The 72,089-nt window shown below is 41.9% G+C and overlaps 1 protein-coding gene across 1 annotated transcript; it reads right to left on the reverse strand.

Annotated features, from left to right (window-relative positions):
- Positions 1 to 24,496: 24,496 nt before the first annotated feature.
- On the reverse strand, positions 24,497 to 52,659 carry EGLN3 (egl-9 family hypoxia inducible factor 3). Its single transcript, XM_021542669.4, has 5 exons — positions 51,940 to 52,659; positions 31,934 to 32,053; positions 29,980 to 30,116; positions 29,218 to 29,291; positions 24,497 to 28,124 (listed from the first exon to the last, which is right to left on the reverse strand). Exons 1-5 carry the CDS (start codon positions 52,294 to 52,296, stop codon positions 28,087 to 28,089), a joined length of 726 nt encoding a protein of 241 aa, XP_021398344.1. The 5' UTR covers positions 52,297 to 52,659; the 3' UTR covers positions 24,497 to 28,086.
- Positions 52,660 to 72,089: the final 19,430 nt, after the last annotated feature.

Consider the following 72,089-nt stretch of genomic DNA (forward strand, 5'->3'; position numbering starts at 1 on the left):
TTTGGTACATTAATCATTTAAAATGCACTTTATATTTTCATTTTTGTACTCTACAATGTTACAGAGTCTTCAGTCACATTATATCCTACCTAGGCTGCTGATTCTTTTAAATGTGTACTTTCTTTCCCCAGAGTGGCGACCTGTAAGTAGTTGGTGTTGTGCTGCTAGACATTCTGCCTTACCAACTGAGGACAGAAACATTTGCCAATGCAGAACTGACAAGGCAAAAAGCCTTGGTCCCACAAATGAAAGGGGGGAAAAATTCAAATACACTGTTGATTACACAAAAACCCACACACAGTGGCTGGCCTTAAAAAGGGAACAATCTTGCATAAATTCTGGGTACAAAAAGGCCCAGGTCAAGTGGTTTTTGTCTCTGCAGTGAAAAGCAGGGAGAAGTTAAGGCACAGGAGATACCTCCCCAGGTACCCAGTGCTGTGTGCCGACCCTGTGGCTGCTCCTGCATGTGCAGAGAACAGGCTGGGGATGGGACAGGAGGGGAGTGGAAGCCTTCTCACCCCTGTAGTTCTGCATTCATTGCCTTTTTTTACAGTGCCTCTCCCACCTGTCACAAATATTTCCAAACTCCGTATTTTATTTTGTTATGCTGAGCATGCAGTCTCTAAGAATGCAAATTTGCCAATAGCCAAAATCTCTAAGCAGCTTTGAGTACCTAATCTCTTCTCTTCTGTATGTCCACTTAGAAATTAATGCTGCTGGGCTAGTCATTCTGGGCCAAATTCTTCTTGCCTTATAAATGCTGAGTAAAACTATTCACAGTTTGCAGCACAACTCTTTACTGTGAAACATACACTCAGCTGAAGTAAGAGCATGTGAATCTGGCTTTCTAGGCTGATTTTTTTAAAAAGTGTGCACAATTATAGCTCAGTGAGCCAGCCCAAAACCTTAATAGATTGAAGTCTGGCTCTTTCAGCTTCCAAGCAGTGCAGGATGCCCACTTCCCAGGCTCCAAGCATTGAGTTTGATACAACTCCAAGTTGCAGGGGGTAGAAAGAAGCAGAGGTTAGCAGTGCTGCTTTCAGCTCTGCTTGCGTGTTCCAGTTGGCATGCATCTTGTTTATGAGGTAGCTAAGGGTGCCAATGCCAACCGAGAGGAAAACAGAATTTAAATGCAGATTGAGAGAATGACCAGAATAAACCTTAATGGAAGAATAACATGCCTGTTCCAAATAACTGTTCAGCAGTATTACTAAAGACACTAATTCCAAGAAGGGGCTTGAGAGGGGCATTTCTGAGCAATTATAAGGTTTTTTTATATCTCAGCCATACTGCCTACACATGCATCAGAGCATGGGGTTGATGGTCAAACTTAATAGACTGCTCTAAGATTTGTAGTTGAATGAGGAAGTTTGTGTATTAAAGAAAGTTATGGAAAGGCCATTTCATGGAGGGGTTTTCATAGTGATGCTGTTGCACTCGTCTATCTCTTGTTATCTGCAGCAACTTTAATAAACAAAATCAACTGCTTGGAAATGTTAAGCCCTTTGAAAAGGTTTCTTTGGGGTAGGCCTAGCTGCTATCTTTGTTATATTTGAGGAAAAACTTTTTGCCACGCAGGGCAAATTTTCTCAAGTCATTTCATCAAAGAACATTTCCCAAAACAACTAATCTCTGTAACTGCCATCTCTAGAAAATTTGTTCCTGGCCCGCTTATTTTGCAAGGTGATGTATGCAGGTATTTAAAAGCTAGCTGAAGGATTGCAAGAGGAAAAGGGCTCTTTCCAAGCCTCATGACTCTGAGAAGTTACAATGAAAGAAAAATATTCCAAAAGTACTTAAAAATCAGCTTTGACAGCTTGCACTGGTGCTTTTGCACAGTCGTTGTGTCACTGGAGTAACTGCGATGCCTCTGACAGCACATTTATTGTTATGATTCTAGGAAATGCATTAGTTTAAATGTGTCAGTGCTCTCAGAGTTATTTGCATAGTATTTTCCCTTCTTACCATTGTAATTTCTTTATTTTCATTTTAGAGCTGGGGGAGGAGGGTGGAAAGACTGGATATGCATTGTCAACTAATTTAATGAACTGTCATCTATCCAGTGAGTTTACTGAAGAGCCTACAGAAATGTTAACAAATGGGATGTCACCAGAGCCACAGATGCTCAGGTAAGATCAAACCCTTTATAAAACATGCACATGCATGCACACAGGGTGGTACCTATGTATATATGCATAATAAAGGTTCTTTCTTCCTCTCTCACCTATTCTTTCATCTTTCCATAAGTGAGAATTGGAAGTTATTTTCATAAAACCTATCAAATCACACCCACATTTTCCCAACAAATCATAGAATCATAGAGCTCTTTGGGTTGGAAGAAACCTTAAAGAACATTTAATTCCATCTCCCTCCAACTGCCCTCCAGTGAGCAGGGATGCCACCCACTAGATCAGATTGCTTAAGGCCCCACCCAACCCAGCCTTGAACACTTCAAGGGATGGTGATGCCTGGCTTGTCCACTGAGCAACATGTTCCAGTGACTCACCACCCTCTGAGTAAAGGACTTCTTCCTAGCATCTAATCTAAACCTGCCCTCTTTATTTTTAAAACCATTGTCCCTTGTCCTGTCACTATTTGTCTGTATAAAAAAGTCCTTCTTCCTCCTTCTTTATAAACCCCCTTATGGTACTGGAAGGCTGCTAGGAGGTCTCCCTGAAGCCTCCTCTTCTCCATCTTGAACAACCCCAACTTTCTCAGCTTGTCCTCATAGAAAAGGTGCTCCAAACTTCTGATCATCTTAATGGCCCTAACAGGACCAAACAGAATCTTTTTGGAAGAAATACAACATGAGATAAGCCAAGGATTCAGAGTTTTTATTTTAATTGACCTGAATCAGGTTGGGTGTTCTCTCCTACAGTTTTGTTCATAATCCTAAATTCACAAGAGAGAGTGGAAGAACAGCTTTTATTTCCATAATCACCATGATGTGAATCTTTCAGCAAAACAAAAACTCAGAGTAGTTCAGACTTCTTTTCATATAATATATTTCACATTTCTAGAAGTATCATACTCTAGAAGTAAATACAGAAAGTTTAGTAACTCAAGTCTGAATCCAAGCAGACAAAGTCAATGAGTTTGATTACATTTGTAGGAAGTCTTAGTTTTTTCCCAATTTGTAGGAGCTGTGTAGACTAGATGCAATGTGGAAAATAAGGGATTTCTTTGTAGACACCAAGAATACAATGGGTACTGACTTAATGCTTGGGCAAAAAGATCATCAGGACCCAATAAAGGCTTACAGGAGTGGGAGAAGGTTTGCATGCTTTGCAGATGGGAGACTGTATTGCCCAGCACTTACCTCTCACTGACTCTAGAGACATAGAAATATTGAGATTACCTTTCCCCTTATAGGTTTTCCTGAGCAGAAGGACTCCTTGTTTTTCTTATTTGTAATAAAAGGGAACATAATATTTTCTGGCAAAAGGAAAGGAATCAGGTTTTCCTCTTGCTTTAAAAGCATTCACAGATTTATAGTGGAAATGACAGGAACAGGATGTATTAACCATATGACCCCAGCAGAATGAGTCTACGCTCTTGACTGATTTAAAAGTTTATCTCTGTCCTTTGAACAGCCACAAAGGGTCAAGTCTTGGTCTTGCTCAAATCAATGAGATCTTGACTAATGACTTTAATGGCTTCAAGACCAAAGTTTTGAGCCAATACTCATAATCAAATAACAAAGCACAGCCTATAGTATGAACCACTGACCAAGGAGTCAGGCTAATTGTTACCCTGCATCGTTTCCTTTCTAATCCTGTACCACATCAGTCACATACTAAGAAGCTCTTTTTTGTTTAATTAAAAAGCCTTTCCCAGTTTTCCCAAGCTTCATGGTCTGATTCATCCAAAGATTCCTACCTTTAAAACAGGTGAGGAGTGAGGCAAAGGCATAGGTAAGTCTGCAAAGACTACCTTCTCACCCATGATCTGTGGGAGTGCCCCTGGCAGCCTGGGTCTTTTATATAAAAGCAATGGTGCAAACTCTGCTGGACATCCAATCTTGTATTTTCTTGAACTGACAGTAGTACTAAATGATGGCACATCAATGTCACCAGTACAGCTTTCCCAGACCCTCTTTGAATATCATCCAAGAAACGGGAAAGTTTACACTGTAAGAAGATGAGTATTCACTGAAACAAGTTTCCAATTTCTGTTCAGTACTCTGAATTTCTGAGGTCTCTTAGTGTCCTCTGTTGATTTTCCTGTATTTCATTTCTTTCTTTTAGCCAGTTGTCTACTTTATTACAGCATGTAATGTAGCATCTTGCAGGGTAGTGACAAAAAATTATTTAATCTGAGGAAATCCAGTCTCCTTGGATCCTAGAAAATGGAAAGAGCCAGTATTCTCCAAAGATTTCTTTGAGCTGAAAACACACCCTAAATTCTGTGATTCATCCTCGTAGCAAGAACCAAGGGATCTTGGGCTTTTCAGGATAAGATCAGTTTCTGAGAATGTGCCTTCCATTTATGGCTCATTGGCACCTTGAAAAAGCTGTAAGTTTTGCCCTTTCTCCCATTTAAAAGGAAAGGACCTTGCTGTTCTGTATACTTTTGCCTTGTTACAAGACTTGCAGCTTATGTGCCTGACTTGGGCCCCTTCAGTTCCTAGACAATTTTCTTCACTGACTATTACCTGAAATTTTAGGTTGCATGTTAGCATGATCATTTGCTTCTCATGAGACTGTAGCCTGCCTTCATGTGGGTTTTTTTGGCAGTATTTTTCCTCTTTTTTTCCACCACCTTTGTTTTTGGCTTTGCCCATCCTTATTACCTTTAGAATGTCTTCAAACACACACGCCAGGTGCATAGCACTTCCCCAGCATGATCTATAACCATTACTGCCATTCCATGGATCTTGTTACCCAGCCAATTTTATATCCAATTGAGTATTTTACTATCAGTCCCATACTTGCTAACCTTATAAATTAATCTGTTATGTGGCACTGTATCGAGAGCCTTTTCAAGTCCAAGTAAATTATGTCTCCTCCTTCATTGCTGTCCACTTTCATTGCCACTTCCTCAGAGAAATGAATCAAGATTGTTAAGCATGACCTCCTTTTTGTAAATCCATGCTGACTACCTCTAACCAATCTATATCAGATTGATATTAAATCAGGACACAGACTCAAATGGGGCCTGTTATATAAATGCAACCTAAGGTTGCTTCATGTGGAGATGAGAGATGGGAATCACTTATACACCTGTACAGCTAACAGGTATGATGGTTTGCCAATAACTTATCAGTGGCCAGATCCCTCCCCAGGGTCTCAACCAGAACTCCCCTGGAGAGAGAAAAAAGCTTTTATCTGCATTTGCCTAGTCTGTTTCTGTTGCAGAAGTGAATGTGATCACCAACTAGTTCTGCTTTTATTCATCTGTGATTAAGTCTAAATCACAAAGACATTGCAAAACTCTAATTTTCAACAGAATGTTGTCCCTCAGCTTTTGAGAGAGCTGTATCTGCATTGCCCAACATGTATGTCAAAAGGCAGCATGGGCGTTGCTTTCTGTACAAATGCAGCTAAAGGATGCCAAGAGAATCTCCCACCTTGGCCAAGGTGCTGGAGAGCGTGGGTGCTATGTCAACTGCAACAATTTTCCCAATATCCCATTAAGACATGGGATCTTGCTTCCCATGAAGCATGTGGCTACTCTAAATACACATCACTACTGACTAATGTCAGAAAAGCAAGTTTTTCCTCAGCAAGAGGTGGGGTCAGGGACTAAAAGATGCAGGAGTGTGAACTGCACCATGTCTCCTTGCTTGCTTGCTGGGGTATGAAGTTGGCAGCCCACACAAGCAGGATGAGGAAAGAGGCTCTCAGCAGTGAATCCTGGGAGCAGTTTAGGTATAAATTATGTTTTACCAGCTTTTCTACCTCAGTGACTGGAAATACCTCCCTCAATAATGTAAGCATAGTGATGGTCTCTTCAGTTTGGGAGGAGAAGGCAAAACGATCCCAACATTCTGTCTTGAGCTTGTTTGAAAATATGTGCATCAAGCACACTGAGATCCAGAGGAAGTCAAAGGCATCCCTCAGGAAGCTAACCTCTGGCCTTCTGCCTCATAGGACACCCAAAGTGCACCAAGTGAACATTCTAATCTACACCCCGTGGAGGTTTATTGCTTATATCCTATATATACACATATGGCTCCCTTCAAATCAGAAATGTGGTAGTCCATGTATGGTGGGAGAGATTTGCTTTGGGAGAGTTCAGCACAGTCAGTGCTTAGATATTCTGGCAAACATCCACTGAAACAAAGGAGAGAGGCCCCCCACCCCACCCCCAACAGTTTGGCTTGTGTTCAAGGCCTTGACCCTGTAACAGCCAGCACAGACATGCTCAGAAAAACAACTTGCAGACACAGTAGGTCAATACAGAAAAGCATAACTTAATGATAAGGGTTGTAAGGGTATAAAGAAATAGTTGGAGCATGTCTTCCCTGTTTGGAAGGGAAGATTGCTCATGTGCTTTATGATGCAAGAGTTCTGAAAAGAAAGTAAGACTATCATGTACTTCTTATACAAATATTTAAGCAGAAAGGCAAAAAAAAAAAGCCAATCATGTTGCTAGAGTTCTCATGTTCCCACTATCTGATATCTGCAGGTAAAACATAGTCTTGTCATTGGCATTAGATACATCACAGCTACATGGAGTCCCACAGTCAAAGAAACATGGTTTAATATCAAGTGCACCACTTAAACTCATATATACAACCCATGTTGCCTAATATCTTTAAAGGAGCAGCTGTTGAATAAGTATAGAACTTAGAAAATATATCAGATATCTGACAGCAAGTTATATAACACACCCTTCCAGCAGAAATTATACCAATGCTTTTCTAAACAAATCTGGTCATAGGTGAGAAATCAGATGATGGTAAACCTCCCTTCTGATGGTAAAGCCCTGTTGAAACAGTGACCTTGCTGAAACTAATGAGAAGTCTGCTCTATATAAGCACAATTTGTAGAGTTGAATCTTAGACAAATTAGGAACAATAAAAAGTGAACCAAAAATGTAAACAAAACCAGCAGCAACCATCATTTGTCATGTAAGGTTTTGCCTATTATTTCTGGCATACTTTTGTGAGTAAATAATGAAGTTTGGATCAAAAGTACCTTTTCATTACTGTTTTCTCTATGTTGCCCTGCAGCAGATGAGTTGCACTTACAGGAATCCGCAGTGCACTTCAGAGAAATCATCTAGGAGAGAAGAGGGTGGGAAGAGACATTTGAGATAGGAGATATCATTTAACTTCATCATTAAATGTCTGCAGGACATTTGCCTTCTCTGCTTCTTTGTATCACAGCTCAAACATCCCCACACACCAAAAGTCATCTGGCTCCCCATGATAAGCAGGGAGTCACACCAGCCAGACAGCTTGAGCACTGAGTGGCAGTCACAGCAGGGCGACACAGGACATGGAACTCCACCACACTCCTGCCTGCATACATCATTCCTGGCTGGCAGTGTTAGGGATACACTGACTTACATAGGTGTGAGCACAGCACAAAATTTCTAAATACGCTTTGGGCCCTTAAAGTAAAAATCAAGTTGCTTAAAATATGAAAATTCATATTACCAGAAATCGTATCCTGAAAACAATTTGCCCAAACTTCATAAAAATTAACTTCAATATTGGCTTAGTACCAAGTTTAAAAAGGAGAATACAAAGCTCAAAAACTCTTCTGTTACTTTAAGGCATAGTGCTGAGGTGTGAATTGCCTCAAACATGCACCACTTCAGCTACATGATGCTGCAACAAGATGCAGGACTTTTTCACCTATTCATGTGTTCATTTCCATCACTAAAATTCATGTTCCAATGCCCACAAGAGGAGTTTTTTTTTTTTTAAACTGAATTAAACCACTGCAATATTTTAGACCTTTGCTTTGACCATGAGCACAAACCTTCCTTTATTACAGAGACTACAGAGGGAAAGATATTTCCCCATAGTCAACCCCCTAAGAAGTGAGAAATCTAAAGTGCTTTCTTTGAGAAGGCTCAAAATATCCTCTCCCCATCTATTTTGGTCAGGTCCAGAGGTCAATAAAACATTCAAGAGAGCGATAAATAAATGAATCTGACAAAACAACTACTTGTAATTCCCTATAAGTGTGTTGTGATACTACTTAGTAGTGCTGCTGAGTAATGATGCTGCTGCTGTTTGCAGCTGTATCAGCATCAGTAGTGATGTGGTGTATTGTAGTAATAGTATCACTTCTACTATGCCCCAGTAGTGATGGTAGTGGTAGAAGGATAAGTTCAAAGTACTTGCTGGATTTTACTTAGCTGGGAATGTTTGCTTCCAACTTCCTTGACCCTCTCTGCTTGCTTTTATCCATTTTGGTCACTGATAGATTCATTTTTTCATTTGTGCACAAGATTCCACACTGTCAGAGGTTAGCAAAGTAGGCAATTCGGAGTCTTTATGTTAGAATATTATTTGTCAGTTGACCTTGCAATACTATAATTTAATAACTGCATGTGACACCAGCATTTAATACTCTGTCTGGGCTGACAGAAAAAATTCAAGGCACAAATCAGTAACTGTCCAAGGGCCTGATCACCACGAAGATGGCTTGCCTTTTCATGCCATGCCCAAGCTAATGCTGCCCAAAGAAATCTGCATAAGCTCTCAGGCGGGGTTCATCATAGTGGGTCACTATTAGTTGCTTTATAATTTGCCACAGTAGGAACTTGACAGCCTTGTAAGGGGCATGCAAGGAGCTTTTCTTTAGTTGTCTCAAACACCTGATAAATGCTATATGATGTTATATGTCAGAAATAACATTTTCTTTGATGATATGGGTGGGTCTGGGAATCTCTGCTCCATACTCTAAGAATATGTCCCAAACCAGGGCTCAAGGAGTGCTGATCACTAACTCAAAACAGTACCACAGTGTTAAAAATAATGATAATAATGATGAATGGTAGCACAGTCTTATTCATAATTGTTCATTACAACTGAAATCTGATTAGATCTTCAAACACATCCCATCCATATACCTGACAGCCCTCTGCTGAGCTATAAAGGTGAGTGGCGCGTGCTCAGTGAAGCTGACCCATACAGTGAAATGGCTTATGAGAAATGATGATATATGATGAGAATACAAAACTTGATAATGGGTTTGTTTATTGATTGCAACTAAAATTCATGAACTGTGAAGCTGGAAACTGCACCAGAGGGAATTGGTCCAAGAGGACATTATGGGGGGAATGGGAGAGGGAGAAAGAGAATGTATTACATGTAAACTAAGTTAAAGGTTGCCTAAAGGCTTCTGATTCCACAAGCAGAGCCTCTGAGGATAGGATCTGAAAGCCTTTAATGCTACTAAGGCTTTGTCAGTAAGATATTTGCATATTTTGCCTACAAACCCAAAATGCTGTATTAATTCATTTTTATTTACCTTTCTGCCACTTCTAAAAGAAACCTTGCAGAAAGCTATTAATGACACTGCTTCATAAGAGAAAATTTTCAGAGAGGCTTTGCAGGTAGTGACTGAAGGGGGGGAAAAATGTGTGTCAAATTTAGGTTATTAACAACATAATCCTTAAACAGACAGTATCTCAAAGACTAATTCATCTTCAAATTTGTCTGTAAAAACAGCATGATCCTTCACTCTGTGTGCATGCAAACTTACATTGCATGTCTTTTTTTTCATCATGTTTACTAGAAAGCAAAGAAGGGCTGGTGGCTGGAAAATAAAATTTTGCTATGGCACCTTCCATTCAAATTCAAGTCCCTTTCTCCACGTCCACCAGCAAAACCAACAGACAAGCAACTTTCTCTCACAGACCATGTGCAAAGCAACATGGTAGCACCAGAAGTGAGACTGATGTATTTTGTTGTAAGTTACACAATATTTTTTGCTTAGTGTAATAATACCAGGTTCTTCCTGGACAGAGCTTTGGGCAAGCTAAATGAAATGGCTACAAGAAATCAGGAGTCCCATTTAATACAATTTTAGCAGCATGATTTTTTAACCACAGTATGGTGAAAGGAGTCTTGACCTTTTTCCTACTTAAGCATAAAGACCTTTGTGCCTTCCCACACTGAGAGAAAACCTTTTTCTCATGTGAATTTATAATATTTGGTACAAGCTTCTTTTAAGCTTTCCTTTTGTTGGAGGTACATTTTTCCTCCCTCTACTCAGATCCTTTTAAGTTATAATTTATTAGAGGTTTACCCTTCCTTCCTGTGCTTTTCTGTTCTGGGTGTTCTATTTATAGTCTTTGTAATGTCAGAATTGTCTGAGGAAAAACACAGAGTCATATATGTCACCAACATAAATGGCCCCCATTGCACTGCCCACTCCAGAGCCACAGCCTTTCGGGGTGCCTCTCAGCCCTGCACCTCACGGACCTGGGCTGGCAGGGAGGGCAACAGGCAGCTGTGGCAGCAATGACACCTGAGTGGAAAGGCCTCTTTACAGCAGTGGTCTAGGAAGGCTTGCATGACTCTGAAAGGCTACAGTGAACTGCAGTTATATTTGTTCTTCACAGGTGCTGTTTTGTTTTCTTGGGGTTTTTCCACACAAAGTGAGGAATCATTGCATCTGGAAAATTACAAGTTCTGCTCATGCCAGTAGCTATTTCTGGAGAAGCAGCCCTGTGACCATTAATACAGTTAATTAGCAGCAAACCCCAAAGATGTTTCTTAGATCACGGTACAAAGAGATGGTAGAGAAAGAAAGAAAAACAAAAGTCTAGGTAGGTGTCTTCAATATTGGATATTCCCTAAACAAATTAATATGAGGGAATTTTAAAAAATGCTCAGCAATGTAAGGATGTCACAGAATATGCTGAGTTAGAAGGGACTCACAAGAATTATTTAGTCCAAATCCTGGCCCTGCACAGGAACATCCCCAAGTCACACCCTGTGGCTGAGAGTATTGTCCAAATCTTCCCAAACGCTGCTAGGCTTCCTGCTGTGACCACTTCCCTGAGGAGCCTCTTCCAGGGCTCAATCTTCAGGGTGATGAACCTTTTTCCTAATATCCAATCTAAACCTCCCCTGACACAGCTTCAGGCCATTCCCTTGGATCCTGTCACTGGTCACCACAATCAAGAGATCAGTGCCTGCCCCTGCTCTTCCCCTCACAAGGAAGTTAAAACTGCAGTGAGGTGTCCCCTCAGCCTCCTCCAGGCTGAACAGAGCAAATGACCTCAGCCACTCCTCATATGGCTTCCCCTCAAGGCCCTTCACCATCTTTGTTGCTTCCTCTAAGCACAGGTGCTTGACATACCTTTGAAAACCTGCAAAAGCTCTGTGTGACAGCATCTTTTCCTGCTGTGTGTTGCCCTGGGGGTGTCGCAGGACAAGATGCCACAGTGGAGAAATCACCTGTGGAAACAGGCTTCTCCAATGTGCCTGTTCACTGGGTGTGCAGGAGTAGTGTCTGGAAAGGTCTTTTGTGTTGACATTCACACCCTGCAGTTCTAATATGACAATTAGTTTATAATACTTTAATATATTTTTTATCTAATTTAAAGTTCAGTGCTGAAAGAAGATTAGCCATATAGCTCAATTACTTAAATGCTTAAGACTCTTCTTACACACCAAAGAGAAGGCAAGTTTATGTATCTGAGCTTTAATGCCCCATGATCATTCCCCCCTGTTCCTTCAAAAACAGCTGCAAAACAAATAAATTACATGAAACATTCAGGGCCAGAAACTCTTTCTCTTTGCTGCTCTTCAGAGGTCATTATCAAGGTTTAATGCTCATTTGCAGTCCAGTAAGACAAGCAAACCACAGACATGGTTTAGTGGCAAACACAGTGGTACTGGTTGAACTCAGTGACCTTAGAGGTAATTTCCAACTTAAATGATTCTGATTCTTTGACCTCCAGATATCTGGAAAACTTAGTCTGGAAGACCATGTGTCTAATTAAGTTGCCATTCAAGTCAGTAGTTGCAAACCCAGTCATTCAGCCCCTTGTCCCTGAAGGATTGAGTGCATCTGCTTCCAGGTGCACACAGGATCATCAGGACTGAGATGGGTCCAAAGATGATTATCCTGGTTCTGGGTATCTATGTGCCCACATCTGTCATCTACTGCCTTGAAAAAGGGCAGGATATGTCTTTGCTGCTAGTGTATTGCATGTTGTTCATGATCATTTTAGTTTGGGCAAATCGCCTCCAAATTTGTTCTCACCCAACTATAGTTCTATAATGCTTGGCCTACCATTTTGATCACCAAAATACACACACTTCTCAAAAAAATACATCTGAGCTTTTTGGTTTTTCTTTATTTTGTTTTGTTTCTATTTTTTTTCAACAAGATACAAAGATTCACTAGAGATTTAACAACTGCAGTAGAAGCACTGTATCTATACCATAAGCAAAAGTAGAAACAACTAGAAAGCTTCCTGGATTTTGTAAAATGTTAATAAAAATAAAATGGTTCAAAATAGTTGTCTAATTGTCAAATATCTTGCTTAAAACTACTCTTTGTTGATGAACAGAATTATAGTTGAAGTCATAGCTGTCCAGTGATACCACTGTGTTTCATTTTTACATGGTTTTACGACAGTTGCTATTTCTGTTTCTCTCTTCAGTAAGAGAAAGAATTCAACAGAGAGGGAAAAAAGTATATATTTTTTTATAAATACAGGTGTGACAGATATAGCCAGTACAAACTCTGTCTTAAGATTTGGCCTCTTCCATCTGCAAAACTTTATGGAAAAAGAAAAAAAAACTAATTTTGCTATAATATTTTCCAGAATAATTACTTCATCTGCTAGTAAATTTATTATATCAAATGTCTTCTTATTTATATATATTAATTGTTTCTTAAAGGAGCAGTAGTAAAAATAAGAAGAGGAATAACTATATGCAATTGCGATGTCTAAAGATGAGACATCATATTGGAAAATAATGATCACATTAAACTTACTCTGTATAACAGACTAAAATATAAGCTATTTTAGGCAATCCCCCTGCTCCTGTTACGACATAATTTTGTATACATAGGTTCCTAATTTTAATTCTTTTCCTGTGGGTAACAATGGTGTTATTAAGGTTAATATCACTTTTTTATTTATTTATTTTAATTATTTAATTTATAATGTCAAAAAATAAAATTGAAATGTACTCACACTTGTAAGAGCTTTGGAAATCATGCAGCAAGATTTTTTGAGACCTTTTCTCCTGTTAAATTTCAACAACACACACTTACCAATTCCCTTCTAGTGGTTCCTTTCAGGGGATCAGCTGCATTAATTTAACTCTTCTACTGTGATTTGTAGTTAACAAAGACGACACCTGGAGATAAAAGAAGCTTGATGACCGATTCTGCCTTTTGCTATCATTTGCTTGGTCTGAAGATAATGGTGGCAACACTGACAATGTTTAAAAAAAAATAAAAATGAGGGGTACTTCAGATTAGCACTCTAAGAAATACAGGACAGGGTGGAAGATAGAGGTTGTTGAGGGAAAAAAGCTGAGAAAATATGTCATCTTTGAAAAAGCATATTTTTTACTTAAATTTTTTTCTGTTGGCCTCCAGTCCAGATGCTTGCCTAATTCAAGCAGCCAGTCCAGCACTACACTATCACCACTATCCCTATGAGGGCTCACCACAACTTTCAGTTCTCCACACTCCTGCACCACCCTCATCTTCCACCCAGCAGCAGAAAGGATCATTCAGCTGGTCAGATTGCTGGTGCCAGAGGCCACGTTGCACAGGAAGCAGAAGGGTAGGAGACCTGCAGTGCCTCTGCACCCCTGCACCTGCTGGGATTGAAATATTCTTGTCCAGACATGGGATCTGTGTGTGCATGTGCACAAGTCCCTGCATCACCCTACCTTTTGCTGCCTTGTGCCTCAAGTGGCTCTGGGGAACCCTGTTCCCATGGGAGAGACATCACTCAATAATAATGTGTGCCTCGCCACATAAATAGCAAAGAAGCACCTCAGTCTAGTTTCCAGAAGAAGTTTCTTTTTTTTTTTTTAATAATCTAGGATTTCTAAACAGCAGGGAAGCAAAGGACATTATTCAGTCCCTGAAGAGTAATGAAAAATATGTGGCTAAAGTACAACATACTTTAGCTGAAAAACTAAACACCTCAGCATGCACATAAGCATCATTTAAAAAATCACGTAAATCTGCACATGATTTCAAAAGTGCCCAAGTTTCTCAGGATGGGTTGCACTAGAAATGTCAGGGGAGGGCTGGGAAATTCCTCAGCCAGCCTCCAGGACCTGGGAGACACATTCCACTGCGGGCCACTCTCTCAGCTCATGTGTGAGCCTGAGGAGGGAGGGATATGCCACATCCCAACAAGACAGGGCTGCGTGAAGACTGCCAGAACAGTCCCATATATCCAGAAAGCCCTTCATGTTTGCCTCTCCACTGCCTGCAGCTCCAGAAGAAGCTGAAAGAAGCATGCCATACATTTTGTGACTCTGTGGAGATTGGTGCAAGCATCATCATTTAATATCATGGGAAATAAAATAAATCTTACACACACACAAAAAAAAATATATAGGTAAACAAAGGAAAAAGGAATCTTTTAGTAAAGCATCAGAGCATCTCAGATACATTGCTGTGATCTAGAAGTTATGAGACATTGTCTAATACAGTTTGTACCACTTGGTGGCAACACTTCCATGTTTGATTTATTGAACTTTTCTCATAATCTTTTCTTCTGATACTAAAAAGGACAAGTGTAGGCTCTGGTATGTGCAATTAATTATTTCAGAGAATAAAAATAAAAGGTTTGAATGGCTTTGGTACTACATTCTGTCCAGGACTCATACTAAATTATTTTCAATATTACATTGTTTTATGTCCTGAGACATTTCTAATAGGAAAATTTCACATTCCTCAGGCATCAGTGAGAAGCCCTGTACAGCAATTTCATCTTAAATACTGGCAGAAAATAATTTTTTTCAATGTGCAACCACAACCATGACAGAAAATGTTGAGGAGCTGCTTGCAGAGCACCAGGTGCTCAGGAAAGAGAAGTTAGATGGCTACCACTGTGCAGGTTTCTCCACTGCAGGTATGTTTTAAGACTGCAGGTGAACAATTGAAGGGCATTCAAGCTGTAGGCTTGCATGGTGCGCAACAGCCAAGCCATGGCTCAATCTTTGTAGCTTAAGTTTGATCTACAAGACTCATTCTTCCAGCAAAGATGCTCAGTGTCCCCACCTGCCCAACTGTAGGCACTCCACTAAACCTGATAATCAACATCATTAATGTCAATAATTTCTAAATTAAAGGATGTGCAAACTCAATGGCATTGGGTTCATATACCTGCAGTTTGTGGTGTCCTGTTCTGCCACCTGTCTCTATGCTAACATGCCACTCTAAGGCTATCAAGGGCCAGGCAGGATGACTTTGGGGTAGCAGCCTGAAGTCACTCAGTGGCCCAGGGGTGGTACGGAGGATGGGGATGCTCCTGGGTCTCTGTTGACAGTCACGGGTGTATTCTGGGTAGAAAGCAGGACACAGACAACTGCAGGTGAGGCTCATGTGCTGCAATAGCCTGCAGGAATGCTCACCAGCCCAGACCATGCTAGTCCCAGCAAGAATGGCGACAATGCACATGGCTCTGTAATGACCAGGTGACTGGACACGATTTAGGAATGCTGAATGTCTGCAATCATTATCAAACCAGGCAGCAGCCAAGTGAATAGAGCACCCAGGCTGCTGCTGGCTTCCCTGGGTCCTCTGCTGCATTTCAGCTTCCCTCAATGACACCCATAACTACAAGCTCCCTGCGAGACATAGGATTTTAAAAGGGTTTTTAAACAAATAGGTTTTTCCACACACATTGAGCCTGTAGCCCAGGTTGCACTCGCACTACAAGGAGCCAAGCGTGGATGGGTGTGCTGGCAGCCAACTCCTGCTCCACACACAGGTTCACCTCAGCGAGACAGAAGAGGCATTAGATCAGTCAGACATATGGAGATCCTGGCTCTGGCACATATCCTGTCACTGCAGTCATAGCCACCAGGACAACCCACACAGACCCAGCCCTTCCAGCCCCAACACTAACCTGTTGATTTCCAGTGCAGACATGCAAAGGGAAGATTTCTGAACTGCCCTTCCAGGGCACTGTGAAGGGAAGGTTTCTGAACTGCCCTAGCCTTCTAATTTACCCAAGTGCTAAATCAACACTGGGTATTAATTTATATTGCTGATAGCTTGAGCTGAGTGAGCATAAGCTTGAGCTCAGCTGGAATGTGCTGCAAGAGCCAGATCTGAGTGTCTGTGCAGGCAGAAGCCCGCAGAGCCAATGGGAACCAGGCGGCAGGGCAGGCAGGAAACGGGCAGAGCTTTGGAGGCAAAGGCATCAGGTGCAGGAACATATCAGGGTCCTGGGAAGCAATATCTCATCAGCCTGGACTCCCTCAGCCCAGCAAGCTGAGACTCATCATGGCACTAGTGCAGTCCCTGGCAAGGAAACACTGCCTGGAAGAGGCTGGCAGCTGCCTTCTGCCCTTCAACAGATGCTGAAATGGGTAAGGTCTCACCAGACTGCTGCAATGCCAGCTCTCCAGCAAAGTCTGCCAGCATGGTGAGGGACAGACAGGTCCCGACCATCATGGCGCAAAACAGCTTCCTGGCTCACAGCCAGACACTCCTGAGCAGCACCACGTGCCCAGGGATCTCTCAAACACAAACATACAGTGGATGCCATGCACACGTCTACATAGGGGGTGATTCTAAAAGAGCCACATTAATATATATCTATGGATCTGTGAAATATACATATATATATATATATATATATATATATATATATATATATATATAGGGATGGGATGTGTCACCCAACCTTATCACAACCAGGAAACCAGCTCCATATTTCCTGCTCTTTAACATTTCCATCACTGCTACCACAACATCCTAGACTGGGCCAGAGCTACTTGGCACAGGTGAAGAAAAACACATTCTTGCAATGCTTGCAAAACTTTCCCTATCTCACATGGCGAAAGGTGAACAAGTGGAAAGGCCACCCATCCCAACACCTCCCAACTGGGGAGGTTGCTTCCCTGCCTGTGCTGCTCTTAACAAGGGCAGCCACATTGACCACCTCTCTGAAGGTCGCCTTCTAGCCCAGGTGAAAAGCAGACACCCAACACTGGCAGCTCTCATACACTACAGAGCTTATCCTGGAAGTGTTTCCTAAGCTGCCTCATGAGCTCAAGACATGTTCCTCCAGCAGCTGTGAAGCCGTGGCCCACAGTGAATTCATGCTGCCTGCTGGATGTCCATGGAGTATTATCTGTTCCAAGTCTGGGTGGCCATACCAATGACACGGTCATGGGGTCATGAATCCATCACAAAGAAAGCAAAGCAAGGGATCTCGCTGTGCAGGGGGTGCATGCCCTCCTGCATGGTGAGGGCCGTGTTCACTGCTTGGCCAGTCCTCTCATAATGCCCTGGGTCACTGGGATGCTGTCTAAATCAAGGAGCACACGCTGGCAAACTGGAAGATACTGCTTTGGGCAGCTCTTCTGTTCCCTCCACAACTCCAGTCTCTCCTGGGTTTTGCTGCATTTTGCCAGTTGCTGCCTAAAACTAAGGCTTGCCTTCTTGCTTGTATTTTTTTTAAGGGCAGAAAATGAAACAGTATAAAGCACAACTAAAATCACATACATGGCAAGGATTGAGCCAAAAACCCTCTTTTGCACATATGGATGCTACTACTTCCACTGCAAACTGGGAGAGTGCTGAGCAAGTGAAATGACAATTAACATATTTTGCTTGACTTGTGTGTACTTAAGTCTGGGATAATTTGGCCCTAATGGTAAGCAAACACTTTGAGTTCCCTTGGGATGATGCCCAATCCTGGGCTGTTTTCTCAATTGCTCCAATGGTCTCCAAGACATACCCCTACTTTCTCCACTTGGTGCCTGCACTGTGTTTAAACTGGATTGATTTAAATCTCTCTGCCCTGGGAGGAAAGAAGCTGGTGCCCATGAGTTTGATTTCTCCTTCTTGCCTAGGAGACCCATGCAGAAAGGGGGTTCCACCTCATGCCTGTTAATTACTGCCCAGTTTCCCTAATGATTCTGTAGCTGTATTCAGCTCTATGTAAAGAAATTTATTAAATAATGGGGACACTTTACTGAACCCATATAGACCTTCTGGGCTGTGCACCAACAATTTAGCACTTTTAATGAGAAATACAAGCTTTGGATTACATGGGATTAATTTTTAAGCATTTCTTTGGTGCCCAAGAGCTGCTGGTGCTACGCTTCCAGATGGCGCCAGTGTCTGGCAGAGGTGGTGCTTGGAGATATGCCTTCAAGGGAGTAGAAAGAACAAGAAGCAGGGCTTGGATTCAGTTTGAGAGAAGCTGGGGAAGAAGAAATCCATCTGAAGAACTTTTGATAGTATGCAAAAAAAAGCCTAAAATAGTTTCTATTGCAAACTTACAGGAAATAACCAAGATCAAGGCCTACCATGGACAGAGGAGAGCCTGCAGTCCCAATGTCAAACTCTGCTGAGGGTTCCATAGAGCCATCCCCATCCCACATGGCTCATGCTTTTCTTGGATCACAGAATTTTCTGAGTTGGAAGGGACCCACAAGCACCACTGAGTCCAACACCTTAGTGAATGGACCATTCACAAGGATTGAGCCCACAACCATGGTGTAAATAGCTCCATGTCTGACCAACTGAGCCAATCTCAGGGCCACCAGGAAAAGCAGTTTGTGAGCCTCCTCCTGCGGCAGCAAGGCCTAAACTGTGCAATCCCTGGGACGCTGTGGCAGATGCTGCATTTTCCAGGCCTGAGCAGGACTCTCCTGAGAATCTGTAATTCTCAGGAATTACAGATCTCAGTCTGTAATTCCTGAGAATGGGAGGCCTCATGCCGACCCTACATCTGCAGCTCTGCATGTGTCCCAAAGGCACTGAGGAGCTTCAGCCTGCCCCAGGAGCCCTTACAGAAACCCATTATGGGGTTGCTGCTGCAGAAGCACAGGGCTGGGTGATGAAACAGCTAATCTTCAGAGCTGGGGTGCTTTTACCTATCTATTCCTCAACTCTCCAGAGACAGAGCATAAATGTAATAGCACAGAAACCTTGAAATCAGCAGTGGGCACAGAAAATTGAGACATTGAGCCTTAAGATGGCAGGGGAGAAGACTCCTCTGTGCTGCTGGTCAGGGTGATGCTGGTCAGGGTGCTGGCACGGGTGCTCTGGCCAGTGGGGATGGCAGAGGGATCCATCTGCTCAAAACGCCAAGCCAGCCTGGGGAAGGCATGCCACCCCCCTGTCCTCCAAAATGGCCTTGTCTACAGCTTATGGTCATGATTTGCTGGCAAGGGGAATGAAAGGAAGCTGAGAGTCCAACAATTTTCATGTGTTCCCTGGGCACAGTCACAGACGCTAAGCAAAGGAAATGCAACAACAATAAAGGGAAAATGTTTAGCTTATGATATTAACATGTTTATAGCAGCAACAATATATAGGTTCCAACCTTATATAAAATTTTGATGAACTGCCAGTTTTAAAAGTGAAAGAAAAGTTTACAAGAACTACTCATGGTATTTAATATTAATAATAAACACATCTATGCTCAAGGACTGATATTCAAAGTGGTTGAATTTATGAGCACATTAGTTAACTCGAGTCTTTTCAGATATATGAATTAATGACTCAACTGAGAATCATTTAAAATATACTTGGAAAGCAACATGAATTTGCAAAGGGAAGAAAATGTTTAATGGCTGTAGCAAACACTGACTTTCAGACATATGCACATTCTTTTCAATCAGAACATGAACTTGTGAAGAGAGTGGAGGCTCCTGCCTTTAAAACCATATGCCCCCAAAAGCTAACTTCTGATACCCCACTGTATATTTCTTCATAATTGCCTTTTCCCCCCATCCAATATTATTTCTATGAGTAGTGAATGATTGAAGATTACCTATAACACATTTCCTAGGAAACAGAGAACCCAACCAGCTTCATGGCTATTCTGGACAGGAGGGGACATTGCTTCCTACTATATCTCGAGTCTAGATACAAAAGGGCAGCACATTTAGGATTGCAATTCTTGAATTTGAGACAGAAATAAGAGGATGGGAGGAATGCACAGCTTTAGGTTTGGATAACAAAACAGTGTAACCTCCATGAACTATCTTACAGCAAGAAGTTCAAAAGGAGATACCGATGCCTCATTGCTGTGGAAAATGTGGGTTCAGCTCTTTGCTGCCCAAGAAAGGGAGGAGTGCTGCTCAGCACAGAGCAGTGCCAGGCAGCAGGATCCTCCTGAGGTACGTGCTCACCAAGCCCAACCTACTGTGCAGTGCATGCCTATGGTAACTGCAAGTGCATCTGACAGAAACAAAAGGGCTGGGAGAACAACTGCACATGGCAGGCTTGGGCTGAACTTCACTCTTGGGGAAGGGCAGCCCTGGTCTAGTCCTGCAAAAATGCATGGTAGTGGCCTCTATAACCTTTACTGGAACAGGACAACCTCATACCTCTTCCCTTCATGGGATACCTTGACTATGTAAGTTCCAAAATAATGCTAAGACACCATGACACAGAATATGTAATTTAACCTGACTGGTCCTTACTCATTGCTCCAAGAAAAAAAGGAAAGGGAAAAAAAAAAAAAAAAAAAAAAACAACAACTTCTACTTACATCAGTCCTGGCAGACATTTCTCCAACCAAATCATCTTTGGTAAGGGCAAGTCTACAACATCTTCAGATAGTCTAGTGGTTCAGCATCCCAGCCATAAGAAAGCTTTTCCCAACAAATAACTTGTAACTTCCTTGCACCAATTTTATCCCATTATTTGTGTGTTATGTATCACAAATATTGAGAACTACTTATAATGCTTTTACCTCCTTATAATGCTTTTACTTCCTCCTTCATTTGTCTTCCCACTCTCCTTGTCCCTGGAAGGAACTGTACCGGATCTTTTAGCTTGTCGTCACAGATTATAGTTTGTAGGTCTCTGATCATACTTATTTTTTCCAGTAGACTGATAGGGGAACATTTTTTCCCACATCTTTCTTAAAGACAGAAGCCATAATATCTGAGTTCACACAAATTTCCTCTTGAATCAATGAAAATATATTAATTCCCTCAGAAACGTAACAACTTAATGGGTTCAACAGAAAGGTCACACTCCTCCCTCATCGCGTGGACATGCTGTGCAGCCTAATACTGAGGATCTTCTCCTGTGGGATAAATGAAGCCTGTCTGACTGTCCTTGGGTAAGCCTGGTGTCTGACCTTTGGCATCCTGCATCCATGCACTGACAGACAGGGATCAGAGAAGGGTAGAAAGGGCAACTCCTCTCCCTCCTGTTTTTGTCTCAGTGCTGGCTTTGGCTGGGGTAGCTCATTTTCTTCACAGTAGCTGTTCTGGATCTGTGCTGAACACAGGATTAATATAATACAGAGAGGTTTTTGTTATCACTGGGCAATGCTCATAAATTTTTCTGCTTTTTGTACTGCCACAATGGAAAGGGGTCTGGGGGGCGTGGGAGACTGGGAGGAGACACAGCCAGGACAGCTGACCAAAAGTGATATTCCAGACCATATGACATCATGGTCAGTATATAAAGTGGGGGCAAGAAGGAGGAAGAGGAGGGAATTTGAAGTGATGGTGTGTGCCTTCACAAGTCACTGTTACACTTGATGGGGCCCTGCTCCCCTGGAGATGGCTGAACACCTGCCTGCCCGTGGGGAGCAGTGACTTAATATTTTGCTTGGTTAGTGTGCACAGCTTTTGCTTTCCCTTTCCCCATGTTTATCTCAACCCATAATAATTTCAAGTTTTTACCCTTTTGATCTTCACAGTCCAGCTGGTGGGGGAGTGAGCAGCTGTGTGGTACTTGGTTGGTGGCTGGGGTTAAACCACAGGTCCACAAGACACAGGCCTAGAAGATTTGTGTCCACTCAGCTCTGCCTTAGGCAGCTCTTGACAAACTAGCAGGAGATCTGCTGGTGCTCTGGGAACTCTGCTAAAATAAATGTAGATGGCTGTGGTTGTACGCAAGAGGTTGGGAAGCTCCAAATGCAGATCTTTGGCATGCAGTGTAGCACTTGGGTACCCACGGCCACATGGTTATTACATTTTAAAGAGCTGAGCTGTTTAACTGATGGTGGCTCAGGTTCCTCCATCTCATTGGCCCAGGAAGAGACCCAAGCACTGCACTTGTACAATTTGCACCCAGACCACAGTACTCACTTGGGTCTATCATGTGCATTTATGCAGCAAAGGGAGCTAAAAATAAAGTAATCAACCTTTCCCAAATCAAGGAAAGATATTGCAGGTGAGAATGAAGAGAGTAGAAGCTAAGTAGAAGGCAAAATAAAACAGGTGAAGAAAGAAAAATCATAATTTTCTGTATTGACATTTGTTTTCCAACTAAAGACATAATTATAATTATCCCATAGCAAGCCTTGGCTACAGAGAAAAACATTTTGTTGGGAACTAATTAAAGAATTATCCAGTATTTAGCTTCTCATAGATAAAGGAGCATAAGCTTTGAAACAGAAGTGTTTGCAGTATGCTTTTGAAAACTCTCTGAAGACAGCTGAGCTTAAGTCTGTTAAGACTCTGACAATTAAATGTCTGTTCTGATGTCTTTTTTGTTTCCTTCCTTGATTTTTTTTCTTCTTATAAAAGAAGCAGCTGGTACCTCTTAACAGCAGGCATTTTCTCCCTTGCTTAGAGCCAGGGAGGGGGGCTGGGATGTTACCATGTGTCACAGTCATGAACACAGGTCATCCACTGAACCACTGTATAGAAGGGACAGGTGTCAAAGCTGCCATGAAATACAGTGTTTAGTGAATTAAAAGCAACCTGCTGGCACTGCATGCCACATCAACTCCCCAAGACTACATCCTAACCAGACCTTTCCCAGGCACAAGGTGGATCAGTACCATGTCCTTGACAGACAACCTCTGGGTGCTGCAGAGGAATGCCAAGTCCCTTTTAGGAAGCTAATCAACTTCTTGGTTCAGCAAGAGGGCACAATGACAGTAACCATTATCTCTCATCTACTTTAACTCAACATCATGTGCCAGGGAAAGGATAACCCATCCTGAAGAGGATGCTCTGCTCTGCTCCCTCTACCCAGGGAGCTGTGAACCCCTGTAACCAAAAGTGATTTTTCAGAGCTCTACTAGTTTGGACTACAGGGTCTTTCTTTCCATGCATCTCACCAGCCCCACACAGAGCAGGGTTTTAAGAGCCAGTTACGCTCTTGACTCCCCTCCTGTCAAATCAGGTCCAGGGTGTTGGCTAAGCTCAGGGATCAAATTCCCTCCTCTCTAGCAGGACTGTGGGTGCCCAACATGCTGGCATTGACTCTGCTGCCAAATAAGAGCTGCTGTTGACTGCCATTGACCCAGTGTGGTAAATAAGCACACATGCATATTAAATTATCTCTGCTTTCTACATGACAGATAAAAACTCTATGCCTTATGGAAGATGATGAGAGTTTTAACCAACTCTCTGAAGCAGAAGTACTCCATGGAGACAACATTATGTGGGAAAAGGGAAACAAGTTTTACTAACCTCTCTTCCACTGTCATGCTCCTTTGCAATTTTCAGTGCAACCTCCAATATCAGATGCATTCTCAAGAGTCATGAGAATTGTCAGTGCAAATATATTTAGCCATATCCCTTTGGGTAGGTGGGGGAGGAAAGAAACCCCTAAATAGCTGTAAGATAACAATTACTGCAAACATATTTGCTTAGAGAAAGTTTAGTCAGAGTTCAAAGTCCTTGGCAGCTGGATGGCCAACAGCCAGCTTCTTCTCAAGCTGTCCCTAGAAACTTTTACTCTTTGAGGAGCATGCTCAGAAGAGAAACCCCTCTGTTTTCCATAGGTCTTCTCTCTATGCACTAAGAACTCCTCAGTCTAAAAGAAATGCTTTAATCAATGGTAAATTATTTAGACATCTCTTCCCTCTCTAAGAAAAAACCGCCACAAGTCAAATTCAAGCCCTCCATGATAGAAACCACGTTTCATATAGGAAAAGGGAAAATCTCACTCTTTGTAAGATTGTAAAGGAATCAGAAAGTTCACAGCTCTACCAAATGAGTGAAAATACCCTGGCTTTCATTCAACTGCACTGTTAGTGGGAGTGAGGAGAAGTCTCCCACAGCCACAGGAGAAAACTGTGAGATTCAGACTGGAAAAGTAGCTGTGGGAGGATGTGAACACTGTTAAAAATAAAACTTATCAGACAACAATTGAATCATGAGAATGTTATCTGGTTCAACAGGAGCCTGAAAACAAATGGGCATTTCAAGAAGAGGGTCACTAGCAAGGTAAATAACTTCAAAATAGCAGGAAGTGACCAAGAGAATGTGTGCCAAGCCAAGGGCAACAAAAAAGGTCTCTCCAACCCCAGAAGACAGTTGTGGATACAGATTTCAGTGTCACCCTACATGCAGCTGCATGGCACTGCACCCACCCCTTGCATCCCTGGCCACAGTAAGACACAAGACTAAAGAGATATGCACAGGACAGTGTTTAACATGACCCAGTGTTTATTGACTCCTGCGACATTTTTTTTTTATAGTAACAGGAACACAAAATGTGATGTATGGTAAAATACTACTGGGGTTTCTATATGAATCCAATGCAAAGTGCCAGCATTGTTGACCAGCATACAACCTGACAAGAGAAGATGTAGTCATAACTCAGTCTCAGATATCTGCTGGGAGTACATCACAGTCCAAGTAGAACTAGTCATTTGCCTGCAAATAGACACATTTTCTTCTAGATGCAAGTGGTGTTAGAGCCAGCTATTTTGCAACACGAAATACATATAATATATTCCAACATTTTAAAAAACACATAGGACTAAAACTGTTTAAAAATAGAAGTGAAAAAAAGAGTGGGATTTTTTAGACATTATTTTGTAGAAGTCATTCTTCATAGAACCAGAAGTAATCTAGAGAAAAAGATTTATTAGAGACTACTTTGCTCAAAAGGCCAGTGCTCACAGGTTTAAGAATAAAAACAGTCTTTTGATTTTCAGCACTGTCTCCTGGCCTTTTTTCCTCCCTACACAACAAAAACCTCCTGTTGAAAATTGCAGCTTAGTGGCTCTGCACATATTTCCCATGCAATTCAAAAGGCAACCATGTTTTTTAGAGTCATCAAAAACTTGCATGACATGACGTGCATGTGCAGCATGAAATAATGAAGGCACATTACCTAAAGATTAAAAAAAAAAAAAAAAACACAACAACCAGAATTTTTTGGAGGATTCAAAGTAAAATACCTTAGAGAAAGGTATACCTTTTCACAACTGGCTGACAAGTGCTGTTTAGCTATTTGATTCAAACAGTTTGTTATGAAGACAAAATACAAGGAAAAAGCCTCTTTGAAATACCCGCCCCATGTGTATGTCACCCATGACCAACAACCCCCTACACCCTACTCCAAAATAAACTACAGCTTCTTCAAGAAGATCATCCCACTGGAAACATAGTAGAGATTGAAACAGAGGACTGAGGAATTGGTTTCAAGCTCTCAAGCCCTCAACTTTTTTTACACTTGATTACAAGTGTTAATAAAGACAACACTCCCTGCCACAGAATAATTGCCCTGTCTTCTATATATGCAATATAGATGAGGAAGCTATTCACAAAAAAGAAAATATGTATTTATTTACAATAAATGCAACTATACTGCTCCATGCTCCATTCACCATACCAGTTGCTGACCACTGCAGAAACCTGGTGGTAGCAACAGTGATAACTGAAGTACCTTTCTTTTTCAGCCCTTACACAAAGCTTTTCCCCTTTCACCACACATTGGCTTTCCACTGTTCCAGGCTCCAGTAAGATGTGTACTAACAATACTTTCTAGTTAATTTTTAAGGTTATAGTTTCAAGAGGCAAAGCAATATTTGCTCTGTTCTGATTTATCTGATTTTCCTCCTTTTAAAATCATGTCGGAGTTTCAAATTTAGGTGTCATTATCAACTTTGCATAGTAATACAACAAGTTGTATGCCATCATCTTCTCTAAATAGTAATGCCATCTTTTCCAACACCTCTTACATTTCAAAGGGTTGCCTCTCACTCTCAAGGAAGAGCCCAAACTCTTTCACCTCCCACATGAACATTTTAGAATGGAAATTTCAAGTTACCACTAACTTTCCTTCAAGTCTCTGGTGTTACTTACAAGCAACCCTAGTAGAATAATGTTTTTCTTAACATTAAACCTTAAAGGATATTTATCATATTCTTTGTCTTTTTCTAGTCTTGAGTTGCAAAAATATTAGCCACACATATTCCCTCATATTCCTCTCTTAGGGTGCACAGTGGTCAGGCCTATAAGACCATAGCTGGATCTCTGGGAGAATCCAGAGAGAATAAGGGGTTACATTCAGCATTCATGGGCAGGCTGAAGGATGCTCAGCTTTTCTTTAAGACACAAAACTGCTTTAAAAAATACTCCATTTTCTATTATAATTTTTATGTCATGAAAGTTACTTCTTTTCTGTCCAATGCAGCTATTACCTTGCTGTCACTGACGTTTAATAGTTGCCATTGCACACTACTTTTCCATTCCCTAGCTCAAATGCAGCCCCATCACAGCAGGACAACCCAGCAGAGCATGGGGAAGCAGAGCAGGGGCCAGTGGTTCAGACACACCACCTTCACCACCATAGGCAGGTGGCACAGGAAAATATGGGACACTGAAGGGGGCATCTATTTGGAACATTTAATAGGGCCTGACACACACAGCATGGGATAAAAATGAATGCAAGTGAGTGTATTAAGTTGAAAACAATTAATGTGAGTGATAAATACATCCACTGCCAGATCCCAGCTTCATTAAGAGCTATTCTGAACTGCATAGTAAGTGCTGGTTGTAGAAGTTTAGACAAATTAGGAATAGGTCACCAGTTACTCATTGAGTCTAATAAGTTAAAAAAAAAAAAAAACTGAGAAAAAAAATGTGTGCTTTGCCATTGAATAACTCATCTCACAGCTAGGGCACAGCAGTAGTAGTTACCTGGCATCACAGATCAATTGAATCGGAATTGCAGTTTCATTCAAATTACATATGCATGCAAAATTAAACAAGTGTGTTCACTAAGAATATGCAGCATAAAAATCAAGTCTAACTTACTCATTATTTATCATATATCTGTCAGACTGCCAGACATATCTTTCCCTTTCAGATTCATATCTATGTCTCACAGAACATAGCAAATGGAGAAGTCACAAAGTAAACATTTCTCTACATATCACTGACCTTAAGGGCCAATGCACTGTGTGCCCACAAGCCTTCCAAGTTTACCAGACTTTTGGGAGAAAACAGCTGCTTTACCAAACTATGAAAATAGAAAACATACAACCCATCCTGCTCAAAACAGAAAAAAAAAATGGTTTTATGAAGTTGTGAACAGATACATAACTACTTTCCCCTCAGTCCTGGACAGAAAGGGCAGTACAGCTGTAGAGCTAGAATGTGCCTCTAGAAGAGCAAACAAAATTCAGAAAATGTGATGACTGCATAGACAAACATCTGGGAAGTCATGTTTCTGAAGAGCTGAACCAATGTTCTGTGCAGCAAAATGTTAAACAGTACATCAACAGGTCCATTTGGGACAGACCGTAAAATGCTCTACAAATATCCAATTTAACTTCCCATGTCAAATATCTCTCTGTGCCTGTCAGCAGTCTGCCAACTGATTTTAAACTTGCAAGGCTTCTTCCCATTTAACTAGAACTTCTTCTCCCCATAAAGTGCAAATAATATTCAGTTTTTTACCACTAGTTCCAATGACCATTATCTTACTTACAAGAGTGATCAAAAGCCAATTGGCTGAGCCACTACCACTAGGCTTGAGTATCACATACTCTTTTTTTTTTAAACCCTGCTTATTTTCTCCAGCAAAAGGCAAAGAGCAAACAAGTCTTTCTTCTACCAGATGCAGCATGACAGGAGACAGCCTCAAGTACCATCAGCATAAGATGCATGTGCTAGACACAACCAGTGCATTCTTGTGCATAAAAATGTTTTGCCCTTATTTGCTGGAAATGGAAGTCATCTTTGGGATCTTATTTCCTCACAAAGAGTTCATGAACAGTTGATTAGTCTTCAGTAAGAGGTGCTTCTCTCTTCCTCGCATCTACACCAAAAAGAAAAAAGAAAACCAAAAAGTGATTAAACCAGGGGGTTCTGACTGTATGCATCTTAAAACTCAGAAACGAGAGTTGGTTTGTTTTCAATGGACAACACTTTCCATTTCAGAATCATGGCATGAATCCACTATGTGGACTGAACGACTTTATGATACCACAGCATGTTAACAAGGACAGTCACACATTTTTCATGTTCCATTTGAAAATGATTCACGCAATATTTAAGTAGTCCAATAAACTGAGACCCCAGATCAGTGATACTTTTTCCCCACCACCTCTTGGCCCCTTTTTTTCTGATCCTCTTTAAAGGTGAAAGCAGTATTTGCTTTGCATACAAGCTACAGAGATTAAAACCGTCTGTTCTGAAAATCATTTGACTAATTACAACTTTGCCCAGCTGCACACATTTTTAAAAAGACAAGTCCTCTCCACCCTGTATTTTGAGGAGGCAGCCCCGGAAGACCAGATCTTAAACTGCTCTGAACAGCACCCTTAGATCATGGTCCCAGGTAGGGTGTTAGAACACATCTGGACAACTCAGTCCATGACTCACATGCCATTACTCCAGCAGAAGCCAATGTGGCTGCCATTAGAAAGCTGGGTCACTTCTTTGTGGGCTTCTGCCCTTCACTAATGCAGAAGGCAGACACCATTCATTCAGAACATTTAAAGAACACAAATATTAAACTGTCCGTGAAAGTCCAAACAGGGTACTAAGCAGGGTTTGGAGGAGGCAAAATATACCTCCCAAATAACAAAACAAGAGCTGATGCCCTTTGATTGGAGTAGCCACCTAAGGTAGGAAAAAAATCTCAGGCATTTGGGACTCAAATAAGAAATTGTCTCTCCCATTCTCCCCATTTTGTTCATCAGAGATTCTAGGGCTAGGCCTGAATCTTCTGTCACAACTTCTCCACTTTGCATAAAATAATTGACTAGCAATAATAGGAGGAGAAAAAGGTTTCTAAAAATGCGTTAAATATGCTTGTAGCTACAGAACCACTCCTGGTCTGTTTGTGACTTTGGAAAGATCAAAATGCATTCAATTCTTTCTGGTGAACATTTATAAAAAAATCATACCGGTTAAGTTCCTGAACTTCTTTTTGGCTTCTGCTCTTTCTTCAGCATCAAAATACCACACGGTCATGGCATATCTATAAAAGAAAGAAACTTTGCATGTCTTTCCACTTTTGATACTAAAATAAAGTACTGGAGTTTTATGCTCATGGAGAAAGCAAAACCAAAATTGGATTCATACACTAAAAAAGCAGAATGAAAATGACACATCTTTATAGGCAAACACAGACAGCATTTTAGTGTGTATTTTAACAAGTCAGATAGAAATAAAGGTGAGAATTTCTGCTGGAGGCACAAAAGAGAGCACAGCCCCTGGTAACAGAGGGCAAAAGTAGCTTCCAGACCTTTGCCTGTTTTTCTGTTCTGGGACGCCTGTAGGCAGCTTGGGGCCTGCCCTGCGTCACATCAGCTTTTCACATCCTGCTGACAGATGGTAGCCTCAACAATCCCTATAGTGCTACAAGGGCAAAAGAATAACCCAGCACCTCCCAGCTAAACAGCTATGCCCAGCTTGGAAGATTTCTCCTGTCAATGGTTAAGGGCCTTTTTTTCTAGCACATAAGGAAATGTATCATTCGAGCTTGCTCCTCCTTACTTAATGAGAGAATTCCCAATAACTCAAAACCAGGAAATTCACTCAACATCTGTCTATTTTTTATGCACATGTATTTAAACATGATGGCCATAATTTTGGACAAAAATATTGGTAAGAGAGATGCTCTGGGTTTTTTCCTAGCCAAAACCAATATTAAATATGCTATGTACCTGGTTGCATAAGAAGGCTGGACTTCATGTGGGTTCCTTCGATCTGACCAAAAAAAAAGTAATCGGTCAAAAATTGGCTCAACATCTGCTACATAGGACTTTCCTTCTGGGAATATTCGAAGAATTCCACCATGCAGCTGAAAGAAAAGGAAAGATTGAGTTTTTGCACATATAAAAAGCCACACACTCACATGAAAAATAACTTATTTCTCTCTCCTCCACAGCTAATAAATGGGGAATAAACATCTAATGATAAACACGACAGCTACATGACAACACTGGAAAACCTTACTCTGTCTCTTGGCCAATTTGATTTTGCCAGTTTGTAATGTTTCAGCTTAAGCTTCTGTCTAAAGCAAATGAACCAAGATAAAGCTAACACCAGCCCTGCAGCAAACACTGGGAAACTTCTGAGCTTCCAGTCACATTTCTAGAACCAGTGAATATGACAGAGGTGCTCTACCTGACCAGTCTGAGCTCAGGCTGTCTCCCCAACAACTGTTAGATACTGCTTCTGGTATTTCAGAAGCCGTGCCTGATCATTTAGGAGTTAACATCTACCCCTCAGGAAGATTGAAGTCTGTTTGGTTTTATTGTTAAGATTTGTAAAACTTCTCAAATGCATTATAGATCCCACCCACCATTTTCCCTACACATCACACAGCCTGGTTTCTCTACCATATAATTTCTGTCTTTCCATGTGCCATGATTTTCAGGAAAAAGGTCTGGTGATCTGCACACACTCTAGAAACTTCAAAAGATTAAGATGAATCCTGCCTCCTCCTCCTGCTGTTAGAGGGCTCTTTGGAGATTTTAATGCTGCATCACAGACCTGATGTGGTACCTCCATGCCACATGCAGACCTTAGTGAGAAACTATTAAGCCATGTTTAAAGCCACATGGTTGCTTTCAAAGCCCAGTATGATTATACTCTTATATTGCATGTCCTCCAGCATATACTTACATAAAACCACCATCACATCAACATAACAAACTCCATCAGTGTCCTGCATTTCAGTTAGCTTTTCTTAGTGCTCACTTGGGCGCCTCCTCACTATTTGGATACAGGTGCAGTGCACAAAATAAACTGGATATTTGCATTTCCTCCCACATCTCCTCATTCATTTTATTACATTGAGATGTTTCACTGTCATATTCCCTGTAACAAGATATGCTTTTCTGCAACACTGCATTTTTCAACGGCATTGCCTCTGTATCTGAACTCACTTATTGGGGTACATAGTATTTACCTGTTCTTAAAGAACATATTGGCCTAAAAAGAGGTTAGAGAAGCAAACAACATTGGACAATTTTCAAACAATAGCCCCCATGAACAGTTTGTGGTGTATTACAAAAACAGACTTGCAAAGAGACATCCTGCAATTTTATAAACTCTTCTTTTGTTTCTAATTTAAAGGTATGGGACATTTAAGGCTGCCTTATAGTATTATAGGCAGAAACAAGAGTTCCATCCAGTCAAGAGGAATCAAACCATGTTTGCTCCTCTTCTAAGCCCCACTGCTTCATAAATAAGAAAAGGGAACTGCCTAGAACGTCTTGTACAGTTTAATCTGAAGTATCAAGGATGATAAAGTCACAAATTTGGGTTGTCATTTTACTCTACTCCCACAATCCACTTGTACTGTAGTGAATTGACTTTCTTTTTCTCCTCTAAACAAAGTGTTAAGAGCATACAGCCCAGTGCTTATAGCTTTATCCTATAGCAACAGTATGTGTGTAGAATGGGAGAGAGGACGATAAGGAAACAGTTCACATTCTTACATCCAAAGCATTGCCAAAAACAGACAGAAAAAAAAAAAAAAAAAGAAGAGATGAAGAATGGACCAACAGTTCAGAAGTTCATCAGAGTTCACAGAAACAACAGACAGCTCCAAAGCTCTGTTCCAAAGTAGTTCTTCCTTCCTGTTCTGTCTCAGCCCCATGGCTTACTCACCTTGGAGTCCCAGTTCTTATTCAGGTAATAAATACAGGTGATGCAGCGCCCGTCACCATTTGGATTGTCCACATGACGAACATACCCAGTTCCATTTCCAGGATAGCAAGCAACCATAGCCTGAAATATAGAGATTGTAAAAGAATTAATTCTACAAGATACCTACCTTCAGTTTTAATTTGCTAAGCATCCTCCCACCACCAGTTTGGCTCACTGTTTTTCAGATGATCAATCGAAAACCTAGAGCAAACTTCCCCTGAAAGTATCTTTGCACAAACGTCTTTCACAGGACAGCTCAGCCAGTGTGAAATTCAAAACTGGAAAATAAATACCCTTCATAATTCACAATACACTAAAATAAAAGGAAAAAAATGAAACTAGAGCACTAGTATGCATAGTACAAGCTTGTTACAAGCAACATGACTTTGAGGCATGAACTTTCAGCTGAAAGTTGCTTGCGTTTCTACAGATAAACAGTCATTGCAAAACAGATTTTCTAGTCATAATGAAAGTAGAAAGCAGTCCCAGGATGTCATGCTTTACTACCACCATCATCCTCTATTCATATCTTCCAGTCACTGTCATATTCGCTCCTGTGTAAACTCAAAGTGAGTGGTCCTCAGGAGGTGCTGGTAAAACTCCATAGAGCAAAGTCTGCAAAAAGCTACAACTCCTTTGTGCTGTGTTTGAACAGTGCATGTTTGCTTTCATGGACTGAGCCACAGAATTAACCTAATAGCTTTCATAGCGTTTTTCTCTTTGATAGTCTTCAGACTTGTTGATACAATCACTTAATTCATGGCTTAAATTTCACCTTGAATGATGAGATAAGCCTAACATGAATTACTCCAAACCACATGGCAATCAACAGGTCTTAAAAGGTTTTTACAGCAAAAACATATTAAACTTAGTCGATTTAATTAGCAGCTTAAGCAGAATGCAGGCAAGAGCAGATGAGACTGCTGGTAGGGTACTAGATCTTTGTCTCAGTCACTTCACTACTGGGGCTACTTGGCAGTGATACCAATCAGCCCTAAAGCTTTTGCTATAGAAGTCTTGTTCCCACTCCCCTGACATCCCCAGATTGCCAGCATTAGCAGCAAGAGTGATGGGAAATGATGGACTAAATTCAGTTAGAAAACTGCAGATAGTGTTCAGATGTGGTTTCTGCAGAGGAGAGAGCAATTATCACTCCTCGATCTGTGTGCTGTGCTCCCATAAATAAGTTGTGCAGGAAGCACACCACAGGCTCAAGTTCAGCTCACTGTCCACCAGGATGAGCTGAGGGTTCCCAGGTTCCCCTGGGGAGCAGATCTGCTGGCAGCCCCCAACCTGTACTTCTGCAAGGGGCCCTTCCTTCCCAGGTGCAGGAGTCAGATTTACCCATGTTTAATTTCATAAGGTTCTGTTGGCCTGTTTCCCCAGTCTATCTGGTTTCCTTTTAGTGGAAGCCTTGCCCTCAAGGGCTTGAACTGGTCCCTCTCATTTTGGTATCTTCTGCACAGTTGAAGAGCACACTCTGCCATCTGTTTCAGGCTGCTGTTAAATAAAGGTGTTTAACATTAACAGGTTCCATGACAGATCCCTGTAGTGCCCCATTTGGTAGCAGCCTCCGGGTATAAGAGGTCTGATGGACCATGACTCTCCAAGTCCAACCAGTTTTTTACCCATCTACTTTTCCATCCTTTCAGACAATAAAACCCTAACTTTACATATAACAGTTTTTACATGCCTGTGGCACAGAATGAGGATTTAATTGTGCACCATTTGCATGACCTGCTCCAATGATCTGATATGCACAGTTTATAATGTAATTGAAAATTGGAGATTGACAGCTTTACTAAGAAATTTTATTTAGGAACCCCAGAATTCTTGTTTTCTTCTTCCAAGCATATATGAAAGGAACGCTGCTGCCATGGGACATGACCTGGTACAGTTTAATCAACAAGGAAATTTTACTGTGCCAACAAACACCAGCACAGAAGCTACTGCCAGCACAGGGGATCCCTTGAACCCTCTGCTACCAAGAACAAAACCTACCCATAGCAGTAAGCAATGCATGAATTAACTTTCCTCCCCACAACAAGCACCAGAACAGTACCTACAGGCAGCAGTAAGTCACCATGGCCTGCTCTCCACACCTCAGGCCAAAGATTTCGGGAGACTAGTGGCCTACATTTTCAGGACATTATGCTAAACAAAAGCAAGTACTTTTAATTCCGAGTAATAAGCTCTCTTCCATCACACCTAGCAGTTAGGTAGATGCCTTGCTGTAGATTCTATCTTCTCTGTAGTCATTCTGCTGTTGCAAATGGCTCCAGAGCTGCACTAATTTCACTATCAGCTGATAATGGCAGTAAGGGCCAGTCTACAGCATAGTGCTTGGAACATGTTAAGGGCATAAGTCTGGTGGAAAGCACAAGTCAGCTGTATCTGCAATGTAATAGTGGTCTGAGGAAGCCGGGCCCTCAGTGGTGAGGATAACCCAGTTTGTGTATTCCCCCATCCCAGTTACTAGCACAGCACCTCATGCAGGTTTACTTTCACCCATCCCACATGCAGTGAACTGCATCAGGTCTAATAATTAAAACAGTAGCCTTTTGTAAAACAGCATCTTTAAACACTGGGAAACATCACCCTGGTACCCCTGAAGCCACTCCTTCACTCCCCTCCTCAACTGAGCAGGGAAAGAAAGCATAATGAAAGGCTCATGGGTTGATAAGGATAGGGAGAGATCACCCACCAGTAACTGTCGCAGGCAGAACAGACTTGACCTGGGAAAACTAATTTAATTTATTGCCAGTCAAATCAGAGTAAGATAGTGAGAAATAAAACCAAACCTTAAGACACCTTCCCCCTACCCCTCCCTTCCTCCCAAGCTCAGCTTCACTCCCAAGTTCTCTACTTGGCCAGCAGTGGGTCCATCCTGTAGCAGGCTGGCATTGGCTCTTTCAGACACGGGAGAAGCTTCTGGCAGCTTCTCACAAAAAAGCCCTGATAGCCTCTCAGCTACCAAAACCTTGCCCTGCAAACCCAACACATCCCGAGAGCTAAGAGTGCCAAGGAGAGGGGGCAGGGAGGGGGCTGTGCTGGAGCTAGGTGTGGCACAGCTGTGCCAAGGGCACGGGCACCGACAGCGCCAGCTCGGCCCAGCTCGGCACAGCCCTGCTCACCACACCAGGGGGAGGATGCATGACGGGAACACAACCTTGCCGACTGACAGTACCTCATTTTTAAGTCAATGTTCAACACAAAATTATGGTGGTCTTAAGTCTCTCTTTGGAGAGCAGACATTACTCCGAGATTACTGTACTGCCTAAAAATCAATCCAATACTACTACTATTTTTAATGTCCCAAACAAAAAGCTACCGAACAGCAGACTGAAGGGCAGATCCTGAAAGGGATTTATTCACTATGGAAATCTAGGCAGAAGGCCAGAGTTTCCCTGGCCTCCCTCACATAATATCTTCTCTTAGAACGTGTGCTTTGTCTCCAACATTGATGCATAATTTATTTATTTACAGTGTGCACCTTTTGCAACTGCAACACTCCATCCTTGGAGATTAAGAGAAACAATTCCCACAGAATCCTAAAGCATGGGCCACACTATAGCTTAATTTTCAGAAAAGCAAAGAAAAAAGTTTTCTAGTAGCAGCAGCAAAAGAAGAAAAGCAGAAGTGAAATATCCTTTTTCCTGGCACAGCGAATATTTGAATGAAACTGTAAACAATGAAGGGAAATCATTCTGGTTCCTAGAGACTGTTGAAATGATATCAAGCTTTATCAGAGCAATGGCTGGAGCAGCTCCAGAGCAGATCAAGCTGGCCTCAGCAGGGATTCCAGCTGTTAGCGGTACTTTTGGATTAATTTAAAGCAAACAAGAAACAGGAGATGAGATGCATGACCCAGACTTAATTTAGGTAATTTGTGAACACTGGTATCTGCCAGTTTAGTGCACAGTCCAGCTACAAAAGCCAGAGGCTCGATAACAATAATCAAATCATTTGCCAGGTGTGCACATGGAGTGTTAGTAAAAAATGTTTCCTACACGTTTGGCTATTCTGTCCAGAAGAGCACACTCCATTTTTGGAAGCAACTCCTCTCTTCATTAACAATCTCAAAAACTAAACTAATCAAACTTACTATAATAGGTAGTAATGAGCAGGAATGTACCTAACCTTTTCTTTTTCAATACAATCTATTACAATGGCTGTTGGTTGGCTTAACTTCCCAGTGTAAGCACTCAGAAAATTTCTGTAACACTCCCCTTTTCTAAGTAGAAAAAGAAGAGTTTGTCTTACACAACAGCTGCATAGTTAAAAACTGATATCCATATGCATGCTTTTGGAGTCACACTTACACACCACCACATGAAGACCAATGCTCTGGTAGTCTAGTCAACAGTTAAAAATTAAACCTTACAAAGCTTGGACAATGAAAAGTAAATCATCAAGACTAAAGTTTCTGCCCTGTTATTTTCAGGGACGTTAGCTTTCCCAAGAGAGTGCAAATCAACCACAAGTTAAACAAGCAGCAATTACCAGCTTTAGTGAGGACCCAGGAATCGTCAGTAAATTCCACATTGCACAAAAGCTTGCAAAAATAAGTTATCTATCATTCAGTCTAAGTATTACACTCAAGTCAGCCAGAGAAATCTGCAAGTCAAACTGCAAGACACTAGCAAAGTTTGAAGGCAGATTAAAAAACAACTGTTCCGTTGAGAGGACTTTTTTCCTGCCTCCCAGGGCTTCTAGCAAGCAGAAAAAGAAGTTCTCTTAGCTGATGGCCAGGATCATGCTGTGAGACATGATTTACAAAATAAGCAATGCGAGAGCAGCCTGATACTTGGAACAGAGCATTTCAGAAAATATCTCTGATAGAAGATGTTTGTAAGTGGAAAAGAACAGTGCTTAAAGGAAGCAGTGGTTACACCAGGTCAGAAGGTCCCAGATTTCAGCCCAATATGTGGTTCTCAGTCTGAACTTGAAGGCAAACAAAAATCACTTTTGACCAGTCTTCTAGGGTATTAGGACTACCAGGATTCACTTGACTGTCTTTGTTTTGAATGTATATTGCACTCAACCTGATTCTAGATCATAGATTTGCAGTCTTTACATCCATAAAGGGAAAAGCACCCAGTATGCTCTACATTAAAAGAACATGCGTAGTCTGACATTTCATGATCAAAGGCAAGAGATTCTCAGTCGAGGCCTGACTTACACACAAACACCATGGGGTGTTTCTTAATTTCTTATTGCACCCAAGTGTTTTCTGACACATAGTTTATAATGGTTAAGTATAAAATATTAATGAACATTATTAAATATTAGTTTGTTTAATTTATGAAGTTAAAATATTCAACTGCTATACTGAAGCGTGAACTGGGAACATTGGTCTAACCTAATACTCTACAGAGATGGGACGTAACAGAGGGAAAAAAATTATGTTGAAACGCCAACAAATCAAAGACATTAGCATAGTGCCTGTTGGAAAGGGAATCACCAGTTGCAAGAGGGAGTAAAATTCTCATTGCTTCAGTCAAGCAACACATGAAATGGGCTTCAGTGGCAGTATTGCATGAAAAACTGGTCCTTCATTTCCTCACCATAGCTTGGTTATCAGTCTTCAATCAAACTATTACTTATAACTGGATAAAAACGGTCCTGTTTACACAGATAGCATTTCCACCAGCTGGCCTGGTACTTGCTTCTCCTTGCATACATGCAAGGTTGATAATCAGATTCAGATTTTCCAGGAGCTGAAACATCATCTCTCTCATCTTTCTTATTTTGTCTTTTGCATGCACCTCAGCTTGCTTGTTGCTTGCAGATATATAAAAGCACTTTTTAAAGAATTTTTTGAGGAACAACCTGAGGGTGGGAATTGTGGGAAAGACTATTCTTTCATCTGCAGGAAGAAGCTGCTAGGACACTGGTTTATTTTTGCTTACCAACCAAAAGTCTTCTACTACCTGATAATATTCTGATTACTACTGTAAGATGGAAAACTGTTCCTGCTTGTTACATTTCTTCTAAAAACTAAGGGTAGAAAAAAGAGCTACCCATGAAAACTCTGTTCACGGATTACCTCCATGCCACACAGCTGTTCATGACTGGCATGTTATCTAGTTGTAGCTCAAGGAGCCTCTAATAAGCTTTCAAATCTTATGGAAGGTGTCTGTAAGGAAGCCAGATCACAGACTGATGCTGCTTGAAAAATGAGCTCCCTGTTAAATGAATCTGTGATGGGGCTTAAGAAGCTTTCCTAATAATTGGCAACAAAATTTAGTTTTTCATAGCCTATTAATATGAAGGACTGTTTCAGCCTGTGACTACTTTTTTTTTTTTTCTTAACAAAACACACACTTGGAAATAAATCTGGATGCCCTTCAAGTTCAAGCTGGCTGCCAGAGCAGTGCCACTGTGAAATGGGAAAGCAGGAAACAGCCGTGTCTCATATGGGCAGCAGCCATCTGCAACTGTCAAGAGAAACAGGGAGCATTTGTGGACCAGCCTTTGGAGACAGCAGTGAGCTCTGCTGAGCTGTTCCCATTGCTGAATATGTCCTGGGATCCTACAGGATCCAAAAGTCAAGGGACAATTCAGAAACTCTGAAAGGATCTGACTACAGAAAAAGTTCCCCAGGTTTCCAAGGGCAAAAGAGTTCCAAGCATTCATCTACCCCTGTATACTGTCTACATTGCTCACATTTTTTAAAAAGCCAAGGAAACCAGCACTGCTTTCAGACCACCACCCAAATTATCTGGATTCAGCCTCTGAGCACAGCACAGGGAAAATAGAACACTAAAAGTTAAGGAAACAAATCTGAAACCACCATAGGATCAGAACTGTCCTTGCAGTGAGCATCTTTGCCTGTTGTAGTAATTAAAAGAATTAATTATTTCTTTGTATGGTTAATTAAATTACATATGCCTGTGCACATGTCAATTAACACTTTTCTCCAGTACTTCAAGTGCTTCTCTCGTATTCTGCAAATGCAGAATCAGGCAAGATTTTTTATTTTACATTCTCCTCTGACCTAAGCCTACGCTTTGGCCCGTGTTGTTAGTGGGTCGTTGTGTCTTGCACGCACACAGCGGCAGCGCCGCTCCAGAAGCGATTAGCGTGCTGCGAAGAGCAGGCATACCATCGCGGCGGGACCTGAAATTTAAAAGGCTATTGCCAGTGAATTAGTTCAGTCAAGGATATTCAGATTAAGTCTCCAATTAGCAGCTGTAAACATGCGCAGTGCATCGATGTATCAATAAAGGCTGCTCAGTTTAGAGAGACCGCCCGCCCCTGCGCCGCGGAGCCCTGGCTGGGGGCCAGCGGGATGATGGCTTAACGACAGCGCTACGTGCGGAGCGTGAGCCCATCGGCGATCAAATGCAAACTTTACTCCAGAGTGCGCTTCAGACAGAGGCTGCGGAGGGAAGAGGGGAAACCCACACAGGCAGCGAGCACACAGCCGCTCAAGGCACTCCTCGGCTCTCGTTCTTACTGAGCTGTCCCTCCCTCCTGCGCTTATCTCCCACACTTTAAAATAAATGCTGTCTAATTACATTTAGGATTATTTTTGCCTTTTGCTGAAGCACTCTTTGATCACCCAGAAAACTCTTTTCAGCCCTCTCCTCTCCCCAAAGAACCAAACCTGACCAAGCTGCACTAATGAGAAAGCATCCCAAGCAATTGATGCAGATGGAGAAAGCATCCCCTATAATGAGCCCTGGGGGACATCGTGATAAGCACCACCCCCGCAGAAAGGCAAATTCATAAATAAGTGCAAGCTCATTAAGGAAATCTGTGAGGACTGTCCCTGTACGTTCAGTTTCTCAGCAGGGAATAAAAGCCTGGTAACCAGCACAGACATCCTCTGAGGAACATTTCTCATCTGTGGGGTAGAAAGATAATCTCAGTTTCTGAAATATTCCAGCCTTTCATTCTTCATCAGCAAGTCAGACCTTTTCAGTTCTGCTACTAGTCACCCAGAGGATTACACCACTTTCTGGTTTTTTGTTCGCAACATTTAAATAACTGCATATTTTGATGCTCTTGTGGTTGCACTAATAAAGGTCAGGAAAGACAGCCACAATATAGGCAAACTTTTGCTGCTGTTGGAGCTGTCTGAGCTGCCAACATCCTTTTCTTATTATTACCCATTTATTTTTAGCGTGTGTGCCCAGGGCAAGTGAGCAACACAGCCCACAAGACTTATCAGCTCACATTTGGTATGCAGCACTTCAAACACTTCCCGCGAGTTCATCAGGGGCAGCCCGGACGCCCTGGCAGGCGGAGGTGATGAGCCACTGGAGGTGATGAGCCACTGGAGGTGATGAGCCACTACCTTGAAGCACGTGTGCCATGGGGACAGGAGGCCCCAGCTGCCAACAGTCCTCCCTGAGGCCACCACCCAGGACGCCTCTTGTGACCCCGCACGATCCCGCCACACCAGAGGCAGCACCACACTAGGGAAGATGTTTCCCTTTGCCCCCTCTGGCTCAGTGAAAAACACTCTTCACTGCCAGAGAGGAATGCAGGGTTCAGAGAAGCACCACCACACTTGGCAGGTCCCCCAAACATGCCTCAAGGGTCCTCCCTGTCAGAGCCGTCTGGGCTCCTGAGGCTGCTAAGACATCACTGCGCTGCATAAACAGAGAGATCAACGTTCTTAGTGCTTGTTATCACAGCAGTAAAACCAAATTAATGCTAATTGATGAGACCAGTTATCTCCTATGTTCATTTTGGAAGGAAGCCATCTCACTCATCTTTTGCTCACCCACACCTTTACAGAGGACTTGACTAGATAACAGTATCCTGCATAAGATTTTGAATGAATAATTAAGTGTAAAACCCATTAAAATTATCTATAACAAATTACCATCAGAAATAATTTCTACTATGGTTCAATAACTTGTGGTCTTTACCTCTAAGGCTTTGCCTGCACATGAAGTTGTACTGCTCTGTCTACCTGTGCACTTTACAACAGTGTAATCTCTCCGTTAAAGTGGATAGATGTGTGTTCAGCGACACACCATCCTTCCATGCAGGAAAGGAAACAAGATATTCAGATTCAAGGGAAATTTGTAATAATAAACCTGTACACCAATTCTAAAGCTAGGCAATAAAATGTATTGGTAGAAAAAAGAAATATAAATCTTCTTAAGTGTTTTAGTGCCTTCCCTCTCCACCATGTACACAGCTGGTACTCGTACCACTAAGGTATGTGTAGACAGACACTCAGCAACTCTGAGCAAAGCAAGCACACAGACAGCCATGCACACACCACAAACTGACTGCCAGCCTTACATCAGCATGTCTCAAAGGTATTCACAAAAGCTCTCATCTCTGAACAAGGAAGTCTGTCCCTTAACCCAGCCATGGACAACATTAGATTCTGGATTTGAACACAGGCTGCTGAATTCCCTTTTCTCTTTATTCACTGGTCAAGTGTCTCCCATGGATTTATGCTGCCACCACCTGACAGAAGAGACCAACCTAAAGGCCAGCTGTGTTGTGGCCACTGACACAGGCTTCGACTCTCCTGCTGGGGCAGTGGCCTTGCACAGGGACACATCCATGCCTGACAGGTTTCAGCCTGCTCACACCTGTTGCTCTGCTTTGCTGCAGTCCCCTCTGGAGCCTTACCCAGTCATTCCCACCACCACAACTCTCTGAAGCAGCAGCCTTTAGGAGACTTCTCAAGGCCCAGTTCAGGACTGAGTCTTACAACAATAATGTTCTATAGCATCTAAGGTAGTTTTTGCAGGAAGCACTGTAACTGTTGAGCAAGGGAGGCAGTCTCGCTGGTGTGACTTCAGGATGTTTCCTGAGGATGCAGAAAGCCTGGAGTGTTCTTTCTGGCTCACTTCCCTCCTTCTTCCTCTTCCTCTCCATAATCTTTCTTCTGGCAGCCAATGTGACAAGAGCAGTATGTACTCAGAGCCACCACAGGGGAAGCCAAGGATGAGCTAAGCTGGAGGTTGGACAGAGGCTGCTCTCCCAGGACACCACCTGCATGGGCAGCCAGAGAAAGCAGCCCTCACCCCGGTCTCCTCCCTGGGATGGAGATGAGAGATAGTGACTGCATAGGCATAAGAAGCTGTAGTAAGAGCAGGGGTAAGAAACCACCTGGTGGGGGTCCTGCAGCTGGCTTTGCTAGAGGTATGGGGTACAAATGACTCTCTGTGGTGGAAAGCACAGAGGGGAAAGGCAGGACAGATACTTGAGGCAGAGCTATAGGGTTACATATGCCCTTTTCAGTGTGGGGGTCAAATAGGTACTATGTCTGCCTGTAGCTACGGTAAGCATTGGCACAGGCAGTGCCTTTTCTAACTGCAGCCAAAACATTGTACTAATACAGCTTATAACTAGCAGCAGTAGCTTCTACAGATGGTAAGTACTGAAACATGCTTTTAACCAAGTGCCAGCAAAGAAAAAAAAAATGTTTCAGTTGCAGACATCCAAGTGTAAAGAAACAAACAAAAAAAAATGTCAACTACATTTTTACTCTTGCCAAGAAATTACCAGTGCAAATGTGAGACTGCACTGAGCCTTTACATTACCAGTTAAACATCAAGTTAATGCACTCAAATATCTTGGTAAAATGCACAACTTTGAGACTTCAGTGTTTGACCACCATGAAATGTTGAATTACACCAAATTTGGCAATGAGGACCAGCATTCACAAATCCTCTCACTGCTCCTTCATGAGGAGGAAGTGTGTAAAACAGTTAACCTGGCAGTGACCCTTCCTGTTGGCCTGCTTTGGAGACACCATGTATGTGCTCCATACAGCAGATGATAGAGGGCAAGTTAACTTATTTAGGTGGAAATGTTGGTGAATATTGTCAAGAACAGAGTTATCAAAACATTCTGGGGGACTCTCTCCTGTATGTGCACATCTACTTATATGGCATGGCTTTTATGTCTTAAATGCAGGACATGTTACAGCATTTATGATGAAGCTTTTTCCACTTTTCAAACTACTACCAGATTTCCTGTGGGAAATCAGAAGGGGAGGGTGCAGTTACATATGGTCTTCAGCAGCAAGAACAACACCCTAGGCACAGGTAAGTTAACAACCAGGCACAGGTAATTTGAGGACTAATTGACACTTCCCTCCTCCCACTAGTTCCGTAATATCTTCTCTCTCAAATTCTCTTGGTTCTGCTCTGCTTTTTCTACCCACATGGTCCAGTGAGGGGCTATGCAAGAAGCTTTCTTCAGTCCCTGGAGTTCCAAGGCAGTCAAGAAGCTCCATGCCAATCTCCACCACCACAAAGCCCACTGTTCTTACACCCCAGGCTTTTCCCATTCCATATGGCATTCCTCACCACACACTGCCTATCTCTTTGCATGCATTACTGGAATAAGTGCTACTGTTAATAATATTAAGACAAGTTTGCCATAAGACAGTCAGTTGCAAAGGTCAGGTAAAAATCATAACTGCTATCTATTTCATCTAGTGAGGCTCCTTGCTGCCTCCCAGGAGACCACATAAAAGATGACCTGCATTTCAAATGTAAGAAAAAAAATTATACAAACACCAGGGATGCCACAAGACATGCAACTTTTCCTGAAGTTTTCCAAACACATTCTAGCATAGCCTAAGCCAAGCACCAGAATATGTGCTTGAAGTCCCATTGATCTGAAAGCGTCTTTAAGGAACACTAGTTGAGTGAATTGCTGAACTGGAGCCAAAATTTTAAAAACATTTGTCTTATCACTTTGTATAAAAAATTACAGTGCAAGAACACATAAGCAATGATTAATATATTATGACTTACAGACAGGAAAAATGCAGACATATCTTGTTTGGATTTTCAGATCCAGAAAGAAAGTACAGAAATCAAACTATTTATTTTGACCAAAGGATTCACATGAACTAGACAGACACAAGACTCAAAATTGATAATTTTTTTTGTTACAAAGTAGGTTGCAATTTCCTGATGTTTAGCAAAAGATATGGTTACTCTGCCATTTCCAACTGCAAAGCTTTGGAGAAATTATGCTGTTTCCAGTCAGTGCAGATAGAGTGTTATGCTGTAGTCCTGTCATTTAGACTACTCATTTTTATCTGGGTGGCTAAACATGAACATTTAGTAAGCCTCCATGGAACCACTATGGTCAACAAAAATTTCTTTGATTACTTTATTTGTGAAAAATCAGAGCAACAAGTAGGTCTCTACTAAGTGCTTTGTATGTTGGTACTAAGTTTATTCACCTACTAATCTTATCAAAGCACAATGTCAAGAGAAAAATGTCTGTAGGGGAAGAAGTTCCTCTCTGTCACTGAGAGATACTAGATGCATATGTGAGTGATGGAAGGGAAACGGAGCTTACAGCTCTCTCCATTCACAGGAATGATCATGAGTGGTGTGCTGATGGGATGATGTGCCTGTAAATAGTTTAAACAGAAGGAGATAGATTATTTACTTGGCATGAGCCTCCTTTGTGATCTTCCTTCACCTCACTGACTGAACAGAGAGACCTTCTTGCTTTTCTGACCAACTGTGAAACATCTTTTCAAAGCAATAACAGGTTACTTTAAAAACCTGTTACAAATTGTTATGCATCAGTCAAAGCCTTCTGTCAAGTCCCACCAAGTTCTGTACCACTGCATCAGTTATTCACCCTGGAGCCCACCACAGCAGCCATCAGCCATAGGCACAGGTACCAGAAGCAGTTTCTAAAACACCTCTTCCCAAGAGCTCCTCTACTAATAAACCCTACCAATAAACTCTTTTCACAGAAGCTTAGGGAGACATGTTGTTGGCAGCTTTTTAACAATGTTGTTTCAGTCTTCAGCTTTGTGACAGAAGGATTACAGTCATGACAAATCCAACCCAGGGCTTTCAATTCCCTCAAGCTGGTATGAACACATCCTCCTTCACAGAGGTAAAACCAGAAACACTCCTAGGCTTTCTTTCCTAACTGCCTCCTTCTCTCAAGCCATCCACCGCAAGATGGGTGAGTGTTATGGGGCCTGCTGCTACACAATGGGAAAACTCAATCCAATTGCAAGAGGAGCAGAAAAAAAGTAAATACCTCAAAGAAACAAAAAAGAAGAAAGTACCTTTTCTTAGGAAGAGTCATCTTGAAACATCTGATAAAAGTATTGATCTCTTTTAAGTGTATTTAGTTTGTTCAGGAAACATCAAACATTTATCTAATTAGAAGCACAATGATCCAAGCATGTATGCATTTTTATCTCCTCCCTCTCTCATCCCTTCCACACACAAATGGGAAGGACTTGCAGTACTGTTCCACCACCACCTGAGGAAAAAAATTTAAAAAAAAAATCTGTGCAATATGGAAGAGGATACTTCCATGTAATAAATCAAGCAAATTTCTCAGGAAGCAACATGCAAGATAAGTCTGTATTATATGGATCCACCATCCAGATAAATTTGGAAGTCAGAGAAAGAAGAGTTTACTGTGAAATCAAATAAAGAGATTGGGATTAACACAGCTGGAATCTTTAATACAAAGTAACAAGCCACTTTTCCTGCATACCTCCTGTACTGCATCAGTGTTATGAGAATGAATGCCCATTTCAACATATACTGCTCTTGGCAATGAACTGTATGAAATGGACTGAATTATTCATTAACAATTAGCTTGGGAAAAGGCACACAAATATTAATAGCAAGGATCATTAAGAAGAAATTCTTCGCAGAAAGGGTGATTAGATATTGGAATGGGCTGCCCAGGGAGGTGGTGGAGTCACTGTCCCTCGAGGTGACTGGATGTGGCACTTAGTGCCATGATCTAGGTGACATGGTGGTGTTCAGTCACAGCATGGACTCAATGATCTCAGAGGTCTTTTCCAAACTAATTGATTCTCTGATTCCATGCCCAGCTCTCCTCCCTCTCAAAATGCAAGCTCAGCAGGACAGAGCACTGAACTCTGAATCTTGTCATTTCCCCAGTGGCTTTCCCAAGGATACTGCACCTTGTGATGCCACACACACATCCCTGGGAGTACAAAGGACAAACACTCCCCATACACAGAGGCCTTAATGCCACCTGTATTACAGTCACAGCAGCATTCAGTGAGCAATGGGTTCTCACATAAATGCAAACTGAGTGGCACATACTTACTTAGGCTTGCAAGCGATCAAGCTGTTGGCCAGCACACCAGTAAGGCAACATCCCCAAGTCCCTAGCATTAAAAGCTGACATGGTAGTAGCAATAGCTGCTAACAGAGCAGGCACATCAATGAATAAAAAGTTACTGCAGAAAATGCATGACCAATATATGAGAGATTGTGGAAAACTTCACTGCTTTGCATTGTGTAACACTAGAGTCTAGCAAGACTCAAAGAACTGCTGGACTGCAAAATTACAGACAATTAAAAAAAAAAAAATTGCCTAGATGCCACAAACACATGCACAAACTCAGGATAAACAGATAATTCATATCTTTACATTGCCTAAGAGCACTGACATTTCCCTTCACTTATAGGATTAACCACCTTCTGCCTTGCTCTGGGACTATGGCTGTAAAGCACGTGGACAGCCTCCTGGCACAGTGTGATAAAGGTCACTGGGTGGATACAGACTTCTCTGGCAAGAGAGGGAAAGGAGGACCAAGAAAAGCCACCTGGCAGCCAAAGGCTCTGGGGTAGCACACACTAAAGGCAGCAGGTTTTTGCCACTACCTACCATGAAATAAGTTTGCCAATGCACTACAGTCAGGTTTTTAAGAGTGAAGATGCATAACAGCTACTGAATTCAAGCTGCTTGCAACTTGAACACCTGAGTATTAACTCAAATACCATTCCCTAGAGGCTTCCCATGCTTCTGAACCCACTTACAGATATGTGCATCACTGTAAAATATTGCTCCATTTCTCCAATGCCCTGTCCCTGCTGAAAGAATTTACCCAAACGATTCTCCAAGGGCCTCTTTCAGAGAAGTAGTTATTTTGAAAGTTTCAAAAGTCATTGAGAATAATTTGATGAAGAACAAAAACAAGTGTTAATATGCCCAAGTTTATACTCATCTGATTGTCAAGTAAAAATTATACATTCCTGTGTATAATTAACCAGGCTAACTAATCTTGCTTGACAAACTCAGATATAAACATCAGCTTTGAAACTGAGCCAAAGCAACCACACTAGGATCTGTGCCAATGCTGAATTCTTCAGTCTCGTATCATAAAATGACTTGTCTGTTGTATTTACAGTTCCAGTGGCTCTGGACTCTGCCGGCAGTTGGCCAGAAGAACAGATTTGAACTTGTGCATTATGGCAGAACATGTGCATTTGATTAGAAGAAAGAAATTATGCACATTTCTTCTGGATGGTGGTATTCATCAGACCTCCCATTGTAAACAAGTTGTAAGGCATGCTGCTACCTAAGTATCAAAAAAACCTTTGTAACATACCAGTATATCTCAAGAAGTAGTACCACTCTTCAGCCTACTATATCTAGTTTTCTGTTATCTCACTCTTCAAATGATAAAATTCAGCATTTCACCGTGTTTTCGTTGCAAAGCATAGAATTTTAATGTTATAGAACAGCGCTTTTCTTTCTTCATATATAAATGCAAAAATACCTTACGTCCTTACCTGAGTTAAGAGGGACTTTGTAAAACTACTGCCATGACATCTCATCCATTTCTTCAATCCTCAGGAACAGATATCTTGATAACAACCTGCTGTGCAGGCCATATTTCAAAACCTACCTAGGAACACCCCATCATGTGATAGGCAGAACTCACTCTGGTTTCCAGTAAACACTCACTAGCTATGGACTGTCACCACAAAAGACCTACTTCTCGTGTGACCATTAGAGAGGATCCACCAGGGTGGGAAGAGCAGGGTGGAAGCAGAGGAAGCACATTTCTGAGGAGGTTCACATCCCATAGGGACTTCTAAATTAACTAATCTTACATTGTAAACAGGGTTTTTCTTAAACTTCAGGCTATACACTTGACACTGAACGTAAGCAGTTGTGTTCTGAACTGAAAACACCAGTCACAGGCTTCCTTCAACACAAAGCAGCTCTTAAGATTATGAATTCTTGCTTTATTTTCAAACCAGCAGAACTCACTGGTGTCTAGCAGGTGCAAGATGGGCTGAAGGTCCTCAATGGCAGCACTGACATGGGTTTCAGCCCTTGGTGGCACCCAAGAGGGTATCTGTGACTCAGAGCAGGAGGCGCTGCTCTCACGGCGAGGTGCAGAGTCCACTCAGAGTGCAGCCACACCAGTTCAAAGTACTTCCACCCCTCGCCGTGAGGACCAACGCAGCGCTGGCAGCGCATCAAGCGCTGAGTCAGCTGAGGGAGCCCAGGGCAGCAGGCACCGATGGCATTGCTCTGGGACCCTGCCAGCCACAGGGAGAGCTGCCCTCCTCCAGCAGAGGCAAAATGAGAAAAGAGCAATTCCACAGCCTCTTAGCAGCAGATGAATTATGCAGACACCCCATCGCAAACAATTCAACACTGTAATATTTCCACACACCAGCCAGCCAACCTGGTTCCTACCGTACGCTCCCCTGCCTCCTCATATCAGGGACTTCCAAGTTCCCACAGGCTCCACAGATTCTCTTAAAAAAAAAATACAAACCTCCAAAGACACTCCACCCACCACCAAAACATTTCTCTAGTCTTCAAGGAGAAATTTATAGTACAGTATTTTCCTACAGGACACCCCCTCAAGGCCCTGAAAATGGCAGTTAAACTTTGGGACCTGGGGAGTCAGAAGCTGCAGCACATCACCCTTTCACCTGCAGTCCCTGGAGCACCACCTGATCCAGAGGGCACTCTGGGTGACTGGCCTCACACACCAAGCTGCAGCTTTGCTTCTGACCTGAAACAGCCACTAGCTTTTCTCCACCAAGTAAAGCTCCAGCAGAGTAGTGACAGGTCCTCAAAAACAGTGACTTCTGTCCTCATGCCAGAACATCCCTCTGCGCAAGGACATCAATCATCTCACTCTGAGAAGAAGACTGAACTTGGGTCAATTATGTCTCAGTGATGTCCTTAGCCATTAACCTACTAGAAAAGGGGAACCATTATATTATCTTACTAGAAAATGGAGACTAGTTGATGAGAATGCAAAAGCCAACAAGCAGTGCATTAGGTCCATCAACCTTTAACCATGTTTCAAGCATTTAACCAGCCAGTATTTTCAAATACAACTTTCACCAAAGATAGATTTGTATCACTGGTCTGCAAAGATGAAAAGTTACATTTCAAGATCAGCCCGCAAAAGTCAACCAGCAACTCCTATGAATATCCAGTGCCCTTGAAAATTTTACTTCTGTTTGTTCTCTTTGATGCAATCTTAACTCTCTTGAAATTAATTTGGAAACAGCACAATCCTAACTGACTTGTTCCTCTAATTTAGCTGAAAGGAAAATTTCCTTTATTGGACAAAAGTTGTTCAGGACTTATATTTGTGTAGCTACAAAAATATGAAGCACTTCACACTAAACTGACATAATCTGACATAAATTCATTCTCACCTTCTTCCAACACATAGGCTTAAGACTAAAGTCATACACTACTTATTGAAAGTATAAACCTTTAAATAATGATGGGCTGATATGACATAAGTACATTTTCATGACAAATTTAGTTAACATGTACCTAAAGGCTTACATTTTAAACAAATTGTTCTGAGCTCTTAGTTCTGAGTAATATCTATATGCCAAAACAATAAATTACAACAGCACATGTCCCACAAAGCAGCTCTGGTCCAGTCACCCATGAACACCCCACATATCCACAAATCTTAAGCTGTGAAAGTTTTGTGGGCATTCATTTACATACATAATCCACCAGATAAAATAAAAATTTGCTGAATTTAAATTTGGGATTTGTGTGTATGCATTAATAAGACTTCAGATGATAAGCAGAATGGGAAGGTTTAATGGTAGAAGAGAGATGTCTTAAACCAATATGGGAACCTGCATGCACTGTAGTAATCAGTTGTTAGTCACAGGAATAATCTTTCTGCTGAAGGCATCCCATGTCTCAGTTACAGACAGCAGCTGCTATTCCAGGGCCTCACATACCCATGGTATTTATTATTATAACAAGGGGATTGGTTACTATACTGATGAAAATTTCTCTGCATTTGGTTTTGCAAACAATAGTGAGATATTGAGTCCCTTTCAGTCCTGGACTCTTGTGCAGCACTTCCATGTGCTGTTTGGATTCTGACAAATTTCACATTAAGTCACAAGAGCCAGAGGTCTCTCTTCATAGTAAATATCTTGCTACCTATTTATAAAACAAGTTATGTTCTATTTTTTATTACTATTTGTACAAGAATGCCTTCAAAAACACCAAAACGCTGTTTTAAAACCATCTCTACAACCCAAAACCACTGCCCAAAAGACCCTTCTTCCCAGCCAGCACCAACAGCCTTCATTCATCCAGATGATTTGTTTTCTAAATACCTCGTAAAAAGTCTGGACAGCCTCCTTTCACACCAATCCAGCTTTTAAATAACGCCCCTCAATATCCACCCCTGCGCACACACCCTTAGCCAGAAATGCACTTTCAGTAGTAAACAGAAATCACCCGGAGAAAGGATAAGGATGACCTTAAAGATGTGCCAAGGCAGGATGGTTATTTATGCCTCCTAATACAAGGCTCTCAACAGGAATAAGTAAAATCCAAACTACCCACATTTTTAAAACATACCTACCCAAGCTTTAACTGAATTGATGATCACTAATTCTAAAGAGCTAAGCATAAGGAACAATGTTTCAACTTTTACTATTCCCACTACCGTGTGTAAATGCATGGGGATGCATGCAAAGGTTTCAGTGTGTTCCCAAGCAACTGGTAAATATCACTGTACCTTTTTCATCATTTTTCAGGGGGGAATCACAATACCACTCACACACGCCCTTAGTCAGTGCAAGTTAGGATCAAGAGAAATGCCTAGCTTCTCCCTATTGTAATTTTTTAAAACTTTCATTGTTTTTGTTTCTGGCATATCTCTAACAGCAGCGGACCTTTTGAAAATGTACTGTGTCAAGTCAGAAATAAAGAAATAAGGATGTTTTCAGTATTCAGGACAACAAAGTAAACTTAGTTCCAAGTTAGTACACTTTGCCGTAGCAAAACAGACAAGGAAAGAAAAGACGAGTTAACTCCACACTAATGGCATTGCAAGTGCAAATAAACTTCATTGGGAAAGAAACTAATAATACAAGTGTCCCCTTCATTTCTGAGAAAGCCTAGAAAAAGCAATTTGTCTCTTTAAAACAAAAGTTTGCTGCGCTCAAACTACTAAACATCCCGTATTCTGGCCATACTCAATGCGGTAACGATAACCTCTTCAGCTGTAGAACGGCGACAAGAGTCGGAACCGCGAAACTATGCAGGATAATACATGGGCGAAAACATCTTAACAATCGGATCAGAGCTGGCTACGTTCCCAGGGAGAGTGTGGAGACCTTGCTCCCCCCCGAAATAGCCAAGGTTAGACGTTTTTGGTGGGGTACGCCCCTGTCCGCACCTGGGGTGAGCGCAAGGAGAACCGGGGTGCAGTCGGCTCCAGCCCCACTGCGAGAAGCAAGGAGCCCCCGGGACGGCTGCGAAGGGATGGCCGGTGTCACACAGGTGAAAAGGCAAGGGACTGGATGGGGTCCGGCAGCGGTAAAGCCCGGAGAAAACCCAACAAGGGGAGCTGCGAGGAGCCGCCCCGGAGCGCTGCTGGCACCGGCGGGGCGATGGACCCGCAGGGAGCGGCCCCGCTTTCCGCGGGACCCCGCACCCGGCGGCAAGGGCTGGAGAGCGGCTGCCGTCACGGGAGTCCCTCGGGCAGCGCACCGCGCCTCCGCCACCCGGGCGGTGCTGCGGGACAGCCCCGCGGGACTGCCCGAGCCACGGGCACCCGCCGATAGCGCCGACGCGCCACGGACGAGTGCCCGTGGAAAGTTTGGGGCGGGTCCCGCCGGCAGCTGCGAGGCGGGTCGGGCCGGCTGGGAGCCCGTGCCGGCGGGCGGACGGGAGGTCGGGGCCCCGCGGACCCTTACCTTGGATCGCTCTTTCACGTAGTACTTGCCGAGCCGGCTCCCGCAGTACATCACCAGCCGGTCTATCAGAGTGAGGAGAAAGTTGATGGCCTCGCAGCCCTCCTCCGTGCCTCCGATCCACTTTATCTGGTCGCCGCGGAGATGCCGCTTGGCGACGCCGCGGCTGGGGCCGGCTAGCTGCCCGTCGGCCAGTTCCCCGTCGCGGTGCATCCGCTTCACCCGCTCCAGCACGCAGTCCCCCACCACCTCCCCCAAGAAGTTGTCCAGGTAGCAGAAGCCGATGTCGTGCAAGCAGGGCACGACGTACTCCAGGGCGATTCTCTCCAGGTCCAGCCTCATGATGTGTCCCAGCGGCATGGCGCGGCGGGGACGGGCGCGCCGCTGCTCTGCCGGCGCCCGCGCTGGGAGGCGATGCCCGTGGGGCCGCCGTCCGCTCCAGACCGAGCCGGGCAGGGGCTCCGCCGCGGCGCGAGGCCAGGCGAGGCGAGGTAAAACTTTGGCCGCTGCGGGCTCGGCTACGCACCGCGGCCCGGCGCTGCGGGAGCGGCGGTGCTGCCGAAGCCCCGCGCTGGCGCTCCTGCCGCTGGCGCCCCAGCAGTGCGCGGGAGCGCCCGGGGCGTGCGGGTAGGGCGCGGGCAGCCCCCGCCCGCGGCGAGGAGGGCGGCAGATGGCCCCGCGCTGATTAACGCGCCGGCTACGTGCGGGATGTGTGCTCGCGCCGCCGCACGTGGGCGGGGCCGCCCGGCGCGATCGCCCCGCCCGCTCCCGCCCGCGGCGGCCCGGGCGGCCAATCGCGCGGCGCGGGGCGGGGCCGGCCCGCGGGGAGCGCGCGGCGAGGGCTCCCGCACGTGCGCGGGGGGCGCGGCCCGCCGTCCCGCGCGCCCCCGGAGTGGGCGTGGGCAGCGCCATTGAGGAATTCTCGCCTGGCATGTCGGCTGCGACCCCCGCGCCTCGCCCTGCTCCGCCGCTCGGAGCTCTTGGAACGGTCCGGGTGAACTCTGCCAATGCCCCGCCGGGGCTCTCCGGCCGCCTCTTACCTCCGCCTGCCGCGGCGGCAGTTTCAGCGCCAGACGGAACTGCTGCATTAAGCGGCAGACACAGTTTTTCTGGGCGAAGAACGCACCTTTTACAAAAGGTTTACATAGCAAAACAGTACTTTCCCTTGAATTATTTATCCCCAAGGGCCCGCCAGGTTGCTTGGCTCCGGTAGCAGGCAACACCTCCCGGACCGTCGGCGGCTTCGTGCCGCGAGAGGACAGCTGCGGTCAAACCGTGACAAAATTCGTTCTAAACCAAAACTCGCCTTTCCCCCGCGTGCCCCTTGCCGGTAACACTGTCCCTGCAGCGGCCGGCCACGGAGTACGGTCCCGCGGCCGCTGTTGGGTCTGCTCGACAGCAGCACGCTTTCGCGTAAAATGCCTCCTGAGAGGCGAGCAGCAGACAGCCGCTCAGCTCCGTTCGCACACGCCCGGGATTTGCTAAACAAACGAGAGAAGCCTCTACAGAAACCAAAACCAAAGCAAAGTCACGTTGCGGAGAGGCGCTCCCTGCGGCCAAACCGGGCGGGACAGGGCGGCCGTGCCCGGGTCGGTGCCTGTGAAGTTCCCGATGCCACAGAGCCCCGCGGCCGTCCGTGTGCCGAGCGCGTCCGTCCTGCTCGGCGGCCCCGGCGCTGGCCCCGGCGCTGGCCCCGGCGCTGGCCCCGGCGCTGGCCCCGGCGCTGGCCCCGGCGCTGGCCCCGGCGCTGGCCCCGGCGCTGGCCCCGGCGCTGGCCCCGCCGGCCCCGGCGCTGGCCCCGCCGGCCCCGGCGCTGGCCCCGCGGGCTCCGCGCACACACGCGCACCCCTCCGCACCCCCACGGGCTGAGCTCCGGCCGGGAGCCCGCAGGGCGCGGCCCGTGGATGTGCCTGCCCGTGGGGGATGCGCCCCACGGAGCCCGCGCAGCGCCCGGCACAGCGGCACGGCACGGAACGGAACGGAACGGGACTGACACGGCTCCGGCTGGGAACCGGCACATTTCACCCCCAAAAAAAGGCAAAATAGGTGCTGGTTCTTTTTTTCCCCTTCACGTCGCGAATGCTGACGGGATTACCAGCAGTCCATGCTGCTGATGCTGCTCGAGCTGCAACTCCAAGCCCCGGCATACGCAGGAGCGGGTCACGTATTCCACGTTTGTTCTCCTTGAATCCAGTGGTATCTACCCCTCAGTGCACAGCACTAAGCACAGGTCTAATCCTCTAAAGTTATTCCCTGACAGCTCTGTCGAGAGACGAGCAACATTATATCAGATAAATTCATATCTGGTGAGATATGAACTATCAAAGGACCTTATTTGATTTAGATACACACTTCACATTAAAGTGGGGTTATAATTAATACGATACAATTATGAATCTTATTAATCCCTTAATGCTTATCTGAAAAATCAGTAATGTATGATAGGTTAAGAGCAGTTGTCATAATCAGGCAAGGGATGCAAGATTAGTTCAACTGCAAAGTATCAACGTTATGAAATTTGCATACATTAGGAAATATTGTTGATGCATTATTGTACTGTTTACACATTTTTATTATATAAAATAAAACCCTTTGATTTTCCCCCTTTTCTTGTTTACACACACATGCAAATATACAGTCCTGTACCAGAATCAAGTATTTGTAGATGCTGAACTTCCAGCCTTTCTATCAAGTGTAATGATGCCACTTGAACAAGTCAAGGACTAAGAGGGATGCCTTCTGGCAATAGCTGAAGTTGGTCTTTACAGCTTTATTTCTCTTTTTTTGAAGGTTTGAAATTACGAGTTAGACTGATGCCAGATCTCCATCAGAAAAAGTCACCTTAGGGAGTTAGAGATTTGTCTTAGAAAACTGAGTCCACAGCCCCAGCTGCAGAGTGATGTTCACAGAGTTGTAAATACATTTGTTCCTCCAGCATAGATGTCATGTCTTCCTCAGGTGGGCATTCACTGCCATTTGCTTGCAAATCAGGTTTTCTGGTGGACAAAGTGTTTTGTCACTTGAAGCATGATGTGCTTTTCATACTAGCATTTTAAATAGCAGTCAGATGCATTACTGTTCCATATGAAGATAAAACATCAGGAGGAACAAGAGTACTGATTCTATTTATTAATTGGTTCTATTTTACTTCATCTCTTTGTCCCTTGATGAGGATGATAATGAAGGTGTGTGATAGAGTTTGTGATTCCTTAGGTTAGAACTTCTCCATGCATGCAGACTGCGCTCGGGAACAGTTTTCATTCCTTCATTATAGTTTGTAACCTGAGCAGTCACAGGCTCTATCACACAGCTTGATCATCACCAAGAAAGCACAAATTTCTGCCTAGCCCACAGACACTCTTCAAGAGCTCTCTCATTCTCCTTAGGGGTAGCAAAGCTGAGTTGAGAGATGCTAGGCTGCAACTGTAGTAATTCCCAAGCTAAGACATTAATTTGACAATAAAAGGAAAAGCAGTCCTCAGTGTATACTACAGCGTGTGAGAACCACCCAGAAGAATAAAAGAGCTGGAACAGGACCAGACATTGTACCTCCCATAGCACTTCTTGTGACCACTCCACTGCTCTCCAAACAAAGCTATCACAGAGCATGTACAATCTAAGTGTTGCACAGGGCATAAACAAAGGACTGAGGGTGTGAAATCAGGCAATTCACATCATCTGTTCTTTTGGACATGCATAAAGTTTGTTTACAGTGCTGTGCATCTCAGGCATGAAAGGTGTCACCACACTTTAATTAAAAATCCTACATCATTCAATTATATATGAGCAATCCCTCTGCCATGTAAAGCTCTGTTTATCCTTACAGTGTATATTTTTTTCACTTCTAAAATTAATTCTGTGTTTTCTTATTTTCCATTTAATCTAATTTTGAAAACTTCTAACTTCTGAGTCCTGCATATCTGTTGCTTTCACTGCCAGCATAGCACACATTAGAGTTCAGTAGACTAAAACAGGACATTAGCAAGCTGGCAGAATGATTTTAAGGAGATTTGTTTTAGAGGATTAGAATAATTGGTGTCAGTCAAGCCTGGATATTAGTTATACACTAATGCTATTTTTTTGACAAGAGAATTTACAGATGAACTGCTTCACACTTTTTTAGAGCAGGGAGTTTTAAACATTTTGAGTCTTGTTTTCAGACTTTTCTGCTGGAAAGCCAGACTTCTTCAGTGCCAAGGGCTGAACTGCAAAAGCCCCAGCAAGAGCAAGGGAAGAGAATTCTTTATATCAGTGAGAAACTGTAAAACAGTATTCTTAATACCTCATAGCATAATTTGTAGAGCCAATGTCTCATGATCTAGTGAGAAAATAACTGAAGTTCTGCCTACAGAAGGTACTTTTCTGACAATGTTGGTGTGGTTATATAACCCCTCTGGCCAAGGAGCAGGTAGTGTTTGTACAGGGATGACACACCAGTGCTACCACACCTTGCCATGGCTTCCTAAGAGGTCACTAACCCCACCTGTCCTTCTCATCCCTCTGCTGCAGGTTTCAACCTCTCCTCCGCAGCACTGGCAGAAGAGAATGTGTTTCTGCCTCAGTCCCTTCAAAAGTGCAAAGTCCAGAGCCTTACATCCATCTTCACTGGAGGCTTAGTTTTACACAGAAATAGCTGAGGCATCACCAGCTGTACCATTCCTTTGCCTGCTGTGCTGGAATCAACTCCTGGCAGAACAGCTGTATTTTGGTGTGATGTGTCCTCCAAATGCAGCCACAAGACTTGTCAGAGCTCCTTTGTCAGCACCTTTAATATTATGCCACAATGAGAGCAGGAGTGAGGGCAAAGGTGTCTGTCATGGCTTGAGTTGAGCTAACAACTCATTCAGCACCTCTCTTTGCACTTGCTTTGGTACACTTTGGACTCCTTGATGGCTGTTTTCCTTTTCTAAGGTGGCAGAAAAGCAATTTTGAGAAAAGAAAAAAAAAAAAGAGTCATTTGGGAAGTTATCTTAGGTCCAGTGAGTGTTGCCTTCAGATGAGAAGGTAAGGCGACCTGGTTTCAAGGGACAGCACGGCAGCCCGGCCTCGCCCGGGCCACTCGGACCACAGACATACCCAGACACCAATGTGGTGGATGGTCAAATGGCGTTTATTACCTTATCTCGTGAGGTTAAATAGTCAAGGGGGCTTTGCTACATCAAAGGAAGAAGGTAGGATCTCTAGGATTAGTAAGGAGTGGAAAACTACTGGGTTAGGTGGGGTTACGTGTCTTAGGGGTAATGGATTACATATCACAGGATGAGGAGGAAGGGTCTTGCTTTCTGTCACATCCCGAAATCTTCCATTCGCCTGTCCCTATCTACCACAAGTGAGATGCGCTGGAAGGATGGGAACCATTGGGACTGACCCCTTTGGGCAGGAGTGAACAATCTGATGAACAAGAAGGAAGACCAGGTGTCTGGCTGAGGTGGTGACTCTGCCTCTCAGCTCTGCCCTGGTGAGACCCCACAAGGAGTGCTGGGTCCAGATCTGGGCTGGACCTCTCTTATGAAGACAGGCTGAGAGAGCTGGGAGAAGAGAAGGCTCTGTGGAGACCTAATTGTGGATTTCCAGTACATACAAGGGTTTTTAAAAGAGAGCAAGAGGAACTTTTTATATGGGCATATAGTGATAGAACAAGAGTTTAAACTGAAAGAGATTTAGACTGAATGTAAGAAGGACATTCTTTACCGTGATGTTGCTGAGGCTCTGGAACAGGTTGCTCAGAGAAGCTGTGGATGTCCCATCCCTGGAAGTGTTCAAGGCCAGGTTGGATGTGGCTCTGAGAAATCTGCTCTAGTGGGTAACATCCCTGCCCAGCACAGGGTGTTTGGGACTAGATAATATTAAGGTCCTTTCCAACCCATGGCATTCTAATGATACTGTCAGTGGTATCTTCCCTTCCTTTCCAGCCATCCAGCCTGAACAGGTTTTAATTAGTTAATGTGTGATAAACATCCAGGTAGGCTTTGACTAGTCTAAACATCTGCTAAAGTTTGCCTTGTTTATAGTGGGCTGAGTACCTGATGCACCAGTATCTTCCAAATCCTCATCTTGGGAAGAAATAACACTATAAGTGTTGTTATGGCTAAGGGAGCTCAGCTACCTGTCAGCCACAATCAGGTGTTTTATCAAGTTTTCCTAAAGCAGTTTGGGTGTAAAAGTGGCTCTTTGGGAAATGAGATTGCCAGCTTTCTGATAGGATTAACTGCTCCTATCTTGTTCCAGCAGCTCTTGAGGAATGCCAGACCTTAAACTTGCAGTTTTACTGGCCTGTGGTGCATCTCTTGTAAAGCAATGGATGTTTGTGGCATGTTGTCAGCTGCCTGAGGAGCTCCAGGTTGTTCCAAACTGTCCTGCAGAGACTTAGCAAGTGAGCAGAATGCAAGGAGAGCAAAGTTTTTAGTAAATACACTTCATGCACAGTCTGACAATATTGCACTAAGCAGTTAATTTTATGGCTATCAAGTATCATACTATCAAGAACTTGGAATTAAGTATGGCTATGATGGTAAAAAAGGCAACTACTGAGATTTTCATTATGTAAACAGAGAAGTTCAATATGGTAAATAAACAGCACAAAGAAGGGAAAACAATACATTTTGAGAGTATAATATTTTTGTAAAACAACATTTCAATGAATTTTAAATTGTTAACATCTTTGTAGGAATCAGAGTGTGCAGATATCCATATGTATATTTCCATGTTTTAGAGAGATTTGTCTTCCATTTTTGATTTGGATTGATCAGTTAAGAACTATATCCAATGCAACTATTTATGTTTGAAATTAAATAGAAAATTACCATAGATAGCATTATGATCAATTTAAAAGTTACTTCCTTTTTAAGCAGATGTTCCTCCCCATAAACCATATCCCTTTCTCCCAAGTGTATCTCAGTGCTTCTGGAATTAAACAGTAAATCCTGATGACAGAGAAATAAGTCTGCCCCAAATAGTGCATTGTAATAAAATAGAGGATATGTCCAGAAAAACAGTAATCCATCCAGTAATTTTGATTGGAAGACTGGAGCCATAGACGTGTTAACTGTATTGCTAGGGATTTCAAGACAGACAAGAAATCAAAGTTCTAAATATTAAAGATATTTCTACTGATAAAACCAGATCTCAAAAATCTTTTCTATGTATTTTCTTTCTCAAAGACATTAACTGACTATTAATATAGATTAAGAAGAATGCCAGAAAGTGTTTGAAGTCTTCAATATGGGGGAGTGTGATTTTGTTTTATTCTATTTCATCTCCTTGCCTTTTTATTTAGGAAGTCCTTACCTAGGAGTGGAAAAATTTTAAGCAACTTAGTGAGCATACATTTTAAAACTCATGCCTTATCTCTCAAGAATTATGGTCCTCTGTTTTTGCTTTAGATTAAGATATGATACAAGTTAAACAAATAAACAAAAACCAAGATTCTTTTTAAAAGTTCCTGAGTAAGAAGTTGAAATGTTTCTAGACTACTTAGGATAATTAAAGTGATGTGTTTCTGCCTTTTATTCCTATCCTACAAGTATAGGTCCTTTATACTAAAATATAGACTTTTTTTGCATCAGAAAGATAATAAATCTCATAAAATACAAGGCATAATCATTTTACTAAAATTAGAATTTGTATTTTTACATAAAGATCACAATAAAATATTTTGGATTTGGGATTCTGTCATACAAAATTAATACAGATGTAAGCTTTTTCTATATTTTAAGTTTGATAATTAGGAACAGATGTTCAAGCACTTGGACATCTTACCCTATATGTAATTACTAGAATTTTCCTCCTAATCATAGCATGCAAAATTGATCACTTACCATACCTAATTAAAGCAATATTTCTTCCTGATGAAGAACCATGAAAATTCTGTTCCCTAAATTCTCTTCTGAATAGCTTGCTAATAAAACTTACACAAAACATTTGTTTTCCTCTCTTAAATTAATTTTTCTAATAAAACTCATCTATTTTGTAGGACATTTGTCAGATGTTATTCTGAGCAGTAGTGCCTAAGTTTTACTTTGGCTGTATAAAATGCAAAATACATGTTCATGTAAAATTGATCATTGATAATTTATGCATATAAATAGTTGTAGTGCCAGCCTTATAATAAAACAGCAATTAGTTTGTCCTGTACACAGTTCTAAACACTCTCATGGCAGGCCAGAGGGTTTGATTTATTTAAAATATCACCTTTTTTTTTGTAAACAGAATTTAATCAAAATCTTGACAGTCATGCATTTCTGTGGGTGGCTACCACTTGTTCGCACATTTAATTTTCTGATAAGCAATTTCTTTTCTTATTGCAATTTTTTTCTGATAGCAAGCACTGATACAAGCTACCCAGCCACATAATAGCAACAAAAATCAATGCTATTAGGTGATCTTCATAAGTCAAGTGTTAACAGCAGAAGTCACAGCAGTTATTGATCCCAATTGCACAGCTTTCAGCTTGTGTTAGCCAAATGCAATGCTATTCCTCTTAAACCTGAAAGTCCTTGTCCTGGTGTTTAGAACAGTGTGCACAAGGCTTTTCCATCTCTGACATGAGGCTCCAAATCTCTTTGCTGGCCAGATGACATCACTTTTCACAAATTACTAGCAACTCAGCAAAAAAAAAAAAACCAATACTTGTAATCAAAACCTGCCTTTTCAAACATATTTTGCTGTTTCCAGCTAGCCAGTAGTGTTTTTACCCAGCAAAAATTTCTAAAGGCAATGCAGAAAAGAAAATTCAAGCCTTCATGTAGTGCATTAAAAAAAAAAAGAAGACTCTTAAAGGAATTATAAGTTTTGTGGAAAAATACTGTCTATATCTGTTTTCATAAGTGTTGAAATTATATTTGTGTCCTATGGGAAAACCTAAATGGAATTTGTGTTACAGGCACAAGGTGGTGACTTAACTGATAGATCAGGGGATTTAATGGAGAAAAGCCTTGTGTAATGACTTTCTTGCCTAATTAAAGCAGAAGGAGAGAAAAATACCATAACCAAAAGAGTGGACCAATTATTTAATTCATATATATTTAAAGCATTGATTTTGTAGACAAGCCTATGTTCCTACAACTCAAAGTAAGGATCCAGTTACTCCTATTTTATTGTCAGAATGGATTAATTGATTTTAATTCATGTTTTTCATAATTCTTCCACAGAGAAGTTTATGTTAATATTTTTTTCACTGTCTGACTATTAGCATGTCAAGATGCTAGTATGTTCAAATAGAACCCTTGGATATTACAACCATAATCTCTCCTTTGAAGACGGACATTTTTGTCACCAACATTTTATTTTCATGAGGGATATTTTGAGTTGCCTGTCCTGAACAGACACTGCAGTAATTAGACTCAGTTCAAAATGCCATTCTTATTTAATAAACAGCTCCGTCTCACTTTACAGTTTCTTCATTGCCTATTTGGGGATTTCCAACTCAGAGGATAAGTACCTATTTACTGCCAAAAACCTACTGGGGGTTCAAAAGCAGCCTCAAGGACGTCAATCCTGGACACCACAGAGCAATAGCACCTTTGGGAATGTGGGTGCTCAAACCAGAGAGGAGCAGCTGGTATCTTCAGTGGAGATTTACCTAGACTAATAATTTGAGCAGATACAGATAGCTGTCTTATCCAGAGACTGTAGCAGCCAAAGCTTTATGTCTGTGTTAAATGAGCCTCTACCTAATTAATTCTTCAGCAATTTTCTGAGAAAAATATCTATTTTTTTCTGGATCTGTGGAAGAAATATAGAGACTACCCATGATTAAACCTGTCTTCCCATTGTGTGGTTGTGAATAGAAATTTCATCTGGCTCTGCTGTGCTTCTTCTCTGCACTGCTGTGCTCTGATCAGATAGTGTGATCTGAAGAAAATAAAATCCCATCTTTAAAATTGTTCTTTTTCTCCCTTCCTGAAGGAAGAAAGAGGTGTTTATCTTATGCAAAGAAAGATTTGTGGCAAATGACTGTACCCTTACTTAACTAGGAATTACTGATGATGCCCTCTGGCTTGGGGGAGAGGAATCACCTGAAGAGATCTGTGCCAGGTTTCATTGGAAATTTAGAGGTTGATTACACTCTTTGCTTAGGTTTGATCTAGGCATGAGTCTATCCTGTGGTCCCAGGAGAGTATTCTTAATGTCATGTTATATCCCAGAAGCTACTCTGCCTTTATAAGTAAGAGAAAACTGCCTGATGAAAAGTCCATTGAAATCTTGCATGTGACCTCAGCCAAGTCTGAGGGGGGAAAAGTGATTTCTTGTAGCAGATTTATTGCTGTTATAGAGGCCAGATCAATAGGTTATAGTGTATTGATCCTAGAGTGGATTGATTCATGTTCATATTTTTTATTGACATTTTTATTATAAACATCTGTCTTTTCCATGAAATACAGAATAGATAAATCAACATTTCAAATATAGTCTTTAAAGTAAGCTGCTGTTTCATCAACAAGCTGAGTGTATGTACATTATTAAACGTGTGACCAGGAGTAGATACAGCATCAATGATAAGGATATGTTGATTTTATAGAGAAAACTGGATCATCCTGTTAATCTGTCTAGTATCAGCAACACCTTTTAGTGCAAATTAACTATGCATTGAGAAGCAAAGAACATAGATAAGATCTGGGTCTCAGCATGCATGTATATTTAGATGTATAAGAGCTAAGCTGTATACTGTTTTATGCTCTGGGTTACACAGTGATTTTCAAAAGGCCTTAAAGGTTAGGGAAAATAAGTTTGCTTTGCAGAGTCATGGCTAAGCAAGTAATGCAATCACGACAGGATTGTTCATCTGAGCATGGAAATTATGCCATGAGAATTTGCTTTCCTCTACTAGAAATGGATATGCATCCCACCCATATCTGTCTGGCACTGACACATCCTGCTGACACTATGGCACAGTCTTTTCTAGTAGTGCAAACCTCTCCCAGTGCAATGGAATCAGAGTAGTGGAAATGGTGACTTACACCAATAAAGCCATCTCAGAGCAGGTCACATCCCACAGTCAAGTGACTGGTGAATGTTTTGAATGGTGCTATCCATAATTCAAAGACAAAGTGATATTAAAAGACTTTTTATACTATGAAATGCTACGTTTCCACTTCTATTCCCTGTCAATGAACATGAGCTGCATGGTCAATAAGGTGCAGAGAGGAAGTCATGGATTGTCTTGGACAGAGGGCAAAGTACAATAAATTGAAAGCCCAGCACTGGTCCATGTCCAACCCTAACACAGAGACAGAGCCCAGAATCTCACTCTGATGCCCTAATCTTTATTAGTCCACAAGAAACAAACTCAGCTAAATATTTGGTACTCATGCTCTATGTCAAATTCCTGAAGAATAACCTTAAATTCAAAGTAATGCTTACTGCACAGAAAATTTTGAGCAAGCATCTCTGACCCAACCTTCCCAGATGATGAAAACATGTATGAGTGAAAATGTGGGAATCCTATCTTTCTTCCAGCTCATTCACATGCTGTCAAATTATCTTCTAGTTCCTCTCTGACAAGATTTTTTTCTGATTCTCTACTATCCAAAACGAACAAACAACCTCCAAAACCCCAAAGATTTTCCCAGAAATAGATCATAAGTTTCCATGAATTCACTAAAATCCTCTTTTATAACAGTTCAGTAATTTCCAATAAGTGGTCTCCTCTATCTCACATAGCACCCAAAGGCAGCTAATTATTGCAAAATCTGCATGCAAGAGTAAAAGGCACTGCTTGGGGAGGCAGCATTTTCTCCTCAGTGATACAGTACATAGTAATTTGTTGATATTTTTAAAGCATGTTATTCAATCCATTAATGAAAAAGATTTAAATACTATGAAGTGTATTATGTAGTATTTTTATGACACAACTAATTTTCTGTAATGCCATCATATAGAAAAGTAGAGGAATAAATTCTATGATAGATGCATGCAAACCACATTTATTGATTATGTTACATGTGGTGTGAAATGTGATGCACACATATAAGTAAATAAGGGAGAAGACATCTAAGATTGCTTACAGAAATTCAATTACATTATTTCCAAGATAACATACACGGTTTTTAACTAGAACAAGATTTTCTTTTTTCTGCTGCAGTCACAGGTAAGTAAACTTGTCTTGTGTGTGCATCACCTACTCTGTTCTTTGTTCACAAACTTGAGTAGTGGGTTGTGCCATGCATGTTTCAGGTCATAACACGTGATAGAAGTACTGCAAAGGCAGAATTTATCCAGGGCATGGGAAGCAGTGGCATCATCTACAGGATAATGTCACAGTGCTCTAAGGAGCTTCTCGCCACTGATCCCCCAGTGCAGATGCACGGTGATGAGCCACTACTGGAGAGGAAGAGGGGAGGGAGCTACGGAAGCCCCGAACAGCTCACTGGAGGTAGCCAGACTCAGTCCTGTAGTTTATAGCTATGGAAACCTGTGAGCACTCATGTATTTAAAGGCAGTATTTCACAAGATGCTTAACATTTTGCCAGCACTGTAGACAGGAGGAAACTGAATGTGGCAAGAAAGGAAAACATTCCTCATATTATTCCACCAGCTCTTCAGAAGCCTGTAAAATATATTGGTGTAATATTTTCCCAGCTTGTGTCTTGCCACTTAGAGATTTCTCTTGAAAGATATTCCTTCAAGGATTCTGTCTGGAATAGTTTAATATCCATCACTAAATACTTCTTCTGCTTACCCTTCCCTATCCCTTTAGATCTGTATTCCCAGGAGTTTTACAATATGCTGATCTTGCACAGTAAAGAAAAAAACATCAAACCCAAGGCCTTAAATGGAGTCTTTGCTTCAAGGCTCTAATAAAGGTTTAAATATATGTTTTAAAGTGGGCACATAAAACAACTAGGAACAATTATCTCTTCTTTGTTTTTTCAGTTCACCCATGACCTCAAGAAGCAAATTTCTGCAATCTTTTACTACCCCTCTGAAAAATTTCTGGTCAAGGTTGGAACCATAAGAGAGGGGAGAAAAAAGGAGTGGTGAGCACATATTTTGTAATCTTAAGTCAAGAGGCCAGCAAAACACCAACAGAAATGGTAAATCCTGTGGTATCTAGAGCTTCACAAGGAATGGTAAGTAACTGGATTTCTTCTCCAATCTAGTATGGCCATCCAGCTGGAATTGGAAAAAATTCCAAAGACATGCAGCTGTATGCAATCTGGACAAGGAGACACAAGACAGAACTACTGCAAATTACAATATTGCCAGGAATATGCTGGCAATGGCAGGAAATATAAGTCCAGACCTATAAGAGCCAGACATGCAAATCATTGTAACCAGCAAATACATGCATTGCACCCCACCAAGCCACCTCCTCCTTCTTCTGTGGAACTCTCAATTGACTTAATCATCTTACAAAAATGCCTTGTTAATAAAGTTCAAGTGTTTTGTAAATCAATGCCCTTTTAGTGTAAGTGATAACCATAACAATAGATAGGAAATGAACAATAGAGAGACTAGAGATAAGCACCAGGATGAAGCCTTACAATCACTTTTATATCATGATCACCTACTCTCAAATTAGTGCTGCATTCCCCATCACCACCCAAAACGGCAGTCCACCCACATGCCAAAAGTGATCTTCACAAAATTTATGTACCAAAAGCTAAGCAGGGGAAGTAGTCCTGTGTATTTTCCTTGTTGAATTTAAGGCATATTATAAGCCATATCCACTTGCCTGTTGACTTCTTGCAGAACTTCTTCCACACCCTCTGTGATCACCTGCCACTTGTCTTCAATAGCAGGAAGAGAGCACTGAATTTCGTCAGACTGGAAAAGAAGAGAGACAAGCAGGGACACCTATTATCTTGATTAGTATCATGAATACGAACTAGGCAATTAGGGAGGGAGAAGTCCTTACTAACAGCTTTGCCAAATGCTTCCTGAATTGCCTAATGCTCTTCTCCACCCCAGGCTGATGGTACCCAGGCACTCCCAGTAACCTGCTAAAATGGGGGTTACTAGCTCCTGGTTATTTCCCTGGAAGGTGGGTGAGGATATCTAAAAATAGCACCCACAATCATTTAGGAACTTGGAATAAGTGCTTGTGGGAACTCTAGTCTTCCTGTATGTTTTCTTGCTGAAAATTCACAACTCCAAGAACATGACGCACCCAGTTTTTTTTGTTTAATTGCTGGTCAATATAATAACCAGATTCACCAAATTGAAGATCTGCCTTGAGAACACAGCACTCACAAGCAGCTATGCTTTATTCCTCTCAGGCTTTGGTGTTCTCCACCCTTGAGCGTAAACACTTCTAGAGTCCTTCCATTACAGAAGCATATATGCTAACCTAACATTAAGAAAGTACTTAACTATTCAGTTCTCATCCATGCAGGTGATGATGCACTCAGGAATGAGACAGGAAAATAAATAAATAGGCTAAACAAAGCAAAAGTCAGTGCTGGAACCTCAGCTTGCACTATTATGAGGAGAGCTGGTATACAGACAGGGCTCAAGACCATCCCTGCTCCAAGAGGACTGGCTGCAGGGGGCAGGATCCCTTTGTGGCTGTGGGGAGTCCAGGCAAGGCTGGCTGGGTGGGTACCCACCAGAATTGCTTGCATATATTTTTGAAAATGACATTCCATTACTATTTTTTACTTGTATCAAAGGTGGTTTCTTCTCTGTGGTCTGTGGAGCTAGACTTTCCTTTGTGTTTTATCAGTAGAGACTGAAGCTGGATTAGTCGAACCTGTGATATGTTGTGCTTCTGCCAATCAAAAATTCATCTTTTTGATATGGTGCCATTTATACCTGGGAACATAATGAAAGGAAGCCTATGTGAATTGTCCAGTTAGTCTGTGCCAAAACTTTTCCCAGGGCAAAAGCACTGACATCTTGAAATGAATGAATATATTTAATATAAAACACTATATCCTGTCCCTGTTCTAACACTAAAAGGGTTAAGCCTTCTATTCTGTTAAATTAACAAAAGCACTATTTCCTCCTTGCTTGCCAGTGTGGTTTCCTCTGCAATAACATCTGTGACACCACAGAATTTTTTCAAGACCTAATTAGTGATGTTAGAAGAAAATGTTAGTTCACCAGATAGTTGGAGGAATAATATATTTTTTTATGTATATATATGTATATATATATATATATATATATATATGTTTGTTTAGCATCTTAAATCTTCCTCCTGTCTCCATGATTCTTGTGTGGTAGAAACCCTGAAATGCAAGTCTAGGAAATTTCTGATCACTAAGTTTAGGGCTAAAGAGCCAACATAAGACTTTCATTAGGATGCATTGTTTAGATGTGAGGTTAAATTCAGAGATCAGATTAAGTTGTGTTTCTAGAAAACCAGTCTAAATACAGTTAAGGTATGCAAGTTCCATTTTTACTGCCTGGCATTGGGCTGTGGAGGGAGGAACCTAGAAAATGCAGAAGAGAGCATTATTTAGGAGAGCATTAATTTATTTAGGAGAGCACTAGTTTGGCTAGGCAAGAAAAAGACAGTCAATTTTTATTTCTAATTCTCCAATCATTAAAATATTTTCTGTCACCAGAAGGAGAAGGGTTAAAAAAGATCACTGGCTTTAAAGAAAATACATTGATTGAATTCTTCAGAGAAACAGAGCTGATAAGTGAATTCCTACATCTTCAAAGGAGTCAGCTTATACAAACTGTCGTATATAAATTAAAATGTTCAAAGGATCTGTTTCACTGTAGTTCCTGAAAATCAAATGTATCCCACTTTAATTTTATAATTTTTATATCTAGAACTTTCTTTTCAACCCATGTTAATATCTGTCTTGTTCAACCCTTTTTATCTCCTGACCTATTTTCAATGGATAAGAAATTGAGTTTTAGCCATATTCTAACACTACTGAAGTGATCGTAAAGGTCTCTTCTAACCAAATTAATTGTATGATTCTTTGGTTCTATGACTGCTGAGTTTGGCCAGAAATCTGTGCCTTTAGAATACAAGGGCAGAAATCTGCTGCTAATAGCTGTAGCTATGTCTATAAAGACTGTGAAGTAAAACCAGAGTTGTGCAATCTGCTAGACTTAAAATAAAAATAAATTTATTACTGTTACTGGAAATAGCAGCCCGCCACTGGGAAACAGAATTTAAAAATAATTGATTTTAGCTGTATTTACATGACCAGAGCAAAAGACAGGTAAATCAATAATAAATTTTAAAAAGATTACTCAAATACATTCTTCTATAACCTGTACCAGATTCCAATAATGAGAACAGTTTAACAACAAATACAGTGACATGAATAAAAGATATAAATCCACATCTCCATCTGCTTTCTTTTACCCAATCTATGTAATCTCAAATATGATGTTGTGAAAATAGTCTGGGAGTTATAGAAAGTAGTTCCTATAACACATCAGTACCAATTACTCTACACCTTTTCCAGACCAGCTAGTGTTTTAGATCTCTTCTCTTGGGTAACCTGAGAAGGTTCACAAACCTACAGTATAGAATACTCTTTTCTGATCTTTTATGCAAGACCTTATGATGCCTTATATTTACCTAGCATAACCTTTGAATATGATTCAGTAGTAGATCCTAAGTTTTCCACAATCAATTTTCAAAGCCCTGTGTTTATAAGGCTGATGTCATGTTTATAAAATTGTGCAGCATGGATTTAATATTAAACATAACTGATAGATGAGCGTATATGAGAAAAACAAGTTTTCCTACCTATGCTATTAAATTTGTGCTGAGAATATTTAGAGTTAAGTAAGGAAAAGCAGAAGAAAATAATGTATGTTTCCAATGCCATACCCCTGACTTACCATTCCTTTCTCTAAGCAGATTTAGGTAGACATAGTGCAGATTGTGAACCCCTATTGACAGTAAGCAGATGAATAAAATGGCAGTGACACTGGCAACTTAAGCATTTCCAAAGAGATTGCCTATGGTTTAAGGCAGCATACTTTCAACAGTCAAAGAAATACCTATGAAACTTCATTTTGTTAGAGATACTGTAATTTTCAACTAGCAAGATGTACTGCATTTTGCTATTTTATGGACACTGGTGCTATTCCATTGTTCTGTAGAAAAAAATCATCTACAGAATTGTCCATTTTTTTTTCTTGTGGTAAGCACAAAATAAACTTTCCACATAAATTAAACTAGATTGAGATTGTGTATTTAAAAAACCCAAAACATCCCCTTCTGATACCAATCTGAAAACAGCAGCATGCTGCATCCACTATTACCACTTTTTTTACATTGAAAATATTGTATATATAGGAAAGGTAGCTGACAATATTAAATCAGTTATGTTATATACTGAAATGGTAAGTCAGAATTACATAAAGAAACAGAAACAAAAAAAAAAAACCTATAAACTGCATTTTATTACAGTAAAAGATTAGGCTTATGGTGACAACAACCAAGCAGACTATGAATACTAGCAACTTTTTAGTAAATGTGCACTATGGCATAACATGAAAGTTGCTTTGTAATGACAAAATTTCTCTCACCCCAAGGTGAATTTGATACTGGAAGACATTTCTATGAAGAATATTGTTTTCTTGAAAAAAAATAGATAATCATAATGACTCTTTAATTATTAGCTGAGACTTATGACAGAATACATCTGCACCCAGAGTTGCTAATAGCACCCAATTGATGTAGGTCTTTGTTCCTTGGACACAGCTCAAGTCACACGAGGATAACATTGACCTTATTTCAAGGAAGAATTATTCATGTCATTTCTTTTAGTTATAGAGGTTGTTCACGCAGTCACGCCTGACTGAAATGGAAAGCATGGATTTACAAGTCAGCACCAGACACACCGGGTCGACAAAGTACTTCATTTAATATGCAAAATTAGTTCCAGAGCTATGAAAGGCAGAGAAAGAGACAGATCCAGCATGCTCACTGAACTCTGTGATATGAACTAGACTATCATTTAGGACCTCAAGCAGTCACCTGTCAACTTCTATAGTCTCTCCCCTGCAGACTTTTTCTCTCTATCCTTAATATAGTCTATATACCTAGCCACACTGTTCCACGAGTCATTTGTTTTCTTTCCACTTCCACTATCATCTCTGCACTACCATCTTTCACACAACAGACCCTCCAAAAACCTGGCATTCTTGAAGATGCCTTTAGAGAATTGCTCTCTGAAAAGTAGACTTATTCCCAACCCACAGTCACCAATCCTTCTCTTTTATTTAAAATCCAGGGAAAGAAAACAGAAGCTCTGACATGCCAAGATGACAAAGGGAAGCTGACAAATTCAAGACCTCTACAGTCTTCACAACAGGATACAAGTCATGTCTTCCAAGTCCCCTTTCCTTCTTTTTTAAGTCCACCTTTACTGCTAATTGAAATTTAGCCAGAGTAACTACTTGTAAAACAAAAGGCTAAAATTACAAGGAGTCCAAACCTTTTTGGTCCTACACGAGATGAACGATGTCTCTGCCTAGCAAGTAATGCTCCTTACACTTTGGACACAGACCTTGGGATATTTCAGACTACCCCTAAATCCCTGCTCAAATCCGTCCCCAAGAGAAGAAATTGCATCAACTTACTTTCATTTTGAGTAGAGTATCCATTCAGTAGGATAAATACTGTTCAACCACTATATCTTGGATTCTCGTTCAGAGTAGACAAATATTCCTATATACAGAAGTTTTAATGGATTTTCATGCAGGTACTAGTCCAGTCAAGCGCTGTTCAGCATTAGAGGTATGTCTTATATTCATAAGACATCTTATTCTGCAGATATATGTTGTGTGCTGTCCATTTTTGGTAAAACATGCTATGAGGCATAGCGCTTGGTGCCAGTTATCTTAATATTTATTAAGTGACTCATAAAGGTCAGCAAATGACAAGAATTGCTTGTTCTGTCATACACCATTACCTGAATGGGCATTACAGCAAGCAGTGCTTCTAGTCACATTTTAGTCCAGTGTGACTGCTGTTTTCCACAGTGATACAGTAACAGGTATTAACTACCTCATGACAAACTCACTTTGTGGAACTTGAGAGCCCAAGAAGTGAAGGGATTAGTAGTGCTGCTCTTATATGTCATTTTGATATTGGTATAGAAAGTAGCTAAACTAACAAGACAGCAATTTTTTCACTTGAGTATCTTTCTGTTTCATCTCTTTCATATAAGTGCATTTCTGTGTTTATTCCATCATCTCACTAATACAGGAAACAATTGTGAGACTTTCTTTCAAACAGCTCTGCATCATTAACTCTATTTTATCTTTGCTGTAGTGATGCTAACAAAAACAAGTATATGAGCTATGAATGGTCTTGTCAGAGCCATTATCTTTCTCCTGATGGCTTTTTGAGTTCAGCATGAGCTATTTACATGTAGCTTTCGGAATCACAGAAACAAGGGCAGGGAAGGACCTGAGGAGGTCACCCATTGCCTCTCCCTGCTGCAGGGCAGAGCCAAAGAGGTAAACCTCAGCTAAAGAGAGCTGAGCTCTCCCTAGCTGTTACTGACCCATGTCCACACAATAGCTGCTGGTGGCTGTTTACCTCAGCTTCAAGATCTGATCCCTTTATAGCTGCTTTAACCTGAATAGATTATGTGATCCATACTGTGCATTGCATACACAGCTCTTTTCATTCTGTGCTCTTACAGTCTCCTTTCACAATGCTCTGTGTCCTCTGCAGCTCTGGAAATCTACACATTGAGGGGAAAGAAGGGCGTTTCTGCTGTCCCTATAACCACCCTATGATCTACAAATAGTTTCATCACTCTCCGTGTCCTCACATAAATCCTCTGCTTGCATAAGCCTGAGCAGTTATAAATAACAAGACTATATCATTTCTTTAAAAAGGCACAAAATTTTCCAAGAAACCAGTTACCCAGCAGAAAATGAAGGGAAAAGGACAAAACTGACAATGATGCAACTGGTAAGCAAAATGAGTGAGACTCAGTTTCCTGCTTTCTTTCATTTGCAAACTGCTCAGACATGAGTGTCATTTTGAGAGCTGACAGGTAACAATGACATTCCACAGCTGATTGAAGAAGTCATTTTAGGGAAAAAAAAAATTAAATGTTGTGAATTAACTTAACAGATTGAAAGCCAGCAAAGTACAGGAGGTCTACTGAAGAATAGACGTTTCCTTATTAAATTCTTCTGCTAACACGAATATAAGATATAAAATGCACAAGAACAAACTAAATTCTTCATTACTCAGGGCAGAGTAATTA

This window comes from Lonchura striata, chromosome 5 (assembly GCF_050655825.1).
Source record: "Lonchura striata isolate lonStrDom1 chromosome 5, ASM5065582v1, whole genome shotgun sequence".
Taxonomy (NCBI): Eukaryota; Metazoa; Chordata; class Aves; order Passeriformes; family Estrildidae; genus Lonchura; species Lonchura striata.

Excerpts from the sequence above, each read along its gene's own strand:
- EGLN3 (XM_021542669.4), bottom strand. The coding sequence starts at position 52,296 with ATGCCGCTGGGACACATCATGAGGCTGGACCTGGAGAGAATCGCCCTG. Across the intron at positions 29,292-29,979 it reads CAGCCTTCTTATGCAACCAG|ATATGCCATGACCGTGTGGT; the intron begins GTACATAGCATA and ends TTTCTTTTATAG. Across the intron at positions 28,125-29,217 it reads GAAGTTCAGGAACTTAACCG|ATGCGAGGAAGAGAGAAGCA; the intron begins GTATGATTTTTT and ends TTTTTGGTGTAG.